Source organism: Hevea brasiliensis, chromosome 16 (assembly GCF_030052815.1).
Source record: "Hevea brasiliensis isolate MT/VB/25A 57/8 chromosome 16, ASM3005281v1, whole genome shotgun sequence".
In the NCBI taxonomy this organism is placed as follows: Eukaryota; Viridiplantae; Streptophyta; class Magnoliopsida; order Malpighiales; family Euphorbiaceae; genus Hevea; species Hevea brasiliensis.
The window spans coordinates 64,150,656-64,221,749 of NC_079508.1; the positions used below are offsets into that span (position 1 = coordinate 64,150,656).

At 31.7% G+C, this 71,094-nt stretch overlaps 10 protein-coding genes and 1 long non-coding RNA gene across 11 annotated transcripts; 2 read left to right on the top strand and 9 right to left on the bottom strand.

Annotated features, from left to right (window-relative positions):
• Positions 1–3,072: 3,072 nt before the first annotated feature.
• On the bottom strand, positions 3,073–4,591 carry LOC110672363 (PI-PLC X domain-containing protein At5g67130-like). Its single transcript, XM_058137444.1, has 6 exons — positions 4,529–4,591; positions 4,344–4,442; positions 3,917–4,218; positions 3,586–3,784; positions 3,380–3,466; positions 3,073–3,227 (listed from the first exon to the last, which is right to left on the bottom strand). The coding sequence occupies exons 2-6, from the start codon at positions 4,422–4,424 to the stop codon at positions 3,177–3,179; spliced, it is 720 nt and encodes a 239-aa protein (XP_057993427.1). The 5' UTR covers positions 4,425–4,442; positions 4,529–4,591; the 3' UTR covers positions 3,073–3,176.
• Positions 4,592–5,477: 886 nt separating this feature from the next.
• Positions 5,478–11,381, bottom strand: LOC131174402 (uncharacterized). Its single transcript, XR_009144668.1, has 3 exons — positions 10,872–11,381; positions 10,671–10,762; positions 5,478–5,547 (listed from the first exon to the last, which is right to left on the bottom strand). It is a non-coding gene; the product is annotated as an uncharacterized LOC131174402 (long non-coding RNA).
• A 3,833-nt stretch (positions 11,382–15,214) lies between these two features.
• Positions 15,215–16,073, bottom strand: LOC110672381 (uncharacterized). The gene is made up of 3 exons (XM_021835149.2): positions 15,841–16,073; positions 15,660–15,748; positions 15,215–15,542 (listed from the first exon to the last, which is right to left on the bottom strand). Exons 1-3 carry the CDS (start codon positions 15,862–15,864, stop codon positions 15,392–15,394), a joined length of 264 nt encoding a protein of 87 aa, XP_021690841.1. The 5' UTR covers positions 15,865–16,073; the 3' UTR covers positions 15,215–15,391.
• Positions 16,074–17,423: 1,350 nt separating this feature from the next.
• LOC110672377 (COBRA-like protein 4) lies at positions 17,424–19,665 on the top strand. Its single transcript, XM_021835144.2, has 6 exons — positions 17,424–17,902; positions 17,993–18,072; positions 18,183–18,639; positions 18,771–18,918; positions 18,992–19,269; positions 19,359–19,665. Exons 1-6 carry the CDS (start codon positions 17,848–17,850, stop codon positions 19,640–19,642), a joined length of 1,302 nt encoding a protein of 433 aa, XP_021690836.2. The 5' UTR covers positions 17,424–17,847; the 3' UTR covers positions 19,643–19,665.
• Positions 19,666–20,098: 433 nt separating this feature from the next.
• LOC110672376 (COBRA-like protein 2) lies at positions 20,099–24,437 on the bottom strand. Its single transcript, XM_021835142.2, has 6 exons — positions 24,103–24,437; positions 23,123–23,202; positions 22,100–22,556; positions 21,580–21,739; positions 21,135–21,412; positions 20,099–20,666 (listed from the first exon to the last, which is right to left on the bottom strand). The coding sequence occupies exons 1-6, from the start codon at positions 24,194–24,196 to the stop codon at positions 20,374–20,376; spliced, it is 1,362 nt and encodes a 453-aa protein (XP_021690834.2). The 5' UTR covers positions 24,197–24,437; the 3' UTR covers positions 20,099–20,373.
• Positions 24,438–30,292: 5,855 nt separating this feature from the next.
• LOC110672379 (uncharacterized) lies at positions 30,293–34,544 on the top strand. Its single transcript, XM_021835145.2, has 6 exons — positions 30,293–30,599; positions 31,423–31,804; positions 32,059–32,255; positions 32,722–32,866; positions 33,601–33,754; positions 34,103–34,544. Exons 1-6 carry the CDS (start codon positions 30,541–30,543, stop codon positions 34,126–34,128), a joined length of 963 nt encoding a protein of 320 aa, XP_021690837.1. The 5' UTR covers positions 30,293–30,540; the 3' UTR covers positions 34,129–34,544.
• Positions 34,545–34,795: 251 nt separating this feature from the next.
• LOC110672362 (probable methyltransferase At1g29790) lies at positions 34,796–36,211 on the bottom strand. The gene has a single exon (XM_021835124.1). It carries the CDS (start codon positions 36,209–36,211, stop codon positions 34,796–34,798), a length of 1,416 nt encoding a protein of 471 aa, XP_021690816.1.
• A 766-nt stretch (positions 36,212–36,977) lies between these two features.
• Positions 36,978–39,888, bottom strand: LOC110672380 (uncharacterized). The gene is made up of 7 exons (XM_021835147.2): positions 39,698–39,888; positions 39,483–39,604; positions 39,286–39,338; positions 39,112–39,175; positions 38,931–38,973; positions 38,778–38,825; positions 36,978–37,559 (listed from the first exon to the last, which is right to left on the bottom strand). Exons 1-7 carry the CDS (start codon positions 39,776–39,778, stop codon positions 37,284–37,286), a joined length of 687 nt encoding a protein of 228 aa, XP_021690839.2. The 5' UTR covers positions 39,779–39,888; the 3' UTR covers positions 36,978–37,283.
• Positions 39,889–42,158: 2,270 nt separating this feature from the next.
• On the bottom strand, positions 42,159–44,942 carry LOC110672375 (receptor-like protein kinase FERONIA). The gene has a single exon (XM_021835141.2). It carries the CDS (start codon positions 44,885–44,887, stop codon positions 42,269–42,271), a length of 2,619 nt encoding a protein of 872 aa, XP_021690833.1. The 5' UTR covers positions 44,888–44,942; the 3' UTR covers positions 42,159–42,268.
• A 7,386-nt stretch (positions 44,943–52,328) lies between these two features.
• Positions 52,329–55,188, bottom strand: LOC110672374 (receptor-like protein kinase FERONIA). The gene has a single exon (XM_021835140.2). The coding sequence runs from the start codon at positions 55,035–55,037 to the stop codon at positions 52,365–52,367; it is 2,673 nt and encodes an 890-aa protein (XP_021690832.1). The 5' UTR covers positions 55,038–55,188; the 3' UTR covers positions 52,329–52,364.
• Positions 55,189–56,825: 1,637 nt separating this feature from the next.
• On the bottom strand, positions 56,826–57,179 carry LOC110672361 (uncharacterized). The gene has a single exon (XM_021835123.1). The coding sequence runs from the start codon at positions 57,177–57,179 to the stop codon at positions 56,826–56,828; it is 354 nt and encodes a 117-aa protein (XP_021690815.1).
• Between the last annotated feature and the right edge of the window lie 13,915 nt (positions 57,180–71,094).

Genomic DNA, 71,094 nt, shown 5'->3' on the forward strand with positions numbered 1-71,094 from the left:
ACCCAACTTCCACCCTCCCATGTGTTAAGGTCCCCATTACATTTTGTTTTGATGCTTAAGTGCTTGTCTTTGCTGTTGTTTCTTTCTCTCTTCCTCTTGCTTAGAAATAAAAATTTTCCCCCTCTTTTCTCACACTTAGCCCACATTAGGTATATCTCTGTGTTATTAAAAAGGAGAAGAGGGTTTCAATACCATGTGAACTGGTACGATCTTGGCCACAATGGGCATGAATTTTTAGCTCTGGTGGGGCTCTAATTGGGTCTGCCCTTATGCAAGAAACAACGATGGAAATCATGACCCTATTGCACGTTACACCCTCGTGGGCATATCGTAATCATCCTTCGTACGATTTGAGGACAATTGACAAGTACCAGACAGTTAATGAGCCCCAAAACCACCTTCTTAATTTTTTATTTATCACCCCGAATATATATATATATATATATATTAGTCATATGGATGCTTTCTTCAGACCAAGTTTTATTGATACACAAATTCTTGGACTTGTTAGATCAATTCATTGTGAAACTTAAAGTGGGCATTATAATTTTAATCATAAAAAAGTAAAGAAAGCAGACAGATGACCATTGTTTGCCATGACATATCTTGATTCTATCCCTTTTATATATCTTTATGGCTGCTGAGATCGAAAGCAAGTGGAAGATTGCAGGGTTTGCTTTTGTTACATGAACAAATGTTTTATCCAAATATTTGAAGCCCAAATACACAGTGCTCAATGATGCAATCTTCACTGTACAATACTTTTATTTCCCCTTGAAAGTCAAGGTAGGCTATTAGAATTTTAGGTTTTTGGTCTGGAACTCTAGGGTCTCTGCTCTTTACTGTTATCTGCAATTCTAGCATGCCCCATATGATATTATCACCCCAAGTGTCTTACTTCCTTACTGCTATCTGCAATTCCAGCATGCCCTATATGATATGATCACCCAAAATTCTTATATGGACCTAATTTATCGCCATTATCTCTCTTAATTAAAATTGATGGATGATATCACTGACTGCAATATTAAAAAAAAATACAAATTCTTGCTACTTTTTCAAGATTAAATGTATACGTAATAGAGCTATTGAAATATATTTCCTCTATTACCCTCAAATTAGGGCACCGAAGCAATAGTAATAATTCAAGAATAATGCATTAATTTTATGGTGGAGGGTTTATTTTAAAGTATCGGGTTAGCAACCTAAACCTCATTTTGCCCATCTAATATAATCTATATTTTAATATAATCTATATTTTAATGTAATTAAGATATGCAAATGCTAGTTCCTAGACATGCACCCGTGAAAACGGGAATACCCACTACACAAATGCGTGTAGCTAGTTTCTCTTGCAAACATTCTATTCAAGGTTACATTGAGCACAGTACAGGCTCATTGTTAAATATTGGTCAACTTAAAAGGAATCGAGAAAATAATAATAATTATTAAATTAATTATATCCTTAATATGCAACATTGAGATGCATAAATAATGATTAAACCTATAATAAACTAGTTTCTCTCTCTTACGCTTTTCTAATCTATAATAGGCTAATAACATGCAACCCATTATTCTCAAACACAAATTAAGCAACATCGAAGCATGTTCCTAGTGAAAGTAGGATTAGGTCAATCATGCAGATCTGATACAAAATTACATTATTATGCTTAATAGCAGTATTAAGCATTTTTATATCTTATTTTAAGATTGCTAGCATGTGTTAGATACCTCCTAATCTACCAACTCACATGCTCCTCCTCATCGTTATATTTCTGGGTGTAAACAAGATTTCAAAGGCATTGATTAGCTCTCAAAGTGTGATGAGCCTCAAAAAAACTGGACTTTGTGGCTAGCTTTGATTAATTAAAATAAATAAAAATACAGTTTTTAGACCTGCAATCTGGGTGTCTAATCTATCCATCTAATCTGCGGACTTAGTGAAGATAAAACTGTGGATTATAAATTTTCATGTATATTCTTTTGGGGGATTGTGCTTGTATTACTAATATGGTCAATAATTATAATTAAAGCATTATGCATTTCACATGAGCCTCTTAACTTTTTTAAAATATAATCCCAAGATTGATAGTAGTTTTGAATTCTAAAAGCATATTTCTAGTCAAATTACAAAATCAACCAAATCTACCTTAGCATCCTAGATCAGACCATTCAATGTTGGCTGCTACATATATTGTGGAAAAACTGTCTAGTTAAAGTATATATATATATATATATATATATTATTCTTGCTACTTAATTTGTTATTTAGGTTTTGAATTTCTAAATTAGAATATGAAACTTGAAGATTTATATTAAAAATAAATTACTATAATATAATTCAGACCAATGACAACTCAATTATTGATAGTATGGACAAAGTCATTGCTCAGTAGAGATTCCCTACTATCTGGCCCAGTGTGCTGGGGTAATCAAGCAGTTGGTTCGTTGCCCATCTCCACTGTTACATGATAGTGAAAGTTTTTTTTTTTTTTTTTTTATCATTTTTCTAATTAAGCCACTTCTATTCAAGCACTCTTCTCTTGTAGCCCATTTGCCACACAAAGAAACAAGCACGAAACAAATCTCATAAATATGCTTCAAAGCAAATGTTTTTATTTATAAAATATATGAAATAATTGGGTAATTTACTAATTGAATTCCTTGAAATGCAAGTCATCTCAATACTGCAATATTATATTAATTAATACCATTTAAATATAAACTTAATTATTAAAAATTAAGTGGCCAATTAATTAATTAAAATTTGAATCCCGGATGGATCTTTGATCTGAAGCCCAGATTTTAGGAAGGACTATTAGGTCTGGATTCCAAAACTTTTCCTAGCCCAGCCCACATTATAGTGCCTCTCTCTCAGTCTATTTATTTTCATTCTACGCTGTCCCCAACTCCCCATATCCAGCAAGTAGCAACTCTTTCAGTTTCGGGCATATGGTCCACACTAAATTTTGCCTGGCTTAATTAGTTAGGTTTTGAGCCAGATCCTAATATAGTAGTAGAATAGCTGCTTTATCCTGCTTTAGTTTATACAATTATTCAGGGCATTTCGCGTACACTAAATGCAATCCTTGATCATTAAGAAAACTTAATCCTAACCTCTCACTTCATTCAAGTGTGCATCAATTTAATATCATGGAGGTGTAATGCAAAATTTCTCACTGCAATTTATCTTGTGTAGAGCAGACTGCTGATAAACTTGAACCAGGCTGCAAAAACAACATATGCATATATAAATTGATAGGATTAGAGAAATTCTCCTCTAATGGAGATCACAAAGCTTGGCATGTGGGTGGATAAATTTGTTGAAAATTGTTTGCTCATGCTAGATGATGAAATTAAGTATAAAATTTTAGCTTACCCCACATTCATGGATATCATCACATCCACACGAGAGCTTCCCATTGATAGTGTCCACAGCTTGGAATGATTCTCCCCCTTGACTCCTCTGAATAAATAAAAATAAACATAACTTTCAATAAAAATTAAAATTGAGATTAGGTAGTAGCAGGAGTGAGTTTTTGGGCTGTGAACTTCAGTCAACGCGTGCATTTGTGCAACTCATACCTTGTAATAATTAACAGCAACAAAGTTAGCCCATCTGTTGCCAGCAGCACCATAACAAGTATGAAGCATGTCTATAAGATCCCTGGAGTTATCTATGCATGCGAGTTCCTTCATGGAAATAGTCCTGAAATAATTTACCAACACCAACGATTTACTCTTATCACTGAGGGAAGATGATTCTGCTCTATTTGGACAACTTCTGCAGAAACAATTTAGTGTCCCAGTTTTATCAAATATTATAATTCTGTAGAAGCAAATGGTAAAGTAGTACTAATATAGCTAGATGACAACAAAATTGGAAGCAAAGATCTGCTAATTAACATTCTTACACTGATTTTCAACCATGTAGTTCCATTGATAAGCAATTCCTTCACTTTTTTCTTTGGAATTAATTGAAGTGAACACAAGTAGCCTCTGGTTATTTTTGACCATGTCCTTGACTAGAGGCCAATCCTGTCCATTTTTAGGCATGTTCCTTACTGGAAACCAGTATTTCATCAATCCAGCATCAGTGAAGACCTTTGTCAAACCTTTAAAGGCTTGAACATAATCTTCCAATATTATTGTCACAATTTCTGATGGATTTGCCGATAAGAAAGCTTCAATTTCCTTCAGGGTGTCAATAGCAGGCCCCTTTTGTGGAGGAAAAATATAAATATTTATCTTTTCAGACTTTGGGAAAAAAATTAAAAAAAATAACAGAAGCCTAAACTAGAAAAGAAATAAATTTAAAATTAGCTAAGGATAAATAGACATACAAATGCAGTATAGTCATAACAGTGTCCTTTAAATGAATGGCACAGCCATACATCTCCACGGAAGTCATATGTATCAAGCATTAAGGCCTGAACTCCATTCTAAAGATAAATAATAACGAAAACATTATTAACAGTGAACTTGTAGCATGCATGAGAAAGGGAAGATTAAGGAATGGAAAACGTACATTTAGCTGTTGAGTGACAGTGTCTTCTTGATTGGTAACAGTGAATCGAGGGACTCCACTGTGAGATGGATATCCATTAATAGCATGGGCCATTATGTGTTGTCAAAAATGCATATTTGTGGAAAGGCAGAGAATTATTCTAAAAAATGGTGAGAGTTGCATTAGTTAACCAATTATATTGCATTCTTTGAGTTGATAAATTATTCATTATTATCCAATATTATCCAGGTACGTGTATCGATTTGTTATAATTATGTAGAATTTATTATTCAATTTTTAAAAAAGATTCATAATTTTATAAAAGAAAATATATTATTTTTATGCGTATAGTATAGAAACTATCTTATAATTTAATTTTATCTTCAAGAGAAAAAATTATACCCTATCACAGTGATTACATGCAGATAAATCCACGTGAAATAACAAATAAGCAAATGAATTGAAAGTAAGTAAAAATAATTATTAAATTTTAAAAATAAAAAAATTATTAAATAATTACTTGACAATTATAATTTTTAAAGATCTATATATATATATATTTAATTTTTATTAAATTATTATTATATATAAAATATTTTACATAAAATCACCATTATATAATATAATTACGCCTTCAAGGGTGCTGTCAGAAAATATTAAAATGTACTTATGAATGCTAAACTTCAACCATAAATTTCTCAAGATATTTTGTCTTTATGTACTGTATGAAGCTTCAAAGCTTGCAGGATAATAAAAGCCCACACGATGATCTTTTCACAATCTACAATGAAATGGGCCAGAACAGAGCCCTTATGTCTTATCGTAACCACTATACTAACCAACCCGCACCCGAACACGTTGCGACTCTTGCCAACTTCCAAGAAACTGCCCAATCCCAAGGCCAAGTCATGTTTTTAATGGAGCACAGGCCACAGAGAACTCCCATGAATCCATTTCTTTTCAGGATATTAAAAGAGGAAGAGAAGGGAAGAAACAAAGTTGAGAGTACCAGAAACTTGAATTGGTCTGTCGCAGACGACCTCTGATAGATAGTCCATCAATGGGCTGGGTTGAAGTATGGACATGGGTTAAAGGAAAAGAAAAAAAAAAAGAGAGCAGATAGATTATTCTAAATTATTTTCTATTCCAGCTCAACATTACATGTATTTTGTCCTAACAGATTTATTGTAAAAATTAATTTTTTAGATCCTATAAACTAGGCAGAGTATGATAGAAAATTTTATTAATTCTATATTATTATTGTACATTGTATATAAAACTTTTCAGCTCACTCTACAATAACACAGTCAAGTTTTTTTTCATGGTATCAGAGCATAACCCGTGCTACTGATATACTGTTCTTCTCTAAAATCCAATACAATTCAGCAAGTTTTTCCATGGCTGAAACACCAACTGCAGAAAATACTACTGGTAGTGGTACTGCTGTCGGAAATACCACTGGAATGCAGATCGATAATGGTGGAAATGATATCTTCCATTTGCACTACTCTGACCATCCGGGCATGATGCTTGTAAGTTCACCTCTCACAGGAAGAAATTACTTGTCATGGAGTAGATCCATGGTACTGGCTTTGAGAGCCAAAGATAAGCTGGGTTTTGTAGATGGGAGCTATGAAGTTCCTGCTACATATGCTACAAATCTAGATAAATGGAAGAAAGTAGATAGCATGGTCATCTCATGGATACTCAACTCACTCTCAAAAGAATTGGTAGATGCCTTCATCTATACAACCTCTTCTAAGAGCTTGTGGGAAGAGATTAAAGAGAGATTTGGAGAAAGTAATGGACCTCTCCTATACCAGCTTAAAAGAGAGATAAGTACTCTAACTCAAGATAATGTATCTGTTTTAGTATATTTCACTAAACTTAAAAAATTATGGGATGAATTGGCTTGTCTTAAGCCTTTGCCAGTATGTGAATGTGGTGCAGCCAAACAAATGGAAGAAATAAACTTATGCAATTTTTAATGGGATTAAATAAGACTTAGGACCATGTCAGAAATAAGATCCTTCTAATGGATCCCTTGCCAAGTGTAAACAAAGCCTATTCTATGATACTTAGAGTAGAAAAGCAGAGGGAAATTCATGTTGATTCTGAGAATTTTAATACAGCAATGGCAGTCAAGGGGCAATTTCAGAAAGATAAATTTCAAGGCAAGAAAAAGGAGTTTGGGAAGAAAGAAACCAGAACATGTGATCATTGCAATGCCAGTGGTCATACCAGAGACACATGCTTCAAGCTACATGGGTATCGAGAATGGTTTACTGAATTAAAACAGAAAAAAGGCAAGGCTAAGCAAAACACAGTAGCTAATGTGTATGAGAAGATACTTGAATGCAAAGGCAAGGCTAAGCAAAACACAGTAGCTAATGTGTATGAGGAGATACTTGAATGCAAAGGCAAGACAGATCACAAGAATGAAGTAACAGGAGTTGATTGGGCAAGCATAGTCCAGCTTGAAATTGCCAAATACATGTAGAATCAGAACCCTGTAACAAATGAGGCAAGCTGTGTTAATTTCACAGGCTTTGCAGGTAAGAATCCAACTTACTACTCTACTAGCAGACATGGTAAGAATAGTGGCATATGGATAGTAGATTCAGGAGCATCAACTCATATGTGTCATGATTTTTCCCTTTTCCAAAAACTTATGAAATTAAACAATCACTGTTTTGTTACCTTGCCTGATGGAAACACCAAACCAGTCAAATACAGTAGAAACATCATGATAAACCCATACCTGTATCTCCACAATACACTATACACACCAAGTTTTAAATATAATTTACTGTCAGTTAGTGCACTTACTAAAACCTCACATATTTCTATCCAATTTTTCTCTGACCATTGCCTCCTGCAGGACCCAGTGACTGAGGCAGTACTAGCAAGAGGAGAATTGCTAGGAGGGCTATATGTAATAAGAGCAAACAAAAGTAATTATGAGATCTTTAAGGGTAACTGTAATTCTGCTCCTAAATGCAGTCATGTTCAGCTAAAACTTCAAGCAAATGAAATCATACAATCTTCTATTTCTCCCAATTCTTATGAATCATGGCATTACAGACTTGGACACATTTCAGATACCAAGTTATCTCATATCACAGTCATCACACCAGAAATTAAAAACCATAAAATGTGTGAGGTATGCCCACTTGCTAAACAACAAAGACTTAGTTTTCAAAAAAGCAAAATTGCTATAAAAGAACTTTTTAATTTAATTCACATTGATTTATGGGGACCTTACCAAGAATATTCAATTTCACATTCAAAATATGTTCTCACTATTGTTGATGATTTTTCAAGAGTCGCATGGACATATTTACTGCCTGACAAAACCAGGGTTTACAATACCTTATTGGAATTTTTAAATATGGTTCAAAATCAATTTCAAAAACAAGTCAAGGCAGTAAGGTCAAATAATGGCACTGAATTTATCAATCAACAACTTACAACAGTTTTCAAAGCAAAAGGGATTTTACATCAAAGAACTTGCCCATACACTCCACAACAAAATGGAGTTGTGGAGAGGAAACACAAGCATTTACTACAAGTGGCAAGGGCTTTAATGTTTGCATCCAAAGTGCCAAAATATTTTTGGGGGGAAAGCATTTTAACTGCCGCATATCTCATAAATAGAATGCTTATCAAAGTTTTAAATTGGAAAACCCCTTATGAGATTTTGTTTGACAAAAAACCTGATTACAATTACCTCAAAATTTTTGGTTGCCTATGTTATGCCACTAACATTAGGCCACAAAAACACAAGTTTGGAGAAAGAGCTTTCAAATGCATCTTCATAGGTTATGCATCAGGTTTTAAGGAAAGACTATATGATTTGCACAATAAAAGAATCATAATCTCCAGAGATGTGATTTTTTATGAAAACTATTTTCCATGTGCAAGTGAGCATACCAAACACAAAAGTGTCATTCCTTCAGCCATACCTGACACAGAACTAGTTCACTCACATTTTGAACCCACCTTGTTAAATGAATCCAATGATAATTCAGAAACCATTGACACATCACCTACTGCAGAACTAGATTCACCCCCTCCATCCTCCTCAAGCCACATTCAACCATCACACAGTCTTGCATCAGTAAGAAGAAGCACAAGGATGACAACAAAACCTTTGTGGTTAAATGATTTTGTAACTCAAGTCAGTGCCAACAGTTCTAATGTAATCACACTTACTAGTACTACCACAGAATCTGTAGGTATCTCTTTCTCACATTTCATATCACGTTTTCCCTCCATACCTCAATATAATCATGATTACATACAATTTATGGCAAATGTATCTACTATTCATGAACCACAAAATTACCATCAAGCTAGTGAGGACAGTAATTGGTCTCTTGCTATGAAAACTGAACTGGAGGCTTTAGAGAAGAACAACACATGGGTTCTCACTACTCTTCCCAAGGGCAAAAAGGCTATAACTTCAAAATGGGTGTACTGAATTAAATACAAACCAGATGGTACTGTGGACAAGAACAAGGCAAGGTTAGTTGCCAAGGGGTACAATCAATTAGTTGGAATTGACTATCATGACAATTTCTCACCTGTAGCTAAATTAGTTACTGTGAGATTGTTTTTAGCTATAGCTACTACATTCAATTGGCCCATTCATCAATTAGATATCAACAATGCATATTTACATGGTTATTTGGATGAAGATGTATATATGCAACCAGCAGAGGGTTATACAAAAGCAGCTCAGGGACAAGTATGCAAATTAGTAAGAAGCCTTTATGGTCTAAAGCAGGCAGGAAGACAATGGAACAAAGAATTAACAGGGAAGCTACAAGCATTTGGATTCCATCAGTCAACATTTGACCATTGCTTGTTTACTAAAGGATCTGGTCTCAATTTTATTTCGCTAATTGTTTATGTAGATGATTTACTAATTGTAAGTGCAGACACAAATCAGATTATAAAACTTAAGAAATTCCTAGATGACCAATTCACAATAAAAAACCTAGGCTATGCGAAGTACTTTTTAAGTCTTGAAATAGCCAGGTCAGAAAAGGGCATGTTCCTGAGCCAACACAAATACATCTTGGATATAATCCAAGACATGGGATTACAAAATGCCAAAACAAGCCCCTATCCTATGCCAAAAGGATTGAAGCTAGATAATGAAAACAAAGAATTGATGACAGACTCCGACAAATACAGAAGGCTTATAGGGAAATTGTTATACTTGGGACTTACAAGGCCGGATCTTTCATATGCTACTCAGAAGTTGAGCCAGTTTATGCAAGCTCCTCACAAACCACACTGGGACGCAGCCATCCATATCATCAAATACTTGAAAGGATGCCCCTCTAAAAGCTTATTCTTCCCTGAAGAAAATGATCTGAAGCTTCGAGCCTTCTGCGATGCAGATTGGGCATCTTGTCCTATGAGCAGAAAATCTATTACAAGATTTTGTATTTTCTTGGGACCTTTGTTAATCTCCTAGAAAGCCAAAAAGCAGACCACAATAAGCAGATCCTCAGCTGAAGCTGAGTATAGAAGCATGGCAATGACTGTTTGTGAACTAAAATAGCTCAATTACCTCATTGAAGATTTCAGCTTGAAACTCCATCTCCCCATCGCACTCCACTGCGATAACAGAGCAGTTGAACATATCGTGACTAATCCAGTCTTCCATGAGAGGACTAAGCACCTAGAGATCGATTGCCATGTGGTTCGCGATCAGCTGAACAAGGGCTTCATCACCACCGTGCATGTACCGTCGAGACACCAGCTCGCCGATCTCTTCACGAAACTCTTAACTTCTGCCTTATTCAATGGACATCTCTTCAAGATGGGACTCCAGAATACGCACGAGTCTCCACCTTGAGGAGGGGCCTGATAGATAGTCCATCAATGGGTTGGGCTGAAGTATGGACATGGGCTGAAGGAAAAGAAAAAAAAAAGAGAGCAGATAGATTATTCTAGATTGTTTCCCATTCCAGCTCAACATTACGTGCATTTTGTCCCAACAGATTTGTTATAAAAATTAGTTTTTTAAATCCTATAAACTAGGCAGCATAGAATAGAGAAATTTATTAATTCTAGATTATTCTTGTACATTGCATATAAACCTTTTTAGCTCACTCTACAATAACACATAGTCAAGTTTTTTTTCAACCTCACACATTTATAACTTGAAAATCCTTCCACACAATAGAAACAATAGAGCCCAGCGTCGCAATCTTGGTCCGACGAGCATTTCTCCAACATCTAAATCATTCAAACCGTAAATAAATCAACCCAAAAACCTGCAAGAGTTTGTATGCTTCTGAACTTGAAAACGAAGAAAAAGAGAGGGAAAAAAATTCCTGACACAGACCCTGCGCTGTCCATGGGAGCATGCTGAAGCTGAAGCTGAAGCAACAAGGAGAAGAACTGAAGCTGTGATAAAAAGCAAGAATCGAGAAGGACCCATTAAGGGAAAGATTGAAGGGAATGGCAAACATAGCAGGGATCGATGTGTGACAAAGACGATGGGTTCTGGCTGTAAAAGGGAAGATTGATCGCAGTTGTTGGGACTTGGGGATGGCTTATCATGTAAAATTTTATTTCTATTATAGCATGCAACTTAGTTTTGGAAAAGATGTTTAAACGAGCTTTTTAAAATATCAAAATATTTAATGTAACTTGGTAAAAGTGATTTAATGTTGTGTAACTTTAAAATATCAAAATATTTTGTGCAACTTAGTAAAAGTGATTCTCCTCTATTAGAACAACTTCCTGCTTTCATTCCATCTTCCCCGTCTCCACAAAATAATGTTCCCAAAAATTATTCCTCACTAATACATAGTTAAATAGTTAATTACTATGAAAATGTGCAACAACTTACACTGATTTTCAGCCATGTAATTCCAATGGAGGCAATGGGTTACACTATTTCTTGGCATTTTAAACAGAGATGCGTGCACAGACCCTGCACTCTCCATTGGAGCAAGCTGCAGCAACTTCACGAAGCAAAGAAGCTGTGTGATCAAAGTTGTAACACCCCTAATTTTTAAATTTATTATTTTTGGGTAAATATTGATATTTTATTTTATTTGAATTTTAGGAAATTATTTGAAATTTTTCGGATTTTAAAAATCGGGTTCGATTTTTCCTAAAACAAAAACTTTGATGATTTTTAAAAATTAATTTAAAGACCACGTAGCAAAACTAAAAATATATTTGGAGTTTACCAATTTTTCTGAGTTTTCTAGAATTTTTTCAAAATTTTTGGGCCTCATTTTCGGTCCCAAGGCAGAGTAAAAATTCAAAATTTTGTATCTTGAATCGAACCGATCGAATCGAATCGGACCGGATTGGACCGGTCGAATCGAACCGGCTTCTTCTTCCTTTTTCTTTCTCTCCGCGAGCGTCCCGACCTCCCCTCCTTCCCTTTCCATTTTCTCTCTCCTCCCTCAACCCCAAGCCACGCCGCCGCCTCCCCAGCCACCCCACCTCGCCTGTGCGTCGCCCCACTACCTCCTCACGGCCGGTTGATACTCCAGGCGGCCGGAAAACATGCACGAATGCCACCCCTGCGATTGCGCGCCGCTTTGTCTTCCCGGCCAAAATCCCGCCGATCCGGCCACCGATTGGGCCGGGTCTTGTATCAAACAACATCTACACCTCGAGAGCTTTCCATAGACACCAAGAACACCAAAATCCATCCAGCGGTTTGTCCAATTTTTGTCCGAGAAGTTTTAGCCTATTTTGATTTTTGGGCTAGATTTCTCACAAATCGTGAACCCCACGAGAAAACCGAGAGTACCAGAGCGCTCCACTCGTCGAGAGCTTCGCGGCAATATAAATTTCAAAATTTTCTAATACCGTTTTTCGGTGGGTCCCACGAAACTTCGTAGTATTTTTCTAAGCATTAAATGAGCTTAGAAAATTCTGTAAAATTTATGTACTAACCCCCGTATTGTGGGCTTCGTGTAGGTATCTTCAATTCGCGGAAATTCGATAGTTGTCAATTTAAAGTCTCCGAATTGGATTGAGATTTTAGCTACCCCACCATTTTCAAACGTCCCGAGTGCGTCCCCGAAGTCGGAATCGGCATAGGTAAACCCGAACCTTACTTTTTTGTAATTTTCTAGTACTTAAATGGGATTAAAAATTCATAAAATATTCGTGGTAGCTTAGAAAATTATAATTCTTTTTGCAATAGGCTAGTAATATTGCTAAGGACCGCGGTGCACAGTTTTAGAATTTTTAGAGCTTATTTGGGCAGTTTTTGCAAAAATAATTAATTATAAGGACTAAACTGTAAATTTACATATTGTGATTGAGGACTGTTTGGATGGGCCCAGGAGGGGCTGTGTGATGTGATTGAGTTGTGAGTGTACGAATTGTGAATATAGAAGTGCGTTTTGAGCCCTTTTGCAGGTTAGGTAAGTCCTAGGTATAGGGGAGACTTTGCCGGATTTTCGGCACGACTTAGGATGTATTTGATCTTTTCTTAGTTTGTATTGAGTCAAATTTACTAAATGATTGTAATAAAATTGTCAGGTGAGCCGAGACAGCCTTCTTCCTCCGCCTAGCATTTAAATTTCAAGTCTGTGAGTAAAATATTAATTTTAATTGTAATTTCACTATTATTATATGTTCAAGCATGCTCATGCATCACTTATATGTATATATCTATGTAGTTAAACTCTAGGCACGTTTTATGTTGCATTCACAATTGTTAAGTGCCATGGATGTTGTTGTAGTAATTTGGAGCAGTGTGCGTGCGTTGGCGTGCTTGTGATGTGGTGTTGGCTATGGATAGGACAAGTAGTCACGGCTTGAGATTTTCGTTGGGACTCGGTCCTTCGGGGTAGTCACGGCTTAAGTTCTTCACTGGGGCCCCGATTTGGTTTATTAAGCGAAAGTCCGGCTTGAGTTCTTCGCTGGCACAGGTTGGATTTAAGAGAGCTGTATAGGGAATCAGCTCTCATATATTGTGATTGATATTACTGGGTGTGTGAGTGTTCCAAATTATCTTTTTGTTATTTTAATGTGAAAATATTGCTGATGTTCCATTTCACTCTACAGGGTACATTAGTTTTAGATAGTTATAGAGATTATGATTAAAATTGATATTTTACTCTCTGAGTCGAACGCTCATTTCTGTTCAATATTTTTCAAGGCCACAGGAAGATATTTTTGAGGTTAACCTGTTTTTCTCCCTCGCAGGTCGTTTATTAAAGTTTGTATAAACCTGTTAACTCTTAGAATTTTCGCATGTGTTAGCAATATTTATTTGATTTGGATCTGTAATATAAATTGTTATTTTGGACCTGTAAACTTATTATTTTATGCATGTTTGATGGATTGGATGAGGGAGCTGAGCTCCCATTTATTTTTATGACATTTGAGTATGTGGAGGGTGAGCTGAGCTCCTCAATTGATTACGTATTGTGTTTATAGGTCGGGTGAGTCAAAAACTCCCCGTTAAAAGGTCCATTTTATGGCTGAACTCTATCCGGTTGAATTCTTGAAATTGGGCCCAAATGGGCCTTAGAGTTGGGTTAAGGAATAGTTAGGCTTACTACGGGCCTATAGGTTGGGTCGTGACAAAAGCAAAGTTCTGTGTCAGTTGATAATAGCACAAAAGGCAAAGGAGTTAAAAGCAAAGTAGTTGCCAAAGTCAGTTAGGTGGTTGTAAGTCTAAGCCACGTGTGCAGAGTAGATTAGTTAGCTCTCTTAGTTATGTAACAGAGTAGTTTCTCAGCTTCTTGCATATACATGTATAATTGAGTCACTATTCTTATCAATTGTACTGATTCTTGAAAGTTCAATATAAGAACATTTCTTGTTCATTTTCTCATATAGAAATAACCATGTAGGGAAATGGAGGGCAAATTCTGAATTTGGAGATACAAGGGAAAGGAAGTCCCAAAAAAAGGCAGGGGTGTCAGTGATAGGTGGTCTATACAGCAAAGGGATTATGGGTTTTCTGGCAAGGAAACAGAGGAAATTCCAAGGAAATCAAGAGCACGCAGGAGAGTGAAGGAATAGAATATGCCAAAAACAGCAAAATGGGGAAGGGACAGCCATCCAAATCAATGAAAAAGGACTTTAGGAGAAGCGAATTGCATTGATGTTCATAGGAAAGTGTGTTAAGCTCTGATGTTTTGGCAGCTTACCTGTGACCTGTGAATGGTTAATTACGCCTCACTTTGTAATGTTACGGTAAACTCTTGACAAGAAATCGCCTATTCTTTGCAGCAACAAAAAATTTTTGGCAGTGTGGCGGAAGAATCGGATAACGACAAGTAGCAAGGAGATGAAGGCGAAGTTTTGCTGCCATCAACTCCTATACAGCAGGTCATTTCAAGGTTTTGAACCTTGGCCCAAACCTAACTTGACTATTATTTTTATCCAAGCCTAACCCAATATATAAAATTGTTTAATGTATTGTTAATTGAGAAGATGGGCCTTTTATGGATACAAATTTCAACTGGACGGACCCATCTTGGAAATGAACTTTGATTAATTTTGAATAGGCAGTTCATTGATTGAGTACCAATTTTGAGGCCAGAATCACATTTTTGCCCTGATTTTCACATTGGTTAATGCTGGATTTTTTTTTTCTTTTGATTCTTATTATGATTCAATACAGTTTATTGAATTAAAATTAATTGATAAACTCTGAATTGTTAACAATATAAAAGAGAAATAAAAATGCAATTGCGGTTTTGAGTAAGGCTATAATGTAGATATCGTTGTATTTATTATTTGGAAAATTCTAATAATCGGAACTAATTACAAGGGCAGTCTTAGACTCTAAGAATGACATTGGAAACAATCACAAATTTGCACAAGGGTAATAGGAAAATGAATTTATTGACAACTATATTTAGAACCGTGAAGTTATTTATCATCATCGGTGAAGAAATGGTTGATGGCAGGCATGATTTCAGGCCGGCGAGTTCGAAGGAACTTCCGGAGGCCATGCTCAGCATACTTCTCTCCTTCCTCTTCGTTTTCCAGCACTCCCGCAAGGCGGTGAGCTTTGTTGATCCTGTGAATAAATTCCAGCCAGCCCAAATAATTATTAGTCAATAAAACACGAAATAATTTGGGTGAATTAGTCGTTTAATCAACAAGAACGGAAGTAAAGAATGATTGGAATTAATACCTGACTTCTGGGTTCAGGAACATGTTTCTTGTAAGCTGGAAGACACACATGCTTGTTACAAAGGTCATTGCAGCCAACAGTGGGTAGACCTGATAAATATAGCAATAATTATTTTATATATCTTTAGATAAATCGAATTTTACTTAAAAAATAGCAAAATAATTAATTAATGCCTGCTTACCTCTGGCCTCATCCAACGCCCCATTAGAAAGTAATATTGGTATGTGAAAGAAATGATTTGATTTGCTCCTCCGGAACTTGGAAAGATATTGCAACTGTAGGCTGGGGGAAGTGTTATAGCAACTATTTGATTTGGATTGTAAATATTGCATGAATATATATAGAGTGATGGGATGATATTGGTAGATGCCTCCAGGGCTATGCATTTCAGTGGGCTGAATTGACCAGTTGACTTTGTTACAAAACCATGGGCACTGGCCTCCTGTTTTATTGACACACTTAAAATTTTGATAACTATGGAATTAAATCACCTCGTAAACTTGTTGACTAAGTAAATCTTTCAATTAATACAAAAATGTTCTTATGTTTGTGGATTGGAAGTGAAATCTATTCTTTTTAAAACTGACAAATTTAGGATTAATACGTTAAATCCAAAAGCAAAAGGATTGAAATTTTTTTTTTAATTACATTTTTTCCTTCATTGACGCAAGGAAGGAAAATATGGGCACAGGCTATGCAGGTCATTCTCATGGCATTTGACTTGTATCTTTATTATCTCTTCTCATCTCATAGCATTTAATTTATTCTTATCCTTAGAGTTTTTTTTTTTTTCTCTTTTCTAAGGTATTATATGATCCAATGTATATGCATCCCTCTCTAAATTTATGAGTCCCACTTCTCCCTCTATTTTTACATATTTTTAGGTCAAATAAAATTTTTTGATTGCATCGTGTCCACACACATATACATAACTTTTAAATTATTATGAATATATATATATATATATATAGAAGCTGCAGGATCTTGGTGGCAATTAGTGATAAGCACAAATTGAAGGGCAAACTTTTTAGCTGTCCACACGCAATTGCATCTTCTTTTTCCCTTCGTGATCAGTATTACGCTTTTCTTCTTATTATTTTTTTTTTCTTAGACCCTGCCATATTGCTTTTTTTTTTTTTCATTTTTTTAAATCAACTTGGAGAGGAATGCCAAAAGTTAAAACAATTTTTAGTTGAATGACTCAATTTAGGATAAGAACATTGGGTGCTTCTGGAATACTTTCCTTCGAATGTAGAGGTTGAGATTGATGCTTTAGAGGTTATGCAAGCTGTTTATTCATCTGAAGAGGACCTAACTGAATTTGGAGTTATTGTTAAGAACTGTCGGCTTTTGCTAGCTCAAGGTTTAGGGTATTCCCTTAAATGGAGCAAGTTAATATGACAGCTCATTGCTAATTAGCTAGAATTTCTTTAAAAAATTCTTGCTTTACTATTTAGACTGAGGTTATTAGTGTTATTTCTTTTATTATTTAGTTTGAAGTGTATGAGATTGGTCTTTTAATCTGAATTTAGTTAATATATATCTCAAGACAATGTGTTATGTTAACACTATTTCAATAATGGAATTAAAAATGAATCGTCAAAATTGGCGGATTATTAATTCAAAAACTAGAATAAGCACATAGCTAGACAACAAAGAATTGAAGAAGCACATGATAGATTTGAACGTGTTTGCTTTATTCATTGCATTATGAACCATATAGATTTAGCATAAGGTATCTTATCCTTCTCCCAATCATATAAGATGGGGATTTGGCATTTTCCTCGAATCTTGTCATGTAAAATCAATCCTCCTCGTACCCTTCATGTTGTGGGGCTTAGGTAACCCTCTAGCTATCAAGATACAATGCCTGTCACAGTCACCAGGAACCAGGACCGTTGGAACGTCATACTCGAACAAACTCTTCAAGTTTCTCCCGCCACTTCTCACCTAAACGTTGCTTTACGACATGGAAAGTGAAAGACACAGAAATCAAATTCAGAGATAGCCTTAATTTTATTTATAATCATGACAAAATGTAAAATATTTAACCACCAGTAGTTAAGCCACCTCCTAACACTAGCTAGGCTAGCCACCGCCACAACTTGTTCCTCTATAACAAGTTTAGGACTCTGATTTCTGCAAATTCCTTAACCCAATTCGTGGAATTTGCTTTAGAATCGTTTCCATGAGATTTATCATCACCTCAGCTTTCTTCTTTCTGGTTCTTTTTTCTTGTGCAGGTGAAATTTTGGTTCCTATATGGACTTTCTTTATTTTAATTTTGTTTATTTGTGTTTATTGAATATCTTGATTTTGGGTTGTGCTTACAGCTGCATATGATCCCTTGGATCCAACTGGTAATGTCACCATCAGATGGGATATCATGGCTTGGACTGCAGATGGCTACACGGTGATACACCTATCTAATGATTGGTGCTAGTATGCACATGCACGAAATAATAATCTTTGTTTCATTAGAATTCTATGAGTGATGGTGGTTCTGTTGCAAATATTTTCCAGGCTACGGTGACATTGTACAATTTCCAAACGTTCCGGCACATCATGGACCCTGGCTGGACTATAGGCTGGGCATGGGCGAAGAAAGAAATAATATGGTCCATGATTGGTGCTCAAGCCACGGAACAAGGCGACTGCTCCAAGTTCAAAGCGAACATTCCTCACTGCTGCAAGAGAACTCCTGCAGTTGTGGACTTGATGCCCAATGCTCCGTACAACCAACAATTCGCGAATTGCTGCAAAGGTGGAGAAGTGTCAGCATGGGGCCAAGATCCTGCAGCTTCTATCTCCCAGTTCCAAATTACTGTTGGCTTAGCTGGCACTTCAAATAAGACCGTTAAACTTCCCAAAAATTTCACCTTGCTCGGCCCAGGACCTGGATACACTTGTGGCCCTGCAAAGCTTGTGCCTTCCACCAAGTTTCTCACTCCAGATGGACGCCGAAAAACTCAGGCCCTGAGTAAGTTTCTGTGCTTCGTTGATTCTTTGTCTTTTTCTTGATTCAGCTCCAGATTATTAGTCTTTGTTGTTGATTTTAGCCTGAAGAATACCACTTTCGATTTTCTTTAAATCCTTTTATTCTGTGTGCAGTGACATGGAATGTAACCTGCACATATTCACAATTCCTGGCTAGGAAAAACCCAAATTGTTGCGTCTCTTTCTCATCCTTCTATAATCAGGAAATCACTCCCTGCCCCACCTGTGCTTGTGGTTGCCAAAACAATAACACTTGTATCAAGTAAGCCACCATAATTTTCATTCCCTTGACTTATTTCTGCTAGATCATCTAAATCGAATTAACATTGCTGCAGTCGTGATTCCAAAATTCTTAAAGTGGTGGAAGCAAACAATTCAAAGAGAGAAAACACCTCACTCCTGCAATGCACACACCATATGTGCCCAATTCGAGTTCACTGGCATGTGAAGGTCAATTATAAGGAGTACTGGCGTGTGAAGATTGCCATAGTAAATTTCAACTACAGGATGAACTACTCAGTCTGGTCACTCGTTATCCAGCATCCGAATCTCAACAATGTAACGCAAGTTTTTAGCTTCAATTACCAGCCTCTCATTCCCTATGAGTCGATAAGTGAGTGTCCAGAAATTCTTGTCTTGTTATCCTGATGAAATTGTGCCAAGTAAGATTGTAGCTTGACATGCCTGTTATTTTATATGCAGATGACACAGGGATGTTCTACGGCATGAAATATTACAATGATGTGTTAATGCAAGCAGGACCTTTAGGAAATGTTCAGTCAGAAGTGCTTCTTCAGAAGGACTTGAATACCTTCACTTTCAAGCAAGGATGGGCATTTCCACGGAAAGTCTACTTCAATGGCGATGAGTGCATGTTGCCCCCTCCGGATACATACCCTTTTCTGCCAAACTCTGTCCATGGATCCGTGATTTCATTCTTGACATTAACTTCTGCATGGTTTTCCTTGTTAATCTTTCTTTCGTAATTTTAGTTATTTTGAAGATGGTAGTGCTGGAAGTTTGTTTGAAGCTAAAAAGTCACTTGGACTCAAAATTTATTGAAAGAAATTGATTTGTTTTTGTAATTATGAATATAAAAAAAGAACTGCCATACCAATAAGTCAATAACCCTGTAAAACGGCCTAAACTGATATTGTTATTCGATTGCTTATGCCTCTTGACCCGATGCCCTGTTGCCCTTTTCGTGTTCCCAAAGAACATTAGGCATGAGGGCTACAATGAAGAAAGATTTTCTCATTTCTACCTTGAACGAATGCAATTAACATTGTACTTCGTTAAAATTTCAGTGCAGAACTAGCCTTCTACACGTTTTCTGCGTTACATCAAGTATCATATTGGCAAATATGGAGTTCAAAAGGTAAACAAACAGAATATGAAACACAAATAAAAAGAAATCATCAAACACAAATGAGCTCTAGGTCTCTCTGAAAGGTTCTTTTTATTTACCCTAATTTTGTTACATCATAATTGTATTGTCGGAAACTCTACAAAGATAAGAAAGTACAAGGAAAAAAGTGTGAGACAACAGCAACAAATGACAAAATGGCAGCAGACCTACAAATTCACCTGTAACTCCTGAAATGCTGGGTGGAATTGCACTAACAAATTAACTTTCCAACTGTTTTCTGATTAATGCTGAGGTCAAGAAGATCTGGTCAAAACTTGAAGATGTACTTTGCAGTGTACATTTGCGAGCTTATAGATATCTGGATAAGATTGCCAAAGCAGAAAACAAAGTAACTGTTAGTATAAGGGCTGAGACATGCTTGCGCGAACTGGCATTTGGCAACCATGGATAGGCATCTGGAGGTGGCATGACACAATTATCACCATTGAAGTAGATTCTTCTAGGGAAAGCCCAACCCTTCTCAAAGGTAAAAGTTGACTTGTCCTTTTGGAAAAGCAACTCCGACTGAACATTACCAGAAGGGCCAGCTTGCATGAGCAAATCATTGTAGTATTGAATTCCCCATAGCATGGCTGTATCATCTGTTGGAAAAGACAATATGATGAGTATTAATACATTTTAAAGAGAAAAATCTCTATATCCATTTTCAGAGTTACAAAAAAAAAGGAAAAGAAGATATATTTCACTATGCAATCTGAACTCCAATCCCATTGCCCTTATATTCAATCATAGTGACTGGCAAGCATTCCCTCATCGTCAAACAAGCAGACTATTGCATTGCATGTAACAATTCGTGAAATTCACTACACTAAACCAGCCAAATGATCATGAACCAATCCGATCAATCTGTGCATGTGATCAGTCTCTGTTCTCATTGGATGAAATGCAAAGAACAAAAGGAATGAAATCTGTTTAAACCATTAGTCCCTTATTCTATCCAAAAAAAAAAAGAAAGTGGTAAAGGGAACCTTCATTCCTATTCTATCCATAACATGAGACCAAAAACAGAAAAGTAAATAAGAGCAACCAAAAGGAAAGATGTTACTTACTTATAACTGAATATGGAGTCAATGCCTTATAATTAAAGCTAAAAGTCTGTGTCAGATTGTCGAAGTTTGGGTGTTGGACAACTAGGTTCCATTGTGAGTAGTTCATATTGTAATTGAAATTTGTAATTGTGACCTTAACCCGCCAGTACTCTCTGTAGTTAAGCTTAACATGCCAATGAATTCTGACTGGACACATATGACTTGTGCATTGGACAAGAGGTGCAAGGCCGTTTTTCCCTGAGCTGGAAACAACTGAAGCTAAATGTGGTGCATTTGGACTGCAAAATGAAAACCAATAAAAGAATTGTAAGGAACAATAGGTATTATGCATATATGCGCATACATACACTTGTCTAAATAAACATCACATGTGTATAATATCTCCAATGAACCTAAACCTAGAAGAAAGAAGAATGATGTTTCCAGTGAGCAATAGCAAACTTACTCTACACAATTCCCTGATGAAGTACTGTTGCCTCGGCAGCCACAGGTACATGTTGGGCAGGGCACTATCGTGTCATTGTAGAAAGATGAGAGCGAAACACAGCAGGTGGGGGTCTTCTGAGCCAGGAATTGCGAATATGTGCAGGTCACATTCCATGTCACTGAAGTAAAAGAGATCCGAAGTCACTTACGCCATCTCCAAGGATACAGATTCGCAAATAAATAGGGAATGTAGAAATCATCTCCTAAAATATCTTCCAAAAACTATCATATCATGGAAGTACAGCATACAACTTTTTGCTTAAAGTTTATCTAGATAACAACATAACAAGGAATGCCACTTATTTGAAAAAAAAAAAAAAGGAATGCAACTTTCTGCACCTCAAATAACACTGCAGAATATATCAAATTTGAGAAATTAGTATACTTATGAGAAAATTCAGCTGTGAATTAACATAAGATTTAGATTATTTGAAGAGACTGCAAAAATGTAACTCTATGAGCTTCCTTGATTGACTTACTCAAAGCTTGTGTAACTCTCCTTTTATCAGCAGTAAAAAATTTACTAGGTCTAACAATTTTCGCTGGTCCGCATGTATAACCAGGCCCTGGAGCCTTCAGAGTGAAGTTTTTAGGCACCCTGACAGTCTTGTTAGTGGTTCCAGCTGCACCTACGCTAAGCTGGAATGCACTTACTGCCTTGGATGGATCTTGCACCAATGAGCTTATTACACCCCCTTTGCAGCAATTTGCAATCTGCTGGTTGTAAGGAGTTCCTGGCAATAAATCCACTACTGATGGTTTTTTCTTACAGCAATGTGGAATGTTTCCTTTGAATCTTGAACAGTCTCCCTGCTCTGTTGTTTGACCTCCCACCATGCTCCATATTACCTCCTTCTTTGCCCATGTCCATCCTAATGTCCACCCTGGTGCTTCAATGTGACGATATTGCTGGAAGTTGTAGATTGAAACAACAGCCTATCCATTCAATATATATGTTAATTGATTTTGGTTGATCACACTGAATAAAATAACAGACACCAATAAATTCTGCTTGATTGAAAAATTCTGCACAATTGTCCAGACCAAAGTAAATATAGTAGAAGAAAACCTCAATGATGTACCTAGATATAAAACTATAACAAATTATTATTATTATTATAACCACTATAAAGGCTATCAATTCTCAAGAAACTCATTTGAATTCAAATAAAAAGCTAATTAGAAACATGAAAAGGAGGGCCAATTCTACTACTAAATAAACTTAAAAAAAAAAAAAACCAGCTAACTCTAAGATAAAAGATTTAAAATCTTGTTTATTAATCCCCTTCAGCTAGCCATGTTATAGGGCCCAGGCAACATAACATCTCATTATCAATGACAAGAAATGAACCATAAGGTGTGCTAAAGACAAATATGAACTTTCTACAATCTTGTAAACATGTGCTGAACCAATTATATATTTGCTGAACAGTAAGATATTGGACCTTTTTCCTCATTCCAAATATAAAGTTTCTAAAACAAATAAATTAACTAAAACTTACAACATATCCATCAGGCGTCCAGCTCATAATATCCCATTTGATTGTGATATTCCCATTTGGGTCAAGAGCATCATAGGCCTCTGAAAAAACAGACAACCAGCAACTTGTATCAGAAAAAAATTAATAAATCTGAGTAATGCAAGATCAAACAAAAAAAAAAAATTATACATTGATAAATACTTCTTCAAATAGCAAAAAGGACAAAGAACTCAAAAATTGAATATCATAGCCCTTTAATATACAGAATGGCAAAGAGATTATATTTTATAAAATTTTTTAGGTTTACACCTCTTCTGGGAATACCATTACATCAACTGCTAATGATGAAGAACTCCCTTAAGATGATTATTACTAAACCCAGGACAGAGGAAAACTGGATATGCTTAATGAGCTGTTTGCTTTTAACTTTCAGTTGTTGCTATTTACTGATGTTGGGCACTTGTAATTAAAATTTCAAAAATTCAATTACATTTAAAAGAAAATACAAGCATTCAAACCAAGTAGAATGAGAAATTGAAGTTCTTAACCAAATCCATTCCAATCATCATTCTTACATCATTATTTTTTCCCTTTCTGATCATCTTCTAAGAGAAAAAAAAAAAAAAAAAAAAAACCTCTAATTTCACAAAGTTTAACATCATAGGCACCCACTGTGCAAAGCATTCAAGGTAAAAAAAAATGGTCGAGCTTTCAACGAAAAACACCAAAAAGAGACCAAATCCAGAACAGCGTAAATTTTTAGACAAATAAGAAACCTCATCTCCTCATCCATCAAATTCAAGAAAAACATTGCCATATTCATCACATAGTTCTCCAATCAATCATTATAATCTGAACAATCGCCATTTTGAAAACGGAACAAATCGTTGAAAGAATGAAAACCCATTGACATCATAAAAGAACCAAATAAAGATTAGAAATTTGAAAAGGCTAAACAAAGAGAGAGAGAATAAAAAGAACGAAAGAAAGGCTTTTCTTACCTGTGCTAGTGAAGGTGGTGCAAGAAAACAGAAACAGAAGCAGAAAGGTGAATTGAGAAAGGGTTCTCATAATGAGAGAGAAGAGAAAGCGCATTTCTTGGCACAGAATGAGCTTGTATTTTGGATTGTCAAGGATTGTCCTGCGTTCTTGGTAGGCCAAAGATCTTTATGACAAAAAAGACCACAAGAGAAAGTAAAGAACACGGTGGGGGGAATGACTGACTGGCTCTTGGTTAACGCTAGCTCACACTCACACATGGGCGAGAAGCCAAGAAACCAATGAAGTCAGTTTAAGCACTAAAAAAGTGGACTTTAAGGATTAAAGCCCACGGTTAAAATCTTCAGAGACACGTTTTATGGAAGAAAACACACGTCTGCCACTGCCCATTGCTTTCACCATAAAGAAAGCATGGAAAATATTAATATTTGGATTGGCTTGATAAAAATTGATTCAGGACAGTTGTTTTGTGGGGGTGATGATAGAAAATGACAGCTGGGTTGAGTTGAGGCACTTTCTAGACGAGGAAAGTTGCACGCAAAGTCATTTATTGACTTGGAGTTGGTGGGGTGCACAATGCACGGTGCTGGTTTGTCTGTCGTTTATTAACGTGATATGCTCTGTTATTCTAGCCCCCTTTTTTGGTCCAAGTGACTGTTTCTTCTACAAATGTACAAATATGCAATTCCATATGTGACTCAGCTGTGTTAATTCTTCATTTCTTCAGTGAAATCTAAGTAGAGGATGAAACAATAAATTAAATAAGGAATGAAATGGATATTTAAAAAAAAAAATAATTAAGACAACCCTCCTACCAATTGTGCTTTTATCTTTTTATCTTTCTTTTTTATTAGGGCTTGAAAACTTTCCCAGAGTAACAAGAATTGTTGAAGCTGAATATAATAAAACCTGGTAAGTAATTAACATGTAAGTTTGAAACAAGATTCTACATGCAAACTATTTGAAGGAGATGGGAGTGATTAGTGGACGCTTTCATTTGAACGTTTTGGCTTTCGGTGCTTTTAAAATTGGAAATACTCTATGCCCCGCTGGTGTCTACTTTCTAGTGACGTCTGGCTTTGCGCAGATTTAGAAGACGCGTTTCGTGCATCGTGTGAACTCTGTAAAAGCTAAACGGGTTCACATTTGTCTCAGTGGTTGTCTTATTAATCCATTAGTTAGCACTCGGAGCTGATGCTAATAGGCCTAAACCTGACCCGTCATAGTCTCCCGTCAAACCTGTTCTGTGCCCTCTTAGCCCCTTACCGTAGGGCCCCTTCGGTCCGTTAAACCAGATCGAAGTTAGGCTGGGTCACACTTGAAATTGGCCCAAATCAATGATTTCGGATCTTGAATCGGCTTGGAATCAAGGTTTAGCGAGCCCCTCCTTGAACTAGGACCAAAACATACGATTCCGAATGACAACTTGTCCAATTCAAAAATTTGTTTACTTTTTTCCGTTTTATTCGCTAAAATTTATATTTAATTTATATTTGATTTTTTTTACATTAAAATTAAATAAATAATATTTTAAATTTATTATAATTTATAATGCATAAGGTTGAATTAAATTCAGAATCATCAAACTGTGTTGAATTAAAATCATTTTAAATCAAAATTATGCTAAATCATGAGACTCGTTAAATTAATAATTTTAGCTGGAAATTGGATTTGAATCAGCTCCTGATCAGGCTTACTTAGGTGGTATTTGAATTAAAGGTTTGAAGTAGTTGATAGAGGTTTCATATCTAATAACTACACTAAATTTATTTGATAAAAGTATAAAATAATTGTATTAAGTAACTATTGCATTTTAAAAAGCTATAAAATTAGAGCAAATCTTAATAAATTTTTATTGTTTCAAGAGAAAAAATATCACTTTACCATCTTTCGAAATATATTTTCATATTATTAAGAATATATATTACTTACATTTTCTTATATTATTTAATTTTTATTTGTTAATTTTAATAATAAAATAAATATAATATAGTAAATAAAAAACTTATATATTTATTTAAATAATAAAATAATTAATGTGATATAATAAATAAATAATTATATATTTATCTATTACTAAAATAATAATTAAATATTTTAATATATATATATATTTATTTATTTATTCATTAGTCATTTTATATACCAACAATAATAGTAAACAAAATTCATTAAACAAAAACAGCAATCAATTACTAGATACTAGCTACATATTATTATTTGCGGCATACTCATACTATATCTGGTAGTATATATATATATATATATATATATATATATATATATATATATATAAAGAGAGAGAGAATATTTATATCAAATTTAATTAGGCTATTAAATTATGATTAATTAAAAAAATTATTCTTTAATTAAAACATTAGCAATAAATTATAACAAAAAAATTCGATAGTTGCTATTAAATCAATAATTTTAATGGCTATAAGTTTTTTTGAATGGTCATAAATTATTATTTGTTTACTAAAATAATAATATTGTTATTATTATTACATCATTTTAAAATAATAAAAATAAAATAATATTAAAATAAATAAATTTTATTATATATATAAAAAGAAGAGAAAAAATTTTAAAGTATTGATTTTTTCTCCAAAGTAAATATGAGTTTTAACTCTACTGTCATTAATATTTTCAAATTAAAAATTAAAAAATATGTTAATGTATAATAATTATATTTAATAATTATATATTATAGCTATTTAGAAAATATAAAAAAATTAATATTTATATCTTTCAGCAAAAAAAATATTAATTTTTAAAAAAAATTAAAAATTAATGGATATGCATTACCTTTAATAATTAGACGTATTTAAAGAAAAATTTAATTATTAATTTCTCAAAAAAATTTAAATTTTTCCTGATGCTTATTTTCAATTTAGAGCATATGTTTTAAAAGAAATAAAACATTCAATTGTAGCAATAATTGGAAAATTATGATAATATTTTGAATTTTAAAATTAAATGTAACACCCATAATTTTTAAATAATTATTTTATATGTAAATATAAATATTTTAGTCTAACCCCTGGTGTTGTGGGCTTTGCATAGGTACTTTCGTTTTGTGGCATTTCGACCTTTATCCGGATCTACAATTTCGAGCTGAGCAGATAAGCTGCCGGAATTACTTCGGAACAGGGTCAAAGTTAAATGCTACCCCACCATTTTCAAACGCCCCGGATGAGTTCCAAGAGTCAGATTTGGCATAGGTAAACCTGAATTCCGAGTTTCTTTAATTTTATAGTACTGGGTTTAGAATAAAATTTCATAAAAATATTAGTGAGTAGTTAGAAAATTATAATTCATTTTGTATTAGCTTAGTAATATTGCTAAGGACCGCATGGCAAAATTTTATAATTTTTAGAGCTCATTTTGACAGTTTTTGCAAAAAGTGTTAGTTATAAGGACTAAATTATAATTTTTTAAAATTAAGGCTATTGACTGTTTGGATGGGCCCATGAGAGGCCATGTGATGTGATTGAGTTGTGTGACTTGTGGATATAGAGTGTATTTTTTAGCTCTTTTGCAGGAGTTAGTCTTAGGTATAAATGGAACTCTGTCGAATTTTCAATACAACTTAGGATGTCTTTGGTTTTTTTAAGTTATATTGAGTCAATTATATTAAATAAATGTAATGTAATTGTCAGGCGAGCCATGATGGCCTTTCTCCTCCGCCCAGCCACCACATTGACCTTGGCTTACGTCTGTGAGTAAAATATTGATTTTAATTATAATTTCGATATTATTATATGTTCAGGCATGTCTATGCATCATTTATAGATATATATCTATATAGTTAAATACTAAGCACGTTTTATATTGTATTCTTAATTAATGAAATGCTATGGATGTTGTTTTATGATAATTTGGAGCAGGGTGCGTGTGTTAGCGTGCGTGTGGTGTGTGGTATTGGATATGGACAGTATGGATAGATGCGGCTAGAGCTTGACTCGCTGGGACCTGATCCTTTTATAGATAAGTCGGAGTAGGCACGGCTCGAGATGATCTCGCTGGCCCCCTGCATTTAGTCTATTAAGCGAAAGTGCGGCTTGAGATGTACTCGTTAGCAGAAGTTTGAGTAAGATAGCTGTATAGGAGATCAGCTCTCATATAAGTATTGTTTGAATATTATATGGGTATGTGAGTGCTCCAAATTACTTTTTTGTTGTTTATGATGTGATTTGTGTATGAAAATTATGAAGGTATTGTATTTCACTATTTATGATACATTAGATTTAAATAGCCATATAAATTGTACTTAAAGTCGGCATTTAACTTTTTGAGTAGAACGCTCACTCTTATTCACCTATTTTTTTCCAGGATACAGAAGGTACTTTATTGAGTTATAACCTACCTCTCTCATTCGCAGGTCGTTTAGTAATGTCTGTTATGTTTTATATAATTTTACTAAATTCTATAACTCAGCATGTGTTAGAAGTATTTTATTTGATTTGGGTCTGTAATATAATGTTATGTAGGATCTGTAAATCTATTAAATGTATGAATGATTTGATTGGATAATGGAGCTGAGCTCCCATTTAATTTTATGACATGATAAGTATGTGAAAATTGAGCTAAGCTCTCTAAATTGTTATATATTGTACTTACAGGTCAGGTAGGTCAAAAACTTCCCATTAGATAGTCCATGTTATGGCCGGACTCTGTCCGGTTTATTTCTTAAAATTTGGCTCAATATGGGCATTAAGATTAGGTTAAGGAATAGTTAGGCTTACTAAGGGTCTCGAGGGCTTTAAGCTGACCTCATAGATTTGGTCGTGACATTAAACGGTTGGACTTGGCAAATCATCAGTAATTAAATATTAAATTTAATTATAATAAATGTGTTTAAAAATATTCCATTGAATTATTTTGATTTTTCTTTAAAGTAAATGTGAATTTTAATTTTACTATAATTGATGTTTTCAAATTAAAAATTATAAAATATTATAATGAATGAAAATAATATTTAGTAATGAATATTTTTCGGTTATTTAAATTTAAAATATCAAATTAATTAAGGGTTATATTTAGAAAATAAAATTATAAAATAATTATATATTACAACTGTTTAGGAAATATATAAAAAAATTATCATCAATCAATTTAATTAAAAACTGTCACTTAACATAAATGTGATAAATTTAAAATATTATCTCTCTTGAATTTGTTTTATAAAACTTTAGATAACTTTTTTTATCAATAAGTGAAAATGAAACATATATAAAATTAGCATGTGTGTTTGTTAAGTATAATTGATTAATCTAATTAATTTTTATTTTTCTTATCTCTAATTAATTTAACCTTTTTCAGGTATTTATAATAATTAAATAATAATAATAATAACTACTTATAATAATATTAAAATGTAATAATTAAATAATTTGTAATATATATATATATTAAAATTTTTTCTAAATAATAATAAAATAATATTATAATTAATATTAATCAAAGTAATAATATCATATATTTATTAATTATATTATAAAAATATAAAAAATAATAAAAATTAAATATTAATATAAATTTTATATTTATAACTATGCAAATATTTATTTTATTTTTTCATAATTCATTATATATAGCATTATATATGTAATTAAAAATATGTATTTATTAAATGTGTATTAAAATAAAATAAATAAAAATAAAAGAATAATAAAATAAATTAAAATTTATGAAATATATAAAAAGAAGAGAGAGCAAAGTATTTAATTTTATATGACTATTTTCATAATATAATTTTAAATTATTTTATTAATTTTAAAATATATAATTTTTAAATTTAATAAAATAATTAAAAATTTAAAAATAATTAAATAAAAATTTTATAAAATTATTAAAATATATCTAATATTTTTAATTAATTGACCATAAAAATTATAATAATAATTATAATAATAAAAATATTTAATAAAAAATTAAAAAAATAAAATAAAAATTTAAATTAAATACTTAATTTAAAAATAAAAATTATTATAATTATAAAATATAATAATTTTTATATGATAAGTACGGCATAAATCAGATTAAGAGGAAACATACTCTCAAACTATACTTTATCAAGTGACAGCTATTAATTATCAAGCGGAAGCAATTATTAGTGGTTAATTATCAGTTTACAGCCAAGACTGCTAACAAAAAAATATTTATATATTTCCAAATTTAAAGAAAATAAAAATAAAAGAAAAGAAAATTTCAGAAAAATGTTTTCGCTCCAAGTCACGCGAAATACGAAACCCAAAGGAAAGTCTGTTCTTCCTGACTGCGTATATCGCAATTGAAACAAAAATCCCATTCAACAAAAACCGCACAAAATTACTTCAAATTTGCTTTCGATTTCTATACCTGTTCAAGAAGAAATGCATTCTTAGATTTTTATTTCCTTTTTGCCTCTGCCTAACTCAATCCGATTCTCGGGGTCAATGGACGCATCTAATGCCCGAGTTCATTCATTTGGCCAGACTGAGATTAATTGGGACAAGTATGTATTTTGATATTTTTTTTCTAATTTAATTTTAATCCTTTTTGTTTGGTTAATTTCCATTTTCGTGATGATTCTTTTGAATGCTGTCATCTTTGGTGTATTTGGGGGCTTTTTACGATAATCAATCGTGTGTTTTGTTTGGTTAGGCGGAAAATCGAGGAAAAGAAAGGGGGAATTTATACGATTAATTTTTACCTCTTCTAAGACTATGTACCTAAAGTTTGTTCATTTCTAGGTGATTTGAGACAGTTTTGTTTTTACCTATGATTCAACAGTAATCGAACTATGCTTTTGTTTTGTTAAACTGGCTTAAGCTGAGAAGCTATTTTCGCAGCAAGAAAGGCTTCCATTGACTATTTTGATGCGGAATCATGTTATATATCTTAACTGCTTAGGGTCAATCTTAACATGTTGTCTTAGAAAACAGAGAGAAACAGAAAGAAAAGATGTGGAAATAAATATATAAACGAAATGATTTGTTACGCAAGGGAGAGGGCAATTTGCCATGTATAGAGGAAAGAGGATGCTAATTGACATGCATTTGAAGAAATATTGTAAATGACAACAATAAGATATTGGAATTTGAAATTAGATCCATTGCACATTATGGGGCTAAATTTTGTTTGCCCAAAATTTAGTATTGTAGATTCTCTCTTTCTAGTATTGTAGATTTCGGCTCTTCCCTACTTTTGTGGTCATCTTGGTTGTCCCTGTGTTGGACACTTATCTTTACCCCTCTGGCCATTGATTGTTCTTTCTTGTTTTACTGTAAATTCTAGATCTGCATTGTTCACATTATTATTTCCACCTGTTCTTGCAGGCTCGATAAGACTAAGTTTTATGTTGTTGGGGCTGGTATCTTTACTGGGATTACAGTGGCATTGTATCCTGTGTCTGTTGTAAAAACCAGGCTTCAGGTGGCTACAAAGGATACTGTTGAAAGAAATGTATTTTCTGTTGTCAGAGGTATACTGAAAACAGATGGTATTCCTGGTCTCTACAGAGGGTTTGGTACAGTCATTACTGGTGCAATTCCTGCTAGGATTATTTTTCTTACTGCTTTGGAGACCACAAAAGTGGCAGCTTTCAAGATGGTTGAACCATTTAAGCTATCTGAACCTGTGCAAGCAGCTGCAGCAAATGGTATTGCTGGAATGACAGCATCACTCTTTTCTCAAGCAGTGTTTGTGCCAATTGATGTGGTATGTGTTTCATGTTATCTTTTGGGCGTTGTGGCATTCATCCCAAAGTAAATGAAAAAAATGAAGCTATGTTTGTTTAATTGATGTACACCTACTACTGTTGTTTCAATTTATTTTCTAATTATGCTTAATTCCTGCACCCCCCTCCTTTCATTTCTTTTCCATAAGAAAGAAAAAAAAAACTAGGGAAAACAAATGCTGAATTTTTTTTTTGAAGCAATTTTATTGAATTTCTTTTTAATGGCTCTGGTCAGGTTAGCCAAAAGTTGATGGTACAAGGATATTCTGGCCATACAAAATACAATGGAGGTCTAGATGTTGCTCGGAAAATTCTAAAGTCTGATGGTATAAGAGGACTGTACAGGGGGTTTGGTCTATCTGTTATGACTTATTCTCCATCTAGTGCTGTATGGTGGGCAAGTTATGGTTCAAGTCAACGTGTCATCTGGAGGTGAGACATTATTTTCAATAAAGTTACAATACTGCAGAACCAAGTTATTTTAGGAACCTGTCCTTACCAGAAGCGTCTTGCTTTGATACAATCCTTGAAATTGCATTCTCACCACCTTTTTTCTTTTGCTCATCAACGCTAGTGAAAAAATTTCGCTGAAAGGAGTGGGTAGTTGACTTCAAATGTTCACATGATACCAAATTAAGGGTTCCTGTTATGGTTAAAGCAGGAAGGATTGGACGCTTATGATTTAGGAATGTGATTTATATAACTTGCCACATTTTTGGGTTATATACTGACCAAGAGGCTATGCAACATGCATACAAGTTTATAGTTTACCTGAGGATTCACTGTGGTTATCAAGCCTATGAACTTCATGTACATCATATACCTTTTCCAATTATTTGTGTTTGTTTTCCATTTTGTGATCCTATTCCTCAGCAATACAATGATTCTTTTTTCACAGCATGTTGGGCCATGGTACTGACCTTAAGGGAGCCGCTCCTAGCCAGTTGACAATAATGTTAGTTCAGGGTACTGGAGGAATTGTTGCAGGAGCAACAGCATCTTGTATTACAACCCCATTGGATACTATCAAGACTCGCTTACAGGTACTATTAGAACCATTTGACATTAAACTATTGTCTTCTTTGATTTTTATATTTGTTTTTGCCCTTATGCATTAATGACTTCTCTATCTTAAGTCTTAAGAGTGCATGAGCATGCAAATGCACTTATGCGCTCTCACATATGTTACCAAATTGGATGTGATTCCTTATATGATAACTTATTCAGCTATGAATTTGCCAATGCAATAATTTCTCTTTTATTGCTGTTTGTCCCTCCTAAAAACAACAAATAATAATAATAATAATAAACCTACCCGCCAACCATTGAAAGGGGAAAAAAAGAGAGAGGAGAGTTGATGTTGGCTTTAATAAAAATGTGCCTGGAAATATGACAAAAGATTTTTCAATTTATTTCTTCTGAAATCTGTAGAAATCCTGACATTCTTACCATTTATGCATGTTTCAATTGTATTCTTTTTCAGAGAGAGAGAGAGAGAGAGGATTGCTAATATCATATTATTATTGTTGTTAGGGTAAGCTTTGGCATGTGTTTGTGGTTGTGGTTAATAATTGTGAGGGTAGGCTTTGGTGCAACAGTGAGAGCGACTTTGAGGTCACAATTTCAAACCACTGAAATAAGCTCCTTGCAAATGCAAGGGGAAGGTTGCATGCCTCTGACCCTCCCTACTCCTGGCTTGTAATGCCATTGGCCTTGGGCACTGAGCCCTAGTGTCAGTATAGTTGTGTTTCTGTTAATAAGTTGTTTCACTTTGTAGGTGATGGGACAAGAAAGAAAAAGCTCTGCAAGACAAGTTGTTAAGAACTTGATTAAGGATGATGGATGGGGAGGTTTATATAGAGGGTTGGGTCCAAGATTTTTCAGCATGTCAGCATGGGGAACCTCAATGATATTAGCCTATGAATATTTGAGTAAGGACATTTTCCCATCTTTTACTATCATTTTAATATGTCAGGGGCTTGCAACTTCAGTTGGTCTCCAAATATCAATTACGGTGTTTAATTTTCTTAATGAAGCTATAAACAAATTAACTGCTTGATGTTCTTTGTGACTGAGTTATACATTCTAGTGCATATAGGATCTAATATCACCCCGTGAATGTGCATATGGGATTAGTATGCTGCTTGGATTTTTATTTTTATTTTTATTTTTATTTTTGGCCCTGCTGGCTTGAATTTGTTTACTTTGTATATTCTAATGTGGTTTTTCTATGTTTATGTATCTAGCTCTCTAAGAACAATTTCTTTTTGTCTATTCAGAGCGATTGTGTGCAAAAGATGCATAGATGTGATCCTGCTACACACTTCTGGCCCAGAACCGTTGCTTCTTGCCATGTGACTGGCAAAGATTCAGGATTGAAATTGACTATATTAAGCTTATTCTAGAAGATGGCTGTATTAGATGGATAGTCGCAAGAATTTCTTGTACTCTAATCCTTGAAATAGAATTGTAGAAATTGCAGTTTTGACATTAACTGAGGATTCAACCTCAAGGTGATAAATCTGGAATATTGGATTTTGAATAGGCCTCTTGGAGATGGCCAAAATTCTTTCAAGCATAGATTTTATTCTTTCCCTTTGTTGGGATCTCTTTAGGTTAAATTTGAATAAATTAGAGGCTGTCACTGTTGTTTTTATTTTCATTTAGCTTAGCAATTTTATCCTTATTACAAAGTATGTCAGATATGATATTTTGCACTTATGTCTTCCATTTTGGATTCTTGTATTTAAAATGCTTCAGATTTGGATGTCAAATCATTTCGCAGAAATGGTACTATACCTGAACAAAATATTTTTATGTTTTGGTTCTCTAGTTCATGAAAACAGTGTGTGCATGACTAGCATATAATGCAACCAGTAGTGATGAACTCAAATTATTTACTGCATAAAGCTACTGTATTCTTAATTGTAAGAACTAGAGGAGCCTTGGTTTCCTGAAGTGCATCAGTAAATTCATCTCCTAATTGGCTTTTCTAGCACAGCAGAGAAGAACAGCTCGTCTCCGAGTTTATCCGTCTTTGGTACGATTCTCCATAGTAGCTTCCTGTAGCCTAGCCTCGAAAACTCATTCAAATACAGCCTCATATCTTCTTTCTTACAGAAGAAACGATCCACCCAAAGAAGACCCTTGGGTCGAAGGACTCTGTCCCAATCGAATAGCGCAAATTGGAGGAGTTCCATACCAATCCACCCATCCAAGAATAGAGTAGAATGAACAATATCAAGCGTGTTATCAAAGAACGGCAATCTTGATCCAATGGATAGATAGAGAGGCAACAGGCCTCTTAGTGCAATCACTTCACTAAAAGGGGCGCCTAAATTCAAGGTTGCTGATGCAATGGTTACATTTCTTTCCCTCATAAGTGCAGCAAATGTGCCTGTTGTGGGGCTAAAATCAAGTCCAACACGAATCTCTCCTGGCTTTAATCCTAAAACTTCATCAATAGTGAACTCAGCTGAAATAGACTCATTTGTTGGGATTTGCCATCCTCTTTTTGAAAGATTGAAGCAATCTGCACATTTGAAGAAGCCTCTTCTGTCCACTGTTTCATTGGAAAGTAGACAAGAATACCTTTTGCATTTGTAATGGCTCCACAAGATATTACTATCACTAGGTTGGGTCCAAAGAGAGGAGTTTACAGGAAGTGGCTTGGTGTATTTTGGAGGTGCTCTTGATAGGCATCTCCTTCTTGGCAGTGGGTCACACCCACTGGCAATAAGCTTTTGAGCCAAGTCCCAGTCATCTGGGCACATCGCATACATTTTGTAATTCATGAACCGATCTATGTTTGCAGCCATATGCGTACAAGCTAGTCCAACGGAAGGACTAATTGCGTCAACTCCTAGAAAAATTTTCTTTCCACTTTGCCTATTTGGTTTTGGTGAAGTATAGTTGTGAAGCTCACCTGAATTGAAGACCTTCACACCCATTGATCCTTCTTGATCTTCACTTTCCTCAGGTTCACTAAAATCTTCATCAACTTTGCTTATTTCATTATCACTCGCAGGATCATTGCAGGACACACTTGATAGACTATCAGCAAGCTTGTCCAAGGACAGAGCTATGCGAAGAACTTGATCAGAAAATTTTGCTATTGTATTTGAATCTGAACTTCCATTATGCAGCTGCTCTAGCAAAACTCCCAGCTGCGCCTGCAAATTAGAAACTTGGCTGTGAATGGAGTAAGGCAAACGAATTAAGCCAGGCGAGATGTTTGTGGTCCTGGTGGTGAAGATGTAGAGAGGATAAGAGATGCTGGAACTCAAAATTATAATGGCGAAGAGGCTAATAATCAAGGCAACACATAGAATTGCAAGAAGGCTTCTAGAAAGGCATTTTAAAGATCTTGAGGTGTTGTGCTTCTGCATTTTCTGTGATGGGTTCTTCTTTTCCTGAAACTTTCCTTGAGTAGCTACTGTTTATTCCATCTCTGAGCTATTTTGACTTTGCCAATGAGTTCGGATCCTCCTATTATTCTTTAATTCAAGTTTCATCTTCCCTAGATTCTTAATTTTATATTTAATCATTTTATTTTGCCTTGGAAATGCAAACATCTAGGACGCAAGTTTAACTAATATTTCATGGCATCAAAACGAAGCCTTCACATCTACTTTTCTTCTGCTTCATTTCTGACTAATATCGGCCCTCAAAATAAGCCATGAAATGTGTTCGAAAAAAAAATACTAAAGAAACCACAGAAAGAAAATTAATCCAGTGATCTGTATTGCACAGTACACGACCTTGCTCCATATCATCCTATTATAGGAAGCTTAAGCACCAAGAAGCTCATTTCCAGTGCCCACACTCCCATTAATTGTATGATGGAACCAACAGAAGTCCACATTTATGAGATGTGCGAATTCCAAATACAAAGGCCAAGGCTCCAACAACAATTATTTCAATTGAGAATCATTTTCTTGTATACTAACACATTCAAGCTCCAATAAACCAATGATGCAACAGCAATTCTATTCTACAGGAAAAGTGCCTCCATAAAATTCCATGGGAAAAAAAAGAATGACAAATTGATAAAGAATCTAAACAATACATCCATTACTATAAAAAAATAATAAAAAAAAAGCCACATTCACACAACAGATTACAACAATAGCAATGACAATGACAATATGGGCGTTTGGTCAGTAATCCATAATGTTCACTATTAGTTGTCAATATGATGTTCTTCCCCTTGAGATAATAGTGACAAAAAAACACAAAAGAGCAAAAGGTGTGCTATATCTTCGCATGAAGATTCACTAAATTACTGTTAGCTTTAACTTGAAAAGCAAAAGAGAAACAGGGAATAAAAAAAATGAAACTGTCTCCATGTAGGTGTAATCTTTTGCACATCAAAAACCAAAGCAAATAATTCATGTTTCCATGTCTCCACTAGTAGAAATCGCACAAACAAAAGCAGCTCTTGAGAAAATTGCAAACTATCTACCCATCTTCATCATAATCTTCACATTTGCACTCATCTTCATTTTTAGTTTTATCCACACCTTGAGCTTCATCATCATCATCTTCTTCTTCTTCTTCTTCTTCTTCTTCTTCTTCACCATCACGATCAAGATCATTATGACCATTAAGATCACGATTATGTTCTCCGCTTTTTGCCGCATATTCTTCAAGTGATGCAGAGGGAAACAAATCGCCAACCTTGTTTGCTTCATTGGTTACAGTTTTTGCTGTACTCTTTGTTGTACCTTTGTTCATCTGATGCAATCAACAGGATCAACACTAAGCAGTGTTATAAAATAAAAGCCCAAGGAATATTGAACTGGAAAGATTACAACTGCTGCAAAAGCGCTCTTTTCTTCCTAAGGAAATGCAAAAATCACAAAGGATCCAAAATGTCAATCTATTATAGAAATCTTCTGGCTTCTGCCTATATTCAATATTTTCTATTGCTGGAAATGATGAGATTTTTACTTAATGCATGGGGATATGTCTCATTAAAGAATCCATAATGATGAGAAAATCATGAGATTGATTACCAAAATCTTAGGAGTAATTTATGATTTATTGATAGCATTCCATATATATTATGTATCTTCCTATAAATATGGAGTTCTATGTATTATATAAGACACACAACAAAAGTAAATAAAATGCAACTCTTTTGAGGTTTTGTGTCCGTAGATGTACACTCTCCGTAGCCAAACCATGTAAATCCTTCTCTTGCTACTTTCCTCCCATCTTTTTTATACTTCTAAATTTCAACATCTATAATACACATGCAGATAAATTGATCTGGTACACTAAGAATAACACAAAAGAAGAGATATCTTAGTTTGAGATTAAATGACCAAGGACTCATAGGAAAAAATCAATAATCATAAAGTAGTTTGAAGCAAATTGACAATCTTAGTCAGATCACCATTCACGCAACATTAGAACTTGCCATAGGCCAAGAAGAAACCCAGAAGAGCTGCCAGAGGCCCACAAATCAAAGTGATAAGGGCAGTAGCTGACTCAGAAAAGGGATCCTAAAAGCTTGGACATTACTATTTCAACCATTAAATTTTTGACATCTAATTGACTAGTTCTATACTGACTTTGGCAACCGCCATGAGTAGGTCAATCAAATCTCATGATACATCAAAAGTTTAGTATGCATTCTACATAGATAGACATGTTTTTAATTTCAATTAACTAATTACATTTTATTCATATTGTGTTTGGATAAAAAGGTCTCCAATGGAGGGGGTTAGATGTGATCATTTCACATTACATACCAAAAAGAATGAGATGAACAATAAGTACTATCCTACAGAAAATCTGTCTTCCATGACTTCTTTTCCAATAAGCTTCTTATTCCCATTTATGAAATTCATTAAAAGAAAACAAACCAACACAGAACTAAAAGCTTTTTATTCCTTAAACAGAGAAAGCCTAACGCATATGTTATAAGAATTAGCCCAAGAAGCTTACAGCACGTAGAAGAGTCCTCCGATCTCTTTCTCTAGCATTCTTAATAGCCTGCAATTTATCCACCACAAACTCAGTAATCTCCAACTAAAAATCAATCTAAAAATGTTCAAATGCACATATAAATTGCACAACACAGCCAACAGACAATCGTACCTCTTCGAGTATCTTTTGCTCGGCCTCTACTTCAGCAGAATCTCTACAAATAAAAAGCAGAACACATTGTAACTTGCCAAGTTTTCGCAATTTAACAAGAAAATTCAGAAAAGCACATCACCATCCAATCCCAGACACCAGTGAACTGTATATCCCCGAAGTTAAACAAAACAAACCAAACCTTCCAATTATCTGGTTCACGCAGCAACAACACTTTGCACAAACATTTTGCTCCTTTGCACAAGCTAAATCAACAACCAAATAGCTAAAATTATTAGTATTTTTCAAAAGAAAAAAGGAAATTGAAAATTTTCTTAGTACTAAAACTTGAGTAATTTAAGAAGAAAAAACTAACCAGAACATAAATTATGGTAAGCCTGACGGACTGCACGTTTAGAGCATCGTTGACTGTTAAAGTGTTAGCACATTCAAGTCAAGGACTGATCATTTAAGCTATCCATAACTTAGCAATTGAGAAAGCAGTTCCCTTGCTCTTCAATTACTTCCAAGAATCAAGAAAAGCACTTGCAAATAAAAGAAAGAAAAGATTACCATTTGGCAGGCTCAGAGAGGGGCTTGTATTTGCCGTAACGGCGTTTCCAATCGATCTGTTCTTTACAGCGAGGGCACACCCCGGTGATCTCCGAGTATGGTCTGAGCTTCCCTCCAACTTCCTACTTTTGAACCGAATGTCGTTACTAAATTTTGATTTGATTTAATTTAATTTCGGATTCTGAAAGTAATGAATTCATTTTGTTAAGTGTTACCGTTTCGTTGATTTTGTGGCCGGCTTTGGGTTTCCATGCGTACCGGTTTTGGTGCTTCGGCGGACCCTGCCTCTTGCTCATCTTGCCGCGCCGCTGCCTCCAGTCCACAGCTCAGGTTCTTCAGCCCCTAACAAACCTAACCTGACAATTTACTATTTCTTACCATATGTATTTACCATTTCCCATTCGGTGACAACAGCTGTTTACCGCTAATATCAAATTACAAAAAGCCATTAATATTTTGCAAATTATGCATTTTATTTTATTTTTTCCCCTTTCCCTCAATTGAATTTTATATTTATTTTCTTTTAAAATTCCTTAGAAATTAGAATATAGCGTTTTAACTATTTAGATACATTTAAAAAAATGAGAATCTAAATATTAATATTATTTAACTTAAGGAGCATTTTCTTATTATTAAAATTATTATATTTTTTTCACTAAAATAATATTATAATAGACAAATAAATTTAAAATATATATTATATTAAACATGAAGTAATGTTTGTGTCGCTAATTAGAGATAACAATGAGTCGGATTTTTGTAGGTACTCGATTCGATTGAATCCTAATAGGACTGATTTGGATATTATATAATCGAGTTTGGGAATTGTTTGGATTTAAAAAATAATACTCGTAACGGATTTAGATCGAATTCGGATTTATATATTGGGTATCCGTTATTTGAACCTGTTTATATAATATACTTAATTAAATATAAAATATATAATATTTATAAAATTTTATATATTTTATTTTATATAAAATGAAATTTAAATATTTTATGAAATTATGAAATTTTAAAATATAAATTATTAATTAAAATAATTTTTTATATAAAATATTAATTAAAATATATAAAATTAAACGAGTTCAAATTTTTTATAGGTAATGATAATCGAATTTGAGAAGGGTTTAGATAATTAAAAATAAATTTTAATCAAATTTAGGATAAATTTAAATTTTAATAATGTTAATAGAATTCGAATTCGAGTAGGATAATTTTGGTAGATACCATACTATTGCATCCCTGTCACGGACTAGTGAACCTACTTGTACTAACTCTATCCTGCTACGTTGGAGTCCAACTTTAAGAGGAAGCCCATCCTAAAATATCTTATGAAATTATGATAACTTACAAGCTTTTGAATTGAAGTTGAAATATAACTACTAGAGAGGTAGTTGGATAAAGATGATCTTCTATTTATAAAAGAAGTCCATCACGGATTATGACTATAACACTAGATAAGCATTTATTAAATACACAAATTATCTAATTTTAAAAATATTATTAGGTTTAATATGATTTAATCTAATAATTAAATGCATAATATTTATTTAACATATTTAAATTTGAGTCTTCACTATTTAAAATTTAATATGTAATTGAAGAAAATAATTTTTTTTTTTTAAAGAAAGCCCAATTTTACAATTATTTGGAGGAAGAAAAATTTAAGTCCCCAGTGGTGGATGTTGGGGACTGAGGTTTAATAAATGTGTTCAACAGGGAGGAAGGATCTCCCTTTTCGCAAAGTAGGTGCTGGGTGAGGCCTTGTCGAGCTCTTGCAATATGATTTGGGTTATGCAGATGACTGATGCTCACTTGGAAAAAATGAACTAAACAAACGAAAAAGATTGCACTATAAATCTTATAATTCAAGCTAAACCCCTGTGCTTTTCTAAGAGAATGTCACATAAAATACTCTTTAACTCCCTTTTATGAAATACTTAAAATTTCTTATACTTGATTTTTAAATAATTTCTTATATGTATTTACATTCACGATTTTACATTATTTTATTTAATTATTAAAAATTAATATTTATGATGTTATTTAAAATTAAATATGTAAAATTAAAATCATATAAAAAACATATATATCAACAAAATGTGCATAGAAGGGACATTTTACTGGTGAGATTCATAGAGGGAAGGCGGCATTATTTCATTGTGAGGCTCTTGCACTTCTAGCTAACTATTATATTGTGGCTGTAGTCAATTTGGCTGTGGAAATAGACATGACATTCTTAAATCCTCCTTGCATTGAAGAAAAATCCTTGCATTTAGAGGTCTATTAATTTAATGCTATATCGATCTTTTTGTTAGAAATTACAAAGAAAGAAAGAAAAATGCTATCCCCTCCGTTATTATGTTGACAACAAGTAATCCTACAGGTAGCATGCATATAATTTCAGCTGAGGAAGCAAGTCTCTGTGCGCATATAACATCAGCTTTAGTGTGCGTGTCTAGTCTGAACATATAATATCAGAACACTGACAGTCTTTATAATAAAAAAATATGCATGCATATCCAAACTACGCTTAATAAAATGGTAACTATAATGGAGTTGAAATGTTGATCTTTGATGACTACTACTCAGTACTCATCATTTATAAAATGATTAATGACATTGTTATTTTTTTATCGTGGACAAATATTAGAAATGGACTGACAAAAGATATGATCAGGAAGAACAAGTCTAGCTACCTTCGAGCAAATTGAAGATACTACTGAATGTAGCATTACACATGCTAATTATTACTAGAAACAGAGAAGAGAAGAAGGACAAATTCATCGTCCCTGTGGATTCATTATTTGTGAAAATACAGTCCCTGACAGGATCAATTTGTTGCTGGCACTCCCTTCACCAGTGCTAACTGTGCTCCTTGAATCTGACATTGGTCCACCTGAAAGTGTAAATAGCTCATCATCATCAGTGGTAGTCACTTCTTGTGTTACAGATGACCCTATCTGGCTCTCACTGAAAACGTCGCCGCCATTGACAAATTTCTCAGCAGTTTCTTGAAGCTGCAAGGCAAATTCAAGGCTCCATACCGCATCACCCATTGTCGGCCGTTCAGTTGCTGTGTCACGCAGGCAATAATCAGCAATCTCTCCGAACTTGTTTAAAGAGACAGCTGCTATATCACCTTTCAACCGTGGGTCAATAATCTGATCAAGGGCTCCTCTGCGGTAGCATTTTCGTGCCCAATCAACCAAAATCACTTCTTCTTTTGGTAGGCTTGAGACCACTGGTGGCCGGGCACATAGTACTTCAAACAACACCACCCCAAATGAGTACACATCTGATTTCTCAGTGAGCTGTTGCCTGCGATAGTATTCTGGATCAAGATACCCAAAACTACCTCTAACAACAGTACTGACATGTGTTTGGCCATCACCAGTGGGACCTGTTTTTGACAAGCCAAAATCCGAAACCTTGGCCACCCAATTCCGGTCTAATAGTATGTTTGATGACTTCACATCACGGTGGATGATGCTATGCTTTGCACCCGTATGAAGATAGTGCAACCCTCGTGCCGCACCTATGCATATTTGTAGTCTTTGCTTCCACGGAAGAGGAGGGTTCTTTGTTTTGTACAGATGATCTTGAAGGTTACCATGCGGTATGTACTCATATACAAGTATCATCTCACCTTGATCATCGCAGTATCCAATCAAAGACACAAGATGAAGGTGGCGGAGCTTGGACAACATTTCAATCTCTGTGTGGAACTCGCGGATCCCTTGCTTCGAAGATAAAGCTAGCCGTTTGATGGCAACTGGTATGGAACCACTCTCAATGTAGCCTTTGTACACAGTACCAAATCCCCCTGAACCAATAACAGTTTGATCGTCAAAATTTCTTGTAGCTGCTCTGATCTCGGCTATCGTGAATTTACGACAAAGATCAGTCGGCAGTGGTAAAGCAATTGTGGCACAGCTAGATGTGTAAGAGAATAGGAGAATGGACGACTTGTCCTTGGCTTTCGATTTTGGTCGGTAGACAGAGAAATATAAGATTAGAGCGAAAGCAAATACAACGCCTACAACAGCTCCAACAATAACTACAACATGAGATGACTCTTTCCTCGTCCTCCCCTCTAAGTTTGGGCGCTGCTCTGGTGGTCCAGGAACCACTACTAGTTCAAGGTTTGGTCCGGCGAGATTACCATCTGATTTGTTCAGCTTGAATATCTCTATACCGTTCAAGATGGCATCAGCATATGTAGGATTTGAATGGATATTGGGGTGTAGAGCGAGCCATAAATCCTGGTTGCTGGGGCTTCCTTCCGGGACATCAATGACATAGTCTTTATATACTGGAATATCCCTACCGCCGCTCCAGTGGAATACATCTGCTTCAATTTCTGCTGTCACATTATTGATGAATATGAAAAACACCCGTTGATTTATATCAGTAATAAAATTGTCAGTCTCGCAGAAATGGAGCCTGACAAGGTACTTGAACCCGGAATCAACAGGGAAGTGCCAAGTGAGGTTGTAATTTAGATTCACGCGAGGTTCAGGACCCATGGAGCGTTTAGTAATGTAAACAGCAGGTGGTGCAGTGTATGCAGGGGTATCCTTGGTGTATTTTATCGTCACATCATCACGCCACTTATGAGCAGTGCCATATGCTCCACCAAAGATGTATTTGGAATCCTCACGCCATGTTCGAAACATCCCTGTATCATTTACGTTTTGACCTCCAACATTTAGCCTGATAACTGTTTCCAGAGAGGTGGCGTTATCGAACTGAAAGGCAGTATTTAAATCGGAGTTTACAAGGGTATAAGGATTATTCATGTCTCTTGTATAGAGACCATTTGGTGTGGAAACAATTTCTATGCCATTAATGAATGCAAAAGAGCTTGGAGATGGAGTAAATGTCAATTTTAGCTCTTGGTTGTCCCATACAGTGACTATAAATTCCTTGAAGATGTAGGGACCTGTTTGGTTTTTATTAGCAGAAACAGCTAGATAGGCACTATAGTTGCTAAGAAGAGTGTAATTATTTGCAGTGACGGTGAAGAAGGACTCCGATGCACTGAGATCTGAGTATGTATCTGGATAGAAGTAGAGACGGATAAATTTTGGACCGGGCAAGACAGGGAAAGTGCAGGTGAGTTTAGAGTGAATTATTCTGGCTGTCATATACGGTACGCGGTCTACTGACTGGTCTTGTTGATAGGCTTCAGAAGCTGGGGAGGTCTGAGAGTTGAAGGGACAGAATTTGGACTGGACATCACCGCTCCAAAGCCTGCCGTCTCCTGATGCATCATCAGATGATGCACCGCAGTTGATGAGTATCATTTCAGAGGGACGATAAGGTGGCGGGTTTTGTGCAGCTGCGGTGACGAAGATGAAACCGAGGAAAGAAAGCAGGCGGAGAAGGATGCCAAGCATGGTGCTGCTCCTAGTGGCAAAAGTTAGAGAAAGGCTCGCGAGGGTATGAGCTACGGAGCTCTTCAATTACTACTTAAACTATATTTTATTTTTGGCTAAATAATAAAATATGAAAAATAAAACTGTTATGTCAATTATTATTTTTTAGTCAAATTTTTTAATTTTATTAATTTAATCATAAATTTTTTATATTATTTTTAATTTTAATAATGAATTTAATGAAAAATAATTACACTTTGATAAATAATTCAAATTTTTTCATTCATTATCAATTTTAATTAATTTATTTAATTTTATTAATTGTTTAGTGATTATAATATTTTCATCAATTTTAATAAACTTTTATTGATAAAAAATTTAATAATTGATATATCTAATATAATTATCTTAATTTTTAATCTCTCTATTATAATTATAATTTTAATTTATATATATTTTTTTTCATTTTATCTCAAATTTAAGGTCTAACAAATAAAAAATTTCAAATGTTTAAATAAGAAATATCAATAAGTAATATAATTAAAATAAATCTAATTATAACTTATAAAACGATAAGTATTTGATTTAGTGAAATAATATTTTTATTTAATTTATAAGAGAGTAATTGTTAAAATAATATAAAATGATTGACTAATATTAATAATGTAGTTAAATATTTAAATTGTTTTTATCAATTAAATTATCTAATTAAATTAATTGTAAAAATTGAAATTAATATTAAAATTTAAAGAATAAATTTATAAAATTAAAAAAGTTGAGCTAAAATTAAAAAAAATATATATAAAAAAGTTCAGATTTTTTTAATCATTTATCCTTTATTTTTTTAAAAAAAATAATTATAGTCTTACCTATATTACAATTTCATAATTTTATACTGCAATTATATAATATATATACTCTAAATTATATAATCATACACTACAATAATACATTCATATTATAAAATATATCCTTTATTTAAAAAAACAATAATTATAGTTTTACCTGTATTACAATTTCATAATTTTATATTGCAATTATATAATATATATACTCTAAATTATATAATCATACACTACAATAATACATTCATATTATAAAATATATATTATAATATAATATTAAAATGATATTATTTTTATTATAAATTATATAATTATACATTAATAGAGTCACAAGATTTTTACACCTTCTGTTTGGGACATCCAACGTTACCAGCGTTCTGTATGATAAGAAACAATATCCGTGACTATGTGCTTTAGGTGATTGAGACCCTATTTTTTTAGAAAAAAAAAATAATAATAAAAAGAGAATAGACTGGATTGGATTTGGTTGTTTCAATTCATGATCTACTTGGTTTAATTAATGCCTTGACCACCTTTCGTAAAGAAGACCCCAGCCCTTTCTGTACGTTTAGAATTAATTTTACTAATATTAGTTACATCAAAACTAAAAAAAAATAGTAACTCTTTTTTTATATTTTTTTTATAATATAAAAAGTGAATTTTATATGATTGTGAGAGATAATATATATACACTAACTATATTTAATAATTTCTCAAATTTAACATTCTTTAAAATTAATGACAAAAAGGGAAAATCAAAGCTTTTTCTATTAAAATTATGTAGCCCTAATAAACTGTTAACAAATCTAAGTTAGTTTTTCCTATTTATATAAAGATTTGTCCTTATGATTACATATTAACTAACTCAATGGTGATTTAAAGTTTTTTTTTTTATTTAATAGAATTTAAAGTTATATTAAAATAATAACATACAAATTTAAGCACTCGGTTAAATGTACCATGCAATTTCACGATCAAATTGCCTCTAATTTTATGTACGTAGATTGAGAACCTCTTCAAAGTCAAATTGCTTTAAAATTGAACTGATAATTCTATGGTTAGTGTTATAAAATATTACTGACCCAAACACACTTGAGCAATTGAATAAAGAAGATGAAAGGTAGTTCTTGCCTTTGGTGGATCTCTTTTTAATTTAATAAAAATTTGAAATTTTGGGTTATTAATTGGGTTTATATTAATAAATTTGAAATTTTTTTAAATGATATCTAAGAAAAAAGTATTCTAAAATAATTCATATAATCAGAGAATTCATTCACTTAAACAAAATGTTAAAAGAATATACGAAAACAAATTCAATTTGTTACATCATCCCTTTCCCCTTGTTTTGCTAATCAGATGGAGACATAACGAGAAAAATCTTCAGGAATCTTTTGAAGCTGGAAAAAATTTATCCAATTTGCTACAAATAAAAAGAAATGTAACCAAAAGGACACTCGTATCATTGTCAATCCAAATGATATTTTATGTTATTCAGGACCGTCCAATTAAATTAGTCTTGAAAATAAATAATTAATTATTAATAATTAATAACTAGTAAAAAAAGAATATCCGAAAACAAATCTATAAAAGTGTCGTATCAATCTTTTTGAATGTTATATTGGATTTCTAAAATTTTTAATGTTATAAAGTTTTAATCTAGTAAATTTTAAATGAATCATCATGTATTTAGACACCAGATGAATCAATGATTTACTGTACATGAACAACTATGTAGACAGATAAATTTATCAATTTTGATCGTTCTAAAATATGATATAAATCAATATATTATTTATGTGACTTATCTGTTAGACTTTTTTAAAGAAGATTTTGTTACTAACGTGTTTATTTCTACTGTGAATAATGTATTTGGATTCATAACCCTATGCACCCCGCCTGTTTTATCTAAGTATCTAAATGAAAATGGCATAATTGCTTATGAAAATTTTATATATTTTATATCCCTATATTTGTACTCCCCCGTTTACAAAGTACATGGACCCATTTTCTCAAATCAATGAAGTAACTTATTTTTATAGAAAAATACTATCTTTTAATATTCCATATATATTTCTAAAATTTCCCTCGTGTTTTCGGTGGGCGACCATGACTACTGGTGATGTTTGACTAGTAAATGGAATATATATATATATATATATATATCGAAATAATATGTTATTGTCATTGTTTTGGATGCATGGTTTGGATACTAGCCAAAAAATTATCAGAATGGAATTGAAATAATAAGAAAGTGAATAAATATCCATTATTTTCACATAAGCATTATTAAGCTTCTTATTTCAGGAGTGCAGGAGAAAAGGAGGAAAACGAAAAACATAACAGGCAGAGTCATGTTCTTTGACATCACTTCATTATTTAAGCGCCGACCATTACATACATTCTTTTAAGCAGAGCTGATGGATTGCAGAAATAAGCTTCAAATCTCCCAATTTTCTTCTTCTTCTTCTTCTTCAGCTTCTACATCTAATGTAATAAGTGCATCTGCTCTTAGAGCTAGAAAGGGCTCTTAGGCAGTTACCATATAACCTTTCATTACAGAATGGTTGTGGTCGCAGAGCACGGTAAGAATAATACCTCGGGTCACCTACAAGAAGTGTTTGAATCTCTTTTTCTTTAATGGATTCATCAGCTATGCGCTCACGGCCATTGCATGAAATGTTTCTGACAGCGTCAAGAAGGGCCGCCCTGCTTGTTGATATGCCTGTGCTGCAGAATACAACCAGCAGAATAGCTAGACACAATGTGACGCGTCCTTTCTTCGATGCAGTTGCCATTTTGTTCTCCGCCTACTTTCTTTGCTCTCAATTTCTGTGTCTGCGTGGGGTTTGTGAGTAACCAAATATCGGAAAAGGCAAGAATATGAAATTTGCTTCAACAAAATGTTAAACTTAACAGGACTGACACGAGGCATTAATATAGTAGGTGTTAGTCATGTCGGTTTGGTTTTTTGACTCATTTCAAATTGATTCGGTTTTTGATCCATTTTGGGCAACTGATCAATGAAAAATAGTAGATTAATAATAACAATAATAAGAACTTGCTTTAAATTTAGTTAATTGAAAAATGGTGTAGAGGTTGGCACTAGAAAGATGTAAGTATGTGCAAGTAATGCGAGGAGGTTAATTATTAGGTACACTAGGAGCACTAAAAATTAATGCTCACTCTCTCACAGAAAGTGAGTCATTTCTATTATATAGAAAATGAGTCACACGTAATTATGAGAAAAGATATATATACACCGAGTGTATCTAATAATTCCTCGTGCGATGATGGGTTCGCTATCAAGGACTGTTAGTCTTTACAGAGATGCCTCGTGACAGAAAGAGACAAGCAAATTATAATGAAGCTATGCGTTCACTGAGATCCTGTGACCTGATCTAAGTAGATCAAAATTTTTGCCATCTTTAGTTGACCTTTCGTGCATAGCTAACTGATGGATGATGCACCTCATAAATACGTCTCCCCACTTGTCGTTGCAGATATTTATTAGTATCAATAATTTTTTTTTATAGAAAACTGAGGCGGTAAGATTCAATTCTAATAATTATCAAATAAGTAATATATTTTTAATTATTAAATTAAATTAAATTAGACAAAATATTAATCTTCAAACAGCATCGAATTAGATAGTCTTTCTATGAGGTTAATTTAATTTGTACAAAATATTTCCTTTGAAAAATATTTTTAAATATTTAAAAATTAAAAAATATAAAAAATATTTTTCTAATATAAAAAATTAAATTATTAAAAAAAATAACTTTCCTTTTTAATAATTTTATTAAAAGACCTATGTTATTCAATCCCCACAATTCAGCAACAGTTAAGAGCACTCACCGATTCGAGGTTCATGGAAAACCCCGCGAACCAATCACCAGCATGGGAACGAAGAATCCCCCCAGCAAATTAAAAGCCATATTCCTGTTGTCTAAGTCAAATTAAAACAAAACAAAATAAACTGCAAATAAAAATTTCTAAATACTTAAAATTAAAGTAGACAATAAATAAGATATTCGTAAAAATCAAATCACCTGAATTTAAATCTAATTAATGTTATTAATACTCAAATTCGTTTTAAATATCGCTTTATTATATAATGACTTTCACTTAATTTATATGATTCTCTCAATTTTTTTAATTTATCATATCTCAGTGTCATATGTTGTTCAGAATTTGTAAAATTGCACAATAAAAACTCTTATTTTGGTTATTTAATTTTTATTTAAATCGTAGATATATATTTTTTATTTTTTCAGTGAGTTGTTTTAAAATATTATGAAGTATAGTAGAAATAAAAAATTTTATGACTCACTTAAATTTAATTTTTAATTATAATAAAATTAATATTTTAGACCAAATAATTATAAATTTAAATAAATAAATAGTTAATAATATAAAAACTTTAAAATTTAGAGGGAGCGAATTTAATTTTTAATTTATTTCACAATTTCCGTCGTTGCTTTTGGGTGAATTTGAAATCATTTAGTCAGAACTTTGCAACCCGACCTGTCATACTTAAGCTGCAGACTGAAAATTTCTGATGGGCCGTGGTCCACAACCAGAAGCACCCAATTTGCATATGACGAAAATGAAAAATAAGTATTTAGTTGAGAATCGTATTTTAATTTCATTTTTAAAAATATAAATAAATTTAATAATAATATTAATTATTATTTTTTACCTGAGTTAATTCAAGTAATTAATGATATAGGTGAGACTAGTCATTATAATTAAAGAGCTGTGTGGCATATGCTAGAGTGAAAGATATTAATCAATTTTTATTGCATATATTTGAATTTTGTGTCGTTTTTTATTTATATTTTTTAATTTTAATTTATTATTAAAAACTTTAAAATTTTAATTTTATTTTATAAAAAATCTTTCTAATATGCAACAATAAATTTTTAGATTAAAAACATTCTTTTAAGTTATACTATGAAATATACAATTGTTGTTTCTATACTTTTTATTGAAAGGTATTTTTATATTATTATGATAACATCGGTTAGTATTTTTTGAGTGTGAGGAAATAAAAAGATAATTTTATTATTTTTTTAATTTAAAATTTTAGTTAAATGAATTTTTTGAAATAAAATTAAAATTTTTTTAATAATAAATTAAAATTAAAAAATAAAAATAAAATACAGGATAAAATTCAGGGAGCGCTATAGAAACACCCGAAAAATATACTTTTAATTTCTACTTCAGCAACAATGTTATTTGCGAATTGTTCAAAATTATTCATTATAGGGAAAAAAGTTTATGAAATTGTATTATTATATTTAGTATATAGGATTTTTTTTTTTTTCACAGGATCCACCAACTAATTTATTTACCTACCCTGATTTGGACTTCAAACTTCCGATAGATATCTGAAGACTTTAATATTGGACCATTCGGCAGCCTGAGTAAGAAGATTACAGCCTTGTTTTGACATTGAGTTTTAGGGCATGAAATTATTTTTTTGAATAAAATCATCATTTTAGATGTTATTAAGAAAAATAGTTTGAAAAAAACTGTTTTATTATTTTAATATTTTTATTATTAAAACTTATCAAATTTAATTTTTAATTATTTTTTAACACTCTCTAACTAGTATATTTAAAAAAGTAATTTTCTTAGCAACAGTTTCAACAGTAATGCTATATAGACCCTATGTATGCCAACAGCAATTTAGTTCGATTTTTAAAATATGATAATTAATTTATTCAATTTTAATGATTTGATTTGATTTAAACCAAATACTTAGTGTTAACTGGTGGCTTAGCACATAGGACTTGTAATGTCCCTTATCAGATAGGAAGGAGAATTTCAACGAGTTTATATAGTCAAAATCTAACTACTAAAAATCATTTAGATTAACTATTTTATAGCTGATCAGTATACCCAAAGCCACCTTAACAATTTCAATCAATTTGTGTGAATTGAAGATAATGGTTCAGCACCAATACATATTTGTAGTCTTTGCATCCAATCAAGCGAATTAGAATAAATTAAGTTTCGCATACTTTTTTGTTCATGGAACGGAATTAATAGGAATAAAATATTATTTATATTTTAAATTAATCAATATCATATTAATTAAAAATATTTTTAAAATAATAATTACCGAATTTTTTAAGTAAATAAATTGAAATTTTAGAATTGCTATTACATAAAATAATGTTTCGCATTTAAATTTGAATTAAATATAAAAGTAATTATATTCAATATATACGAAATTGTTATTATATATGAGAAAATGTTTACCACTTTTCTTATTATATTCCCCTCGCTTTGATTCATATTCCATGCCATTTCACAAAACAAAGCCAAGAGCATTGAAAAATTTTATCCTACCATACGGTAAATATTTTAGATAATCTGTGATATGGTAAATCAATAAATAATAAATATATTTTTTGAATTAATAAAATTATTTGATAGAAAAATCGTTAAGTAGTTATATTTTTATAAGACTCATTTATATATGTATGTGTATGCATTTATTATTGGTTTGTAATTCAATTGTAAATTATCTTACATAAAATCAGAGTGTTGGTTAATAATTTCTTCAAGAGTATTATTAATTTGATACTAATATGGAAGGTCTAAAGATGTGAAAAAATAAAATACCAAGTACAATATAATTTATATCATCGTCCATGTGGATTCATTAATTCGGAAAACACAGCCCCTGATCTAACTCTATCAGAATCATAGTTTCCGGAACTCCTTTCTCCAGTACTAACTGCGCTACTTGAAGCTGACTTTTGTGAACTTGAAAATTTACATGTAAATACCTCATCATCGTTTTCTGCTTTTGGTAACAATGCCTTATCATCACTGGTGATCATCTCATGCACAAATGAGCCTTTCTGGCTATAACTGAGAATATCACCGGTATTGACATTTTTCTCTGCAGTTTCTTGGAGCTGCAAGGCAAATTCAAGGCTCCACACCACATCGCCCATTGTTGGCCGCTCAATAGCTTGATCACGCACGCAACTCTCAGCAATCTCCGCAAACTTATTTGAAGAGACAGGTGCAATATCACCCTTCAACTGTGGGTCAATAATCTGATCAAGGGTACCTGTTCGATAACAATTTCGTGCCCAATCAATCAAGTTCACCTGTTCTTTGGGAAGGTATGAAATGACCGGTGCCCTGGCCGATAGGACTTCAAACAACACCACCCCAAAAGAGTATACATCAGATTTCTCTGTGAGCTGTTGCCTGCGATAGTATTCTGGATCAAGATATCCAAAGCTACCTCTAACATTTGTGCTGACATGGGTTTGAGATTCACTAGTGGGACCTGTTTTCGAAATTCCAAAATCCGAAACCTTAGCCGCCCAATTACTATCCAGTAGGATGTTTGATGATTTGACATCACGGTGGATGATGATGTGCTTTGCGCCTGTATGAAGATAATGCAACCCTCGTGCAGCACCAATACATATTTCTAGTCTTTGCTTCCATGGAAGTGGGGGATTCTTCGTTTTGTAGAGGTGATCTCGAAGGGTCCCATTTGCCATGAACTCGTATACGAGGATCATATCATCTTGTTCATCGCAGTATCCAATCAAAGACACGAGATGAACATGGCGAAGCCTGGACAACATCTCAATCTCCGTGCGGAACTCGCGTATCCCCTGCCTCGATGATGAATCCAGCCGTTTGATTGCAACTGGAATGGAACCATTTTCAATGTATCCTTTGTACACCGTACCAAATCCACCGGAACCAATAACATTTTCGTCGTCAAAATTTCTTGTAGATGCTCTGATCTCAGCCATCTTAAATTTACGACAAAGATCAGTTGGCAATGATAAAGCAATTGTGGCAGAGCTAGAAGCGTAAGAGAATGGACGCCAGGAAGACTTGTGCTCCCTAGTACCAGGTTCCCTCAACTCCCTTTTTCGTTGGTGGAAAAAGACCCAGAGAATTGAAGAAAGTGCAAATGTTCCGCCAAAGACGACTCCAATAACGACTACAACTTGTAATGATCCTTTGTGTTTCATTATCTTCGGCACTGGATGCTGTTCTGGTGATGCAGACACTGGTTCAGGGTTGGATCCAGCCAAACTACCGCCCGAATTGTTCAACTTGAATATCTCTAAACCGTTCAAGAATGCATTAGCATGTTCGGGTTTTTGTTCCATATATGGGTGCAGAGCGACCCACAGGTCCTGCTTGCTTTGGCTGCCATTTGGGATCCACACGACATAGTCTTTGTAAAACGGAACACTGTTGCCGCCAGCCCACAATATTACATCTGCAATAGCCTCAGCAGTTTGATTGTTGATGAATATGGTGAACACCACTTGATTGGGCAATGTGACCTCCGGTATAAACTGACAAAAGTGGAGCCTAACAAGATAGGTGAAACCAGCATCAACGGAGAAGTACCACGTGAGATTGTAATTCAGGTTGACGCTTTGATTAGAACCCATTAAACGCATAGTACCATATACCAATTCAGGTGCAGTATATGCGGGTGTCTTCCGCGTGTACTTTATTTTGATATCAGGAGTGTAACTGGGTATGGACCCAAGTTGGCCCCCAAAGACATAAACTGTATCATCAAGCCAAGTCCTGTGCATTCCGGTATCATTTACGCCGCTGATATCTTCTCCACCAACATTCAGTCGATAAAATGTCTCAAGAGCGGTGGTGCTGTCCAAATAAAAAGGATTACCATCGCTACCCACATAGGTAAGTGGGTTATCGTTGCCTCTGCCATAGAGATTGTTCGGCATGGAAACTATCTCAATGCCATTTATGAAGGCAAAAGAACTTGGAGATGGAGAGAATGTTAGGTTAAGCTGGTTTTCCCACGCTGTGACGATATACTCTTTGATGAAGCAGGCCTTAGAAGGTTTCATAGCAGAAATCGTAAGAGAGGCACTAAAGTTCTTTAGGAGAGTGTAATTATTGGCGTTAAGAGAAAAAAAGGATTTGGAGATGTCAAAATTGGAGTAAGTAGCTGGATAGAAGTAGAGACGAACAAACTTTGGGCCAGGGGAGACGGGAAAGGCGTACGTGAATTTCGATTGAAAAATACGGGCCGTCATGCACGGGACTTGGGTTACAGATGGTTTTTGTTCAGAGGCTGTAAACACAAAAGATGTTTCAGGATTAGTGGCATAAAATTTGGAGTGGGCATCACCATACCAATTGCGTCCATCCTGTGATGTCATGCTAGATGATGCACCACAATCAAGCAGAATAAGGTCTGTAGGAATGTACTGTAGAAAGCCGGTGATAGAAGGGAGGAGGTGGAGGAGCAAGAATAGATAGAGCCATGGATGATCTCCAAGAGACATTGATTTTCTTAACGGAAGTTGGAGAGTACGAAACAAAAGTAGGCAAAGTTTTAAGCTTATGGATCAAGAGTGCAGGCCCTTTCTACAGGATGAAGTCGGTGAGTTTCGAATAGTTTGCATACGAAATTTCTTCTCTACGGGTGCATAATGGACCAAAGAAATAATATATATGCAAGTCTAGGGCGAGTTGTCACACGTCTAACCTATAATTAAGAATACATTATTTAAAATTATGATTTTTTTTAGTAAATATAGTTGGGATATTTTCAAACCAAATTTTAAAGATATATTCCCGACATCACTTAACACGTTTAGAATAAACAATTTTAAAATATTCTTAACAGAGTTAAATCTTAATTGATAATCAAATTATATACTTAAATATAAATAAAATTTTTCTAATCCTTGCCAAATTTCATATATGGAATGCATCATTTGTATCTTTTGGTCTATCCTCAACTCAATCTATTAAGTAGGTTTAAGGATGAAAATAAATAGAATATTTTCTAGTACTCTACCCAATCAAATTTTATTATGATTAAAATGTAACATATAACTGAGTTTGAGATAAGATCGAGTTTGATAAATAATACTCATATCGAATTCAACTTTTATATGTTGGTATCTATTACTTAAATTTGTTTATATAAATAATTAATTAATTATAAAAAAATATATTTTTTAAAATTATTTATTTTTAAAATATAAATTATTAATAAAAATTATTAATTAAAATATATAAAATAAAATAGGTTTAAGTAATACTAATAGGATTTAGGACAAATTCGAGTGATTTAGGATAAATTTTAATAAGTTTAAACGAATTAATAATCAAGTTTCAAATTTAGGTATATTGAAATTATTTTTAAATGTAAAAAATTAAAAATTTTGTTTTAATTAAAATTTTTAATTTTAATTAAAATTCAATTAAAAAAAGTGATAGAAAAATTTAAATGTGAAAATCACATTTAAATCTTTAGGCTAATCCTACAAAGTCTCACCATAAATAATTAATATTCAGTATTTTTTGAAAAATAATATTCAATATTTTAAGTGAACTGAAAATGTGGTTAGGAGAAAATTAACTGGTGATATGTGATAGCGGAAATGAAAACAAGCAATTTGATAGTTTTTTCGGTTTTTTTTTCTTTAATAAATATAATTATATTAGCATACTTTTTCTTTTGCAATTTTTAGGTTTTTCGTAATGCTTGGACTGCAGAGCACCTTCATATTGAAGACTTCCGATTCTTAATAAATTTCGCTGTTCATGCATGGCCTTGAAAAAAACCCACAACCTCAGTGTTTGACAATTCAGAAAAATCCTTGGATTCTTCAATAAATGAATACTGCCTAATCTGTCACATTTATATGTAGGAAAATGAAGAGAAGGAAATTGAGGAGGAGATAAGGGAGAGAAGTAGAGGACGAGAGAGAACAACTATAGAAAGAAAAAGAATTCTTCGTTTCTCATATTTAAAAGTTAGAGATACACGGACTCCTCAATCAGCCACTCGGAGGCCATGGAAAAAATATTCGCTTAGTGCTTGGTGCTAAAACTGGTATATCATCTAGTGCTTTCATACTAAATGTTGGATTTAATTAAGCAATTTGCTTTTGGTTATAAGTTTAACCATACAAACATGAGAAAGGCAAAAAGAACAAATTAAAGAAACTCAAGTTGAAGAATGAAAGAAAGGAAAATGAGGTAATTCTGCATTTTATTTTAGAGATTGCACTACAGAACAGAAGTGCGAACCTTTGTCTCCTTGCATCTCTCCTTAAATCCTATTTTACTCTGCATTTAGTGTAGTAATTACAGGGCCGGTTATCAGTATGCCCTGACATCTTCGGTCCTAAGCAATTGCCATATATTTTCGCATTGCAAATTTGCTGCTTTCGAAAACTATCATAACTAATAACACGCATCCCCATCTGTAGTTGGACGGCAAAGGGAGGACTTGGATGCACTTCGGATTCGACTGAGAAAGTTTCTTCATGAAATTCACCACTTGTGACATTGCGAAAGCAGTCAGTGTTGCTTTGTAGAGGCTTTGCAATAGAATCACTTGCAATGATGAAAAGCATTAAGACAATAAAAGAGAACCAGAGGCACTCTTGAATCTTCCACTCAGTTCTCATCTCTAGCTTTTCCTTGCATCTGTCTCCTACAGGGAAGGGACTAAATATAGACAGACGTCCATAGACCAAATTTTCCAAAAAAAAAAAATAATAATGGCCAGTATCACAAGGGCTTTTAATATATTAAACGCAAGAAAAAAAAAAAAAAAAAGAAAGAAAAGGGCCAAATGCGTACATCTGGATTAAAACAGTTTTTGGTTGGTTATAGTTGTGGGATCCATATATTTGAAAGAGAGGATGTAGATTTAAAGTTTTTATATTTTTTATAAAAATATTTTATCATATTTATATTATGATTTTAAATTTTTTTTAATTAAAAAAATTCTAAAATGTGTTAAAATTTAAGCATAATGTCTATGTTATATATGGATAATTTATAATTTTTACTTTTTAATTTAATTTTTAATTACATTTTAAATAAAATAAATTATTATTCTTAAATTTATAATATAAAATAAATACATTTCATAAAATTAAAATTTTAAAATATTATCATTTTCTATTAATATAATAAATATTAAAAATACATAATATTTTCTAAAAAATAGATTTCATAATTTTAATATTGTAACTTTAATTATTTTTAATTATCTTTATTTGTAACTAAATTTTTAATGCAATCATATTTACTATATATCTTTGAAATTTTACTTATAAAAGTATAATTGAAAGATAATTTATATATAAAAATATAGATATTTATTTAAAATTGAAAAATAATTTTATTAAAAATTAATGATTAAAAAATATGGATAATTAAAATATTAGTTATCATTGAATTTGATATATAATTATAATGAAATAAAATATTTAAAAGTTTAGGAAATGTTAAATAAGAAATTTATAAAAATTAATACTTAAATAAATATTAATTAAATATATTTAAATAAATAAATTTTGAGAATGATAACTAATAATTTTTGAAATAAATAATAAAAAAATAGTGTAAATTTAAAAAAAATTTTAAAAGTATTTAGGCAAAATGAAATTATTTGATGAGAAAAAAAGCGTTTGATGATTATTAAATATCTCATATAACATATTATATATAGATAAATAAATGAAAATTATTTAAATAAAAAATTGATTTATAATTAAATATTATTTAATTAAAAATAGTAATAAATATTTAAATTCAATTTTTATAACAGTAAAATATTTCTTATTTACTTGACCATTTCAATTAAATCATCATAAGTTTGCTATAATGATAATAATAATAAGTATTAATTAATTGTAAAAAATTAAAATAAAAAATATTAAATTATTAACATAAAAAATAATACATATTAATTATAAATAAGTCAAATCTCTATATTTTATTTTTATAACTTTTTATGTAAATTACACTTTTTGTTTTTTAAATTTTTTTAATAAAGATTTCATAAAAAAATAATAAAAAATATAACAATATTATAAAAATATTTATTAAAAATATAAATAATTTAAGATTGATTAAATTATATGATAGTTAATTATGAGATTATAAATTAATGTTTGATTTTCTTTAAACTAATAACTATCAATGACCTTTTTATTATTATTATTATTATTATTATTATTATTATTTTTAAAATTAATTTTTATTTTAAACTATTATTATGATGACGATGATGATGATTGAGGTAACATAAGGCAAATAATGCTTTTACTAATTTTTAAATATTATATTTAATTATAAAAGGTTTTAATTTTTTAAAAATTAAATTTAAAAAAATAATTTAAATCATAATTATTAATTAAGATAATATTGTAAATAATAATGTTAGTTAAAAGAGAAATATAAAAATTAAATAATAAATAGTATAAATAAAAATATTTATTATTGATTATTATATCACAAATTAATGATCAATTTTATTTAAATTAATAGTCATTAATGACTTTTATTATTATTATTATTGTTATTATTATTATGTAGCAAATAATATTTTTATATAAATAAATTTATAAAAAAATATAAATAAATTTTAAATACTACATTTAATCATAAAAAGTTTTACCTTTTAAAAATTAAATTTAAAAAAAAAATAATTTAAATAATAAATATTAAGATGATATTATAAATAATAATGATGATTAAAAGAGAAATAAAAAAAATTAAATAATAATGAGTATTTATAAAATAATATAAATAATTTTTAAATATTACACTTAATTACAAAAGGTCTTAATTTTTAAAAATTAAATTTTAAAAAAAATAATAATTTAAATCTTAAATATTAAGATAGTTTTATAAATAATAATAATAATAATTTAAAAAAATTAAATAATAATTAATATAAATAAAAATATTTATTAAAAATAAAAAGTGATAAACTTTTTAAAAAAAATATCACGTATATTTTTTTAGAAATATCTTTATATATATATATATATATAGATTTCACTTTGTAATATCATGAACATCCTTTCGTAATAAATCAGGGAAACTATGCTGGCAAAAACCACCAAATTTCGTAATAAATTAGGGAAACCATGCCGACAAAAACCACCAAATTCAGAATAAATAACATCAGATCAAGTTTTAATGAATAAATCCTTAATTTTTTTTTTATTAATTATAGTACTAAAATTATCTCTGATATATGTGTAGGGCATAAAGAAACTGTGGCTGTCCCAAAAATCTGTCGGTAGAACTTGCAAAAGGCATAATTTATCAGTAACGATGAGACAACTTTACAATTCTTTTTTTATTTTCTTTAACAGCTTTACATATTCTTCTTGGCAGGTAGTGACTGAGTCATAAATCATGGGATAAATTTTGGCTTTTAACTCTAAATAATCCTGAATATAATAAAAATGTCTTTAATTTAAAAATATAATATAAAATATTTTAAATTTTAAAATTTTATATATTAATTTTTTTTAATAAAAAAATTCTTAAATTTTAAATAGTCTGTTTATAAAAATATGTTAATTTAAACAACTCATATTGATGATAATGTAAATAATATTAGTATTTTTAAGATAAAATTCTTTTACTCTGTATAATTGAGATCCTTTTATAATTAATTTATAAAAAAATTATAATTAATTTATAAAAAAAAATTATTCACATTTTCATTACTTTTAATTGTATAAACTATCTATTAAAAATAAAAAATTTTTATTGTAGAAGTCCTTTAGCAGAGGTCAAGTGGCAAGACTCAACGGAGACAATTCTTTGGCCGGAGTCTTGCTTTCAAATGCCACTTGTTGAAGGGAAAAGTAAACGTGGCAGCTGGGGTCATAAAATAGTGCGCAAATAAATTTGATGTCTGGCCAAAGGCCAAAATCCAAGTAGTTATTCGTGGCCACGCATTCGTTATTTTCAACATGCCGTGTGGAAGAATCTAAACCCATGATGGAAAGGCCGCAAAGTCTTCTTTACTTATGAGCGTAGATTTCTTTACATATCCATGGGAAAAAAAATGGGGTTGCAATTCTGAGATAGGAAATAAAAGGAATGTCAATTGCAAAATCGTAAGTAATTAATAATTCATAACAAAGGATAAACAATTTTGCATTCCTCAACAGTATCATTTCATATGACCATTCTTGGCTGTCACTTCAGCGGAAAAATAGACCTTGCAACCGATGCCATTAATCTTGTCCACATATTGAATCTGGATGAGTGGCATCTTTTCTATGGTACTGCTACCACTGCCATCAAACTCAATGTAAAATTCTGAAGCCTGAATTATTGGGACTTGTGCAAGTCTTGTAAAAGTCTCTAGCCTATGCTTCTTCCACATAATTATAGGGTGTTTAAGATAATTTTATATACAGTGAATTAAATTTATTTCAATCAAATTTTAATTTACCTTATTAATTTAAAATTTATTTGTAAATTTATCATTACAAATATGTTCTATATCAATTATATTGTTGTCACCGTCCAATTGGTCCTAAAAAAGATTTTTCTAGTATTCTTTTATATATATATATTAAGCCTTAAAAATGATTTTGTTAGAGTTTACCACCTAACTTAATGGGAGTGTTGAAAAATTTGTTGTGACATAATTTATTATATTTATTTTATATAAAAATTAAGTAAAATATTTATTTTACCCCTTTAACTATTAGTTAAAACTCACATAAATTTTTAAATTTATTCTAGGTTCAAACATATCTTTTAACCTTTAAAAATAGATTAAATAATGTTATTAAAAAATTGGTAAAGTTAATTATTGTCTGAATAAAATATTAATTTTTATATTTTAAATTATTAAAGGAATATAAAAAATAAAAAATTTTCTTTATTTATTTTGTAGAAATAAAAATGAAATTCAATTTTCTTCTCAACCACTCTCCCTCCCAAGCTTGTTTTTGCATATCCACCTCCCCTTCTCTTTTTTGCATTTCGTATCTCTCTTCTGTCCAAAATCTCCATGGTTAAGTGTTATTTTTATGTGGTTTGAATTTTAAAACTGTCTTTATAGGGACGTATTGTGATCCGACCTGAAAGTTTCACGTTACGACTAGATTGAAATAAAAAGTGAGATCAATAGTGGGCAACTCCCTTACGATATGAATCAGTATAAATATTGTAATATTTTGGTAGAGCTGTAATATATTTGAAAAATACACTAAGGTTAGGGTTTGAGACTCTGAATGATTGTATATTAATCTTTTCATCATAGTAAAATTTTTTTCTATTGTCTTACCCGTGAACGTAGATCTTATGGTCAAAACACGTTAAATCCTATGTTATCTATAAAAATGTATAAAAATACAGCTAACCATGCAGTCACATGAATATCAACATTATTTACCCTGCTATGGACAAGAGATGGCTGGAAAGAGCTGATGTTGTTGGAGTTGGTACAACACTGATATAGGCAGCATACATGACTCTATGCTGCAAACAGATGATGAAGCAACACCATTGAAGAGTAAGTTTGATGAATTTGGTTCTTTTTTAGCTAAGGTTATTATTGCAGGGATTTGTATACTAGCACATATGGATTGTGAACAAAGGCCACATATGGATTGTGAGCAAAGGCCACTTTCGTTATCCGTCCCAAGTTCCCATGGTGGGGTTCTTGCGTGGTGCAATCCACAACTTCAAGCAAAATGGTCCAGGTAACCAATAATTCACCAATAGTTGCAAAGATGGAATAGCATCAGCAGGTGACGAAGATTTTATAAGCTATACTCCTTAGCTCCAAATTATTGATAGGTTGCCTACAGAGAAAAGCAAAAGAGCTAGTGAAAGAGAGTAAAAGAACATCGGTAATTGTTTTAAACAAATAAAAAAAAAATTGTTTTACGAGGCCAATGGCTTGGGCTTTATTTTCTGACTATGATAGCGGGCTTTATCATAAATATATTATAATAAAATTATTACAAAATAATGTTTTTTTTTTTATATAAACAAAGAAAAATTTTATTAAATAAAGAAAGAACTAGAAAATAATATTATAAAAACTTATAGCCAAATAATATAATTTTATAAAATCACTATAATATTTTTTAAGTAACAAATTATATTAGTTGAAAGTTATTAAAAATACACTACTTTATAACTAAAAGAATATTATTAATAATTAATAAAAAAGAGAAATAAAAAAGGAATGAGAAAATAAGAAAATGAGAAAAAAGATGAAAAAATAGTGATGAGAAAAAAAAATTATAGAATAAAGAATAAAATGAGAGAAAAAACAATAGAAGAATAAAATGAAGATGAGAAAAAAAAAAAATGAAGTAAAATGAAAGAATGAGAATGAAATAGGAGAAAGAATAAAATCGGGGGATGGGATTAAAATGGAAGGAAATGAAAGTGAAGAAGTGAAAAGAGATATAATATTTTTTATAGTACAATTTACAAACAGATTCAAAATACATTTGTAATGTTTAAAAAAAAAAAGCAAGTTTATTCCTTTCAAAATTTACAAAGGTTTGTAAAATTAAAATTAAAGGCCAGACATAAAAAATATATATATATATTAAAATTTTCATTTAAATTTACTAATGGATTCAAAAAATTGTTTACAAAATTAAATTGCATTGCTTAAAAAAACACGTGTGTCGGATTCTACAATATATTTGAATTACAAACTATTTTTTGAACCCATTTGTAAAATTAAATAAAAAATTCTGTTCTTTTTTTTTTTTATAAAAACCCCACTTTTAATTTTAATTTTACAAATAGGTAAAATTTATTTGTAAATTTTAACAAATTTTAAAAGGAAGAAACTTGCTTTTTCTATAAATGATTAGAGAATTCTAAATTCAATAATTTCTTTTTTTATTTTATCGTGATATCTATTGAAATTTTATTTGCAATTATAAACAGAATAAATTCATTTATAAAATTTGTTTGTATTTCTAAATTCTTATAGTGAAAGAGAAATATGAATTTTTTTTATAAGCAGGATAATTTTATTAAAAATAAGCATGATTTTAAATATCATACCCTTATAAACTTTTTTTTAAAAAAAAAAAAGAAAAATATAAAATAATCTTTCATTAGATAAAGCCCAGATATTGCGAACTGTACTATTTTTTAAGATATTTGAAGCACTAAAAATACAAACCCCCTAATACTTCTTTGTGTAAACAAATAACACTCATTTTTAATCTAGAAAAAATTATTATTTAATATTTATATCTTAATAAAATTAATTATTTAATATTTATATTTTGAAAATAATATTATTTAATTCTTTTATTTTTAATTTGTTGAATTACTTAGTTCTTTTGTTAATAAATTAATAATTAAATTATTATTTAATTTATTTATTTTAATAAAATTAATTAGCTGTTTAATATATTTTGAATTTAAGTTTTATTATTAAAATTCGTACCAGTTGACGGATTGAGTTGTAGAAGCTATATAAATTAAAAATACACAGATTCCCCAATCGAGCACCAGAAGACAATGAAATAGCTTCGTAAAATATTCGCTTAGTGCTTGGTGCTAAAACTGGTACCCGTTGTATCGTCTTGTGCTTTCGCACTAAATATTGGACTTAATTAAACAATTTGTTTTTGGTTATAAGTTTAACAATACAGAACATGAGAAGGGTAAAAAGAATAAATTGAAGAAACTCAAGTTGAAGAATGAAAGAAAGGCAAATGAGATTATTATGCATTTATTGTAGGGATTACACTATAGAACAGAAGTGCGAACCTTTGCCTCCTCACGCCTCTCCTTAATTCCTAGTCTATGCTAATTCTGCATTTAGTGTAGGGAATACAAGCCCGCTGAGGCGGCCCCTTCGTCAACGACTGTCCTAAGCAATTCCCATATATTTTCCCGTTGCAAATTGCTTGCCTTCCAAGACTACCATAACTAATAACAAGCGTACCCATCTGTAGTTGGACGGCAAAGGGAGGACTTGGACGCACATCGAATTCGACAAAGAATGTTTCTTCATGAAATTCACCAGTCGTGGCATTGCGAAAGCATTCAGTGTTGCTTTGCAGTTAGATATAGCAACTGGTCGAATTTTTGCATATATCCGATTCGACTTAATCCTAATAGGGCTAGTGTGAGTGTTATATAATCGGATTTGAAAAGGGTTCAGATTTAAAAAATAATATCATGACAGATTTAAATCAGATTCAAGTTTTAAGTGTTGAGTATTCACTATCTGAATCCGTTTATATAAATACTTAATTAAATATAAAATATATATTTATTATAATAATATTTATAAATTTTTATATATTTTATTTTATATAAAATGAAATTTAAGTATTTTATGAAATTATTAAATTTTAAAATATAAATTATTAATTAAAATAATTTTTTATGTAAAATATATAAAATTAAATGAGTTTGGATAATTAGAATAAATTTTAATCAGATTTGAGATCAATTTAAATTTTAATAATATTAAATTTGATAATTTTCGCGAATGCTACCCGTTTCTACCCTGTTTGTAGTGGCTCTGCAGTAGAATCACTTGCAATGATGAAAACCAGTAAGACAAAATAAAAGAGAACCAGACGCACTCTTGAATCTTCCACTCGGTTCTCATCTTTGGCTTTGCCTTGCATCTCTCTTACAGGGAAGGGACTAAAATAAATACAACAGCTAATTACTAAAAGTTAAAACTCTGGAAGTAGAAAGATGCCATTTCATGTAATTGTCAATTGAATTGAATTGGTTTCCACTCTGGAAAATTATGAAAATGTTATATTTGTATTTTTAATTGTTTATATTGTTTTTTTTTAGACAACTTTACGATTTTGTTTTTATTTTCTTTTACAACTTTATATATTCGTCGGCGACGCATGTGGCGACTGAAGTAGTCGTAAATCGTGGGGTCTTTCATCAAAAATATGTTGGAAATATGACCCTAACATTTTTGGCATTAAGCGAAGCAGTGGGCAGAGAAGCGTGGGGCAGGAAGCCAGAAACCAGAAGACTTGTAGAAGTCCTTTAGCAGACGTCAAGTGGCAAGACTATGGAGATAAGTCTTTGGCAGCAAGTCTTGCTTTCAAATGCCACTTGTTGAATGTCTTATTGAAGGGAAAAGTAAACCTGGCAGCTGGGGTCATCAAAAAGTGCGCAAATAAATTTGGTATCAGGCCAATGGCCAAAATCCAAATAGTTATTTGTGGCCACGCATTCGTTATTATCAACATGCCGTGTGGAAGAATCTAAACCCATGATGGAAAGACCGCAAAGTCTTCTTTACTTATGAGAGTAGATTTCTTTGCATATCCATGGGAAAAAAAAATGGGGTTGCAATTCTGAGATAGGAAATAGAAGGAATGTCAATAGCACAATTGTAAGTATTTAATATGTAAAAGGAGGAGTGAGGTGAAATATCATTTATTAGAATTATATAAAATATATTAGGTAAAGAGTCACAATGGTTTCACTTAAATACCATCTCCTTAGATAATATTTTCTAAACATGCACTTCATACAATTCTAATAGAATCAAATCACTGGTAAGTACCATCTTTTCATAACACAATCACGATACTAAGGATTTATACGATGAAGGCATAAATAGACAGAGTCATCACCCAGGTAATAACCGGAACATATTCAATATTTCTTGTGAGGGTCATGGATGGTAACTTACTCATTGCAGAGTGTCCACAATCGTCGTTACCATAGCCCAATGTCTAGGTTCGGGATAGTGGGTACGTAAGAAAAAAGTGTTAGGCACCCCTTACACCTATTCTAATCTCGTTAATTCGAATGCTAGTCCTCTACTAATGTTTTTAGAAGTCTTGTTTATCATTCCTATATTTAAACTTTATCCTAAAAATGCAATTCTAATCCTATACAAGCAAGTATTTCACAAAAGGGTTATTGTTTACAAATAATTTTCATGCACAAGTAATTCCTATTTATGGGGTTGCTAATTATTTATATGATATTTGTTAGATGACTAAAATTAATTTATTATTGAGAATTTAATTTACAAACAAATTCAATTTCAAATAACCCTAAGTTTCTATTTAACTTAATTAATTAATTTTTCATCAAGTTACCCTAAGAATAATTAAACTAAATTAATTATGTACATGTATAATTCATTCTAATATCACATAAGTCCCAAATAATCACAACCTAATAAAGATTTCGAATATGCAAATTTATTTTACAATTATCAAGTATTAAATTATATTTATTTTACATGCCAAGGTTAATTTAATTTACAAACAAGATTAATTTTAATTTATCAAGTATTTATTTAAATTAATAACATGTAAAAATCAGTTAAATTAAAAAATAAAGTTAATTTTAATTTACCAAATAAAAATCATATTATTACTACATTTTCATGCCAACAATTATTTTAGGAATTTAGGGCTACTTATTGATAATTGCAGTTGCCATTGGGGCAAGCTGCCCTTAAAAAAAAGGCATTCTCTTCTTGTATGGCAATGATATCCCTAGCTTACTCCCATTTAGCTCCATGTAAGCTCTATGCAAATGCCCTCTTTGGTACTTACCTTAGGACTACTTACCAATTTTATTTGTAATAAAAAAATAAAGAAACTAAAAAAAAAAGAAAATAAGAAAATACAAATAATAATTCACATAATTCTTACTCTAGTCTCCTAAAGGGGTTAAAATTCCTAATCAGTTACAACTACCTAATGGTCTAAGTCTTCTAACATAATTCAAACACTTCATAACACCTCTTGAATTAAAAGAACACAGAAAAATAGATAAAATATCAATTAGAACCCAAGAACAACAAGAACTTGCATAAGCATACAATTTTCAAATTTGACAGATTGACAATAGTAAGAAATCAAATTTTTGAAAAATAGTTAGACATGCCTAAAAATCATGAAAAAATTACATAAGATAGCTAAAACATCATACAAGATCATAAAATTTATAAACCAAACAAAACTCCAGCTGAATAGTTTGCACAAATCATAACTTTTTATAGTGACAAAATCACACTATTTTTTTTTATAAAATTCATAACTCATCAACCACAATAGATATAAATGCGAAACTAATTGGAAAAGATTCACAAGATTTTGAACTTAATTTTATACAATAGATTTACCTAAAAATATTAACAAACAAGGGAGATATTGGCTTCACAAATTGGATATTCTGCAAATCAGGTTTTGCAGAAACCCTAAATTCAAACAACGATAACTTATAAAATATAAAAGCTTTTTAAGTGATTCTTGATCCTAAAATTAATAAAATTTCGCTCAGAATATGAATATAATTTTTCTAAAATTTTTACAGATTTAGAAGATAACAAAATAATAATAAAAATATGGGAGATAGAAAACTGAGTATGTGCAGAGTTGTATACCCCCTAAAATTAAACATGATTACATAATCTACATGAATATGCAAGATAAATTAGAAAATAATGAGCATAAAATTAAATATTATAGGGCATAGATATTGAAAAGAAAATGACAAAAACTAACTTTCAAGAAAAATTTTGTAAGAAAATCTTCTTGAAGAAAAAAAAAGAACTAAAACTGTTTTGAATATCTCTTTAAACCTCATATAGTTCTAAAATATCTCTAAATAATTCTGAATTTTCTGAATACTTCTAAATCTCTTTTTTTTTTTCTTTTTTTTTTCTCTCATTTTCCTTCTCCCTCAGTAGGGTATTTATAGGATTTTGGGAGAGAGAGGTGTGATAGGGTTTGGAGTCTTAGGATGATAAGGTTCAGATAACTTAAATAATTGAGATTGCAAAATTTTGATAAGACTGGAATATGAGTGAAGTGTTTTAACTAATAGGAAGAGAGGGAAAAGGGGTAGCAATAATAAGGAGTGAGAAAGAGAGTGAGGCCGAGTAGGAGAAAGAGTTTGTACGGGAGAGGGAGAGAGGTGTGGTAGGGTTCGAGAGTTATAAAATTCAGATAATTTAAATAACTGAGATTGAGAAATTTGAATGAGATTGGGATATGGATGATGTGTTTCAACCAATAGAAAGAGAGGGAAAGGAAAATGCACCAATAGGGAGTGAGGAAGAGAATGGGGCCAAGTGGAAGACAGAGTTTATATGGGAGAAGGAGAGAGAAAAATATATTTTATTATTTTAATTTTTAAAAAATATATTAAATATGTTCTATTTAAAATTTTTAACTAGACTTTCTTAGGTCTATATGGCCCAAGGAAACTTAATTAAATTCATTTAAGAGCTATCCATATTAAATTTAAACAAAATAAAATTTTATTTAAATTTAATTAAATTAATTTTTTTAAAAAGTATATTTTTTTTTCAAGATCATACTATAAAATTAATAATTCAGCTTCATGACTCTAATTATAACTTATAGTTACAAATTTTTTTTATAATCAAATTTTCTATTGTCTAAATGCACATACTTATAAGAAATTACAAAATAAGGTTACACCTAATAATCTCATAACAAAGGATAAACAATTTTGTATTCCTCAACAGTATCGTATCATATGAACATTCTTGGCCGTCACTTCAGCGGAAAAATAGACCTTGCAACCGATGCCATTAATCTTGTCCACATATTGAATATGGATGAGTGGCATCTTTTCTATGGTATTGCTGCCACTGCCATCAAACTCAATGGAAAATTCTGAAGCCTGAATTATTGGGACCTGTGCAAGTCTTGTAAAAGTCTCTAGCCTATGCTTCTTCCACATAATTATAGGCTGTTTAATATAATTTTATATACAGTGAATTAAATTTATTTCAATCAAATTTTAATTTACCTTATTAATTTAAAATTTATTTGTAAATTTATCATTACAAATATGTTCTATATCAATTATATGTTGTCACCGTCCATTTGGTCCTAAAAAAGATTTTTCTATTATTCTTATATATATATATATATATATATATATATATATATATATATATATATTTTAAGCCTTAAAAATGATTTTGTTCGAGTTTACCACCTAACTTAATAGGAGTGTTGAAAAATTTGTTGTGAAATAATTTATTCTATTTATTTTATATAAAAATTAAGTAAAATATTTATTTTACCACTTTAACTATTAGTTAAAACTCACATAAATTTTTAAATTTTTTCTAGGTTCAAACATATTTTTTAACCTTTAAAAATAGATTAAATAATGTTATTAAAAAATTGATAAAGTTAATTATTGTCTGAATAAAATATTAATTTTTATATTTTAAATTATTAAAGGAATATAAAAAATAAAAAATTTTCTTTATTTATTTTGTAGAAATAAAAATGAAATTCAATTTTCTTCTCAACCCCTCTCCCTCCCAACCTTGTTTTTGCATTTCCACCTCCCCTTCTCTCTTTTGCATTTCTATCTCTCTTCTGTCCAAAATCCCCATGGTTAAGTGTTACTTTTATGTGACTTGAATTTTAAAATGTCTTTATAGGCACGAATTGTGATCTGACCTAAAAGTTTCACGTTACGAATCTGTAACACCCATAATTTTTAAATTTATTATTTTTAAATAAATATTAATATTTTATTTTATTTAAATTTTAAAAAATTATTTAAAATTTTTTAAAATTTAAAAACCGGGTTCGATTTTCCGATTCCTAGTCTATGCTAATTCTGCATTTAGTGCAGGGAGTACAAGCCCGCTGAGGCGGCCCCTTCGTCAACGACTGTCCTAAGCAATTCCCATATATTTTCCCGTTGCAAATTGCTTGCCTTCCAAGACTACCATAACTAATAACAAGCGTACCCATCTGTAGTTGGACGGCAAAGGGGGAACTTAGACGCACATCGAATTCGACAAGGAATGTTTCTTCATGAAATTCACCAGTCGTCGCATTGCGAAAGCGCTCAGTGTAGCTTTGTAGTCAGAGATGGCAACGATAGAGTTTTCGCGTATACTCGATCCGATTGTACCTTAATAAAACTTGTTTGAGTATTATATAATAAAGTTTGAAACTGATTCAGATTTGAAAAATAATACTGGTAACGGGTTTGAATCGGATTTATATTTTATGTGCTGAGTGTTCATACTTTATTAAAATTATTAAATTTTAAAATATAAATTACTGATTAAAATATTTTTTTTATGTAAAATATTAATTAAAATATGTAAAATTAAATGAGTTTGAGTAATTACAATAAATTTTAATCAGGTAATTATAATAAAATTAAATGAATTTGAGTAATTAAAATAAATTTTAATCAGATATTGACTGGATACGAATTTTAATAATATTAATTAGATTCATATTGAGGTTTAAGTTTGATAATTTTTACCATCCTAGTTGTAGTGGCTCTGCAGTAGAATCACTTGCAATGATGAAATTCTGTAACTTTAATTATTTTTAATCATCTTCATTTGTAATTAAATTTTTGATATAATCATATTTACAATATATCTTTGAAATTTTACTTTTATATAAAAATATAGTTGAGACATAATTTATGCATAAAAATATAGATATTTAATTAAAATTTAAAAATAATTCTATTGAAAATTAATAATAATAAATTATGGATAATCAAAATATTAATTATCATTGCATTCTATATATAATT

Bases quoted from the DNA above. Each gene is read 5' to 3' on its own strand.
- LOC110672381 (XM_021835149.2), bottom strand. From the start codon at position 15,864: ATGGGGCGTTGGATGAGGCCAGAG. The intron at 15,749-15,840 runs GTAAGCAGGCAT...TATATTTATCAG, and splicing joins GGCGTTGGATGAGGCCAGAG to GTCTACCCACTGTTGGCTGC. The intron at 15,543-15,659 runs GTATTAATTCCA...ATTTATTCACAG, and splicing joins TTCCTGAACCCAGAAGTCAG to GATCAACAAAGCTCACCGCC.
- LOC110672380 (XM_021835147.2), bottom strand. From the start codon at position 39,778: ATGAGCAAGAGGCAGGGTCCGCCGAAGCACCAAAACCGGTACGCATGG. The intron at 38,974-39,111 runs GTTTGGTTTGTT...TTTTATTTGTAG, and splicing joins GTGAACCAGATAATTGGAAG to AGATTCTGCTGAAGTAGAGG. The intron at 37,560-38,777 runs GTAAGCTTCTTG...TGATTGCATCAG, and splicing joins GGAGGACTCTTCTACGTGCT to ATGAACAAAGGTACAACAAA.
- LOC110672362 (XM_021835124.1), bottom strand. From the start codon at position 36,211: ATGCAGAAGCACAACACCTCAAGATCTTTAAAATGCCTTTCTAGAAGC.
- LOC110672376 (XM_021835142.2), bottom strand. From the start codon at position 24,196: ATGCGCTTTCTCTTCTCTCTCATTATGAGAACCCTTTCTCAATTCACC. The intron at 23,203-24,102 runs GTAAGAAAAGCC...CTGTTTTTTCAG, and splicing joins CACCACCTTCACTAGCACAG to AGGCCTATGATGCTCTTGAC. The intron at 21,740-22,099 runs GTAAGTCAATCA...CTTTTACTTCAG, and splicing joins GAGAGTTACACAAGCTTTGA to TGACATGGAATGTGACCTGC.
- LOC110672363 (XM_058137444.1), bottom strand. From the start codon at position 4,424: ATGCTTGATACATATGACTTCCGTGGAGATGTATGGCTGTGCCATTCA. The intron at 4,219-4,343 runs GTATGTCTATTT...CCTCCACAAAAG, and splicing joins GTTATGACTATACTGCATTT to GGGCCTGCTATTGACACCCT. The intron at 3,467-3,585 runs GTATGAGTTGCA...TTATTTATTCAG, and splicing joins TTGCTGTTAATTATTACAAG to AGGAGTCAAGGGGGAGAATC.
- LOC110672374 (XM_021835140.2), bottom strand. From the start codon at position 55,037: ATGTCTCTTGGAGATCATCCATGGCTCTATCTATTCTTGCTCCTCCAC.
- LOC110672377 (XM_021835144.2), top strand. From the start codon at position 17,848: ATGAGATTTATCATCACCTCAGCTTTCTTCTTTCTGGTTCTTTTTTCT. The intron at 18,073-18,182 runs GTGATACACCTA...AATATTTTCCAG, and splicing joins GGACTGCAGATGGCTACACG to GCTACGGTGACATTGTACAA. The intron at 19,270-19,358 runs GTGAGTGTCCAG...TTTTATATGCAG, and splicing joins CATTCCCTATGAGTCGATAA to ATGACACAGGGATGTTCTAC.
- LOC110672375 (XM_021835141.2), bottom strand. From the start codon at position 44,887: ATGCTTGGCATCCTTCTCCGCCTGCTTTCTTTCCTCGGTTTCATCTTC.
- LOC110672361 (XM_021835123.1), bottom strand. From the start codon at position 57,179: ATGAGAACTGAGTGGAAGATTCAAGAGTGCCTCTGGTTCTCTTTTATT.
- LOC110672379 (XM_021835145.2), top strand. From the start codon at position 30,541: ATGGACGCATCTAATGCCCGAGTTCATTCATTTGGCCAGACTGAGATT. The intron at 30,600-31,422 runs GTATGTATTTTG...CTGTTCTTGCAG, and splicing joins ACTGAGATTAATTGGGACAA to GCTCGATAAGACTAAGTTTT. The intron at 31,805-32,058 runs GTATGTGTTTCA...GGCTCTGGTCAG, and splicing joins TGTTTGTGCCAATTGATGTG to GTTAGCCAAAAGTTGATGGT.